Source organism: Vigna angularis, chromosome 2 (genome assembly GCF_016808095.1).
Source record: "Vigna angularis cultivar LongXiaoDou No.4 chromosome 2, ASM1680809v1, whole genome shotgun sequence".
NCBI lineage: Eukaryota > Viridiplantae > Streptophyta > Magnoliopsida > Fabales > Fabaceae > Vigna > Vigna angularis.
In genome coordinates, this window is record NC_068971.1 from 25930740 (window position 1) to 26002828 (window position 72089).

At 33.1% G+C, this 72089-nt stretch overlaps 3 protein-coding genes and 1 pseudogene across 4 annotated transcripts; 1 reads left to right on the plus strand and 3 right to left on the minus strand.

Moving 5' to 3' along the window:
* Nucleotides 1-38289: 38289 nt before the first annotated feature.
* Nucleotides 38290-43267, plus strand: LOC108329619 (auxin response factor 9). 2 transcript variants are annotated; one of them, XM_017563925.2, is made up of 14 exons: nt 38290-38801; nt 38975-39070; nt 39397-39453; nt 39552-39704; nt 39825-39909; nt 40003-40093; nt 40242-40406; nt 40564-40683; nt 40762-40834; nt 40924-41080; nt 41496-41659; nt 41786-42034; nt 42136-42323; nt 42949-43267. In XM_017563925.2, the coding sequence occupies exons 1-14, from the start codon at nt 38673-38675 to the stop codon at nt 43079-43081; spliced, it is 1860 nt and encodes a 619-aa protein (XP_017419414.1). In that variant the 5' UTR covers nt 38290-38672; the 3' UTR covers nt 43082-43267. The 2 variants fall into 2 exon arrangements, with proteins under 2 accessions (XP_017419414.1, XP_017419413.1); XM_017563924.2 differs by having other exon boundaries at nt 41496-42034.
* A 1418-nt stretch (nt 43268-44685) lies between these two features.
* Nucleotides 44686-46133, minus strand: LOC108327436 (protein SRG1-like; annotated as a pseudogene).
* A 3429-nt stretch (nt 46134-49562) lies between these two features.
* LOC108327437 (protein SRG1) lies at nt 49563-52007 on the minus strand. Its single transcript, XM_017561138.2, has 4 exons — nt 51552-52007; nt 50443-50690; nt 50045-50369; nt 49563-49955 (listed from the first exon to the last, which is right to left on the minus strand). Exons 1-4 carry the CDS (start codon nt 51831-51833, stop codon nt 49683-49685), a joined length of 1128 nt encoding a protein of 375 aa, XP_017416627.1. The 5' UTR covers nt 51834-52007; the 3' UTR covers nt 49563-49682.
* A 1051-nt stretch (nt 52008-53058) lies between these two features.
* On the minus strand, nt 53059-54208 carry LOC108328499 (thaumatin-like protein). Its single transcript, XM_017562375.2, has 2 exons — nt 54026-54208; nt 53059-53950 (listed from the first exon to the last, which is right to left on the minus strand). The coding sequence occupies exons 1-2, from the start codon at nt 54084-54086 to the stop codon at nt 53274-53276; spliced, it is 738 nt and encodes a 245-aa protein (XP_017417864.1). The 5' UTR covers nt 54087-54208; the 3' UTR covers nt 53059-53273.
* Nucleotides 54209-72089: the final 17881 nt, after the last annotated feature.

Here is a 72089-nt window from a genome sequence, read left to right on the forward strand (position 1 = left end):
CTTACCCCTAATTTTGTCATAAGAACCTCCTTCAATTCTCACCACCTAGATTACGACACTCTATCTGAGTTTGTATGCCTAGTAGAATATATGATGATTTTTTACTAACGTGTATCACTAGTCAATACATAACACTAAATGAACAAGGATTTGTACTTCATCCTCAAAAGCCAAAACCCTAAAAAAACATACAATTCAAAATTTTTCTCCATTTCATTCCATTGATCCACTTTCACTCTCTTAAAGTATTCACACTTCCTTAAAGCATAATTTACAACAACTTTCATCAATCTTTCCACTTCATACATTACTTAATATCATACATAACCTTTCCATTCGAAATTACAATTATAATAACAAAATTCCATAAAGTTCTATACCTACGTGTATTCTTTATATTCTCAACATTTAAACCTCGTTCTAGTCAAATAAACTTCATACATTATTATCCACCACAATTATATATATATATATATAAATTGTTTTATCACACTAGCATGGACATGTTTTGCATTTCATAAAATACACATATTTATATCCATGAATAAACTCACTAAACACATGTTATTATCAATAAAAAAAAACCCATTATTACTTTTAAAATAAAAACAAAATTAGTGGAAGTCTTGCTTGGGCGAGATCTTGTCGCCTGGGTGACACTTTAATAAAGACTATGAGCCACTAGAGTTCTCTCGCTTGGGCGAGAAAGGGTTGTCACTTGAGCGACAAGTTTATCGCTTGGGTGACAGCTTAATAGAGGCAAAAGGAGTTGTAGTGGCATTCTCGCCTGATCGTGAAGCTTGTCGTTTATGCGACACATTTTGTCACCTGGGCGAGTAGTTGTCGTTTGGGCGAGCAATTGTCGTTTAGGCAACAACTCAATGGAGAGAAAAGTGAAATTTTCGCTATTGTTGCCTGAGCGAGATTTTCTCTTGCTCAAGCGAAAATAGCAAAGTTTCATCCTAATATCAGCACCCAAAACTCAAAATCAAACACCATAACAATTCAAACCATTTCATGGATAAAAACACAACATGCAAGCACAGATTTAGTTAAAACCAAGAAGAACTGCCTTCTCTCACCTTGAATGCTACTTTTAAGTTCCTAACCTCTTTCTTCACAACTTTCACCCTAAAAAATAGATTAAAAACTTAAATCCACAATTTAAATCATCAGACTTCAAGGACAAGATTGACCCTAATGTGAAGTTGGAACAAATGCAACTCATTAAAACCAAAGAAACAAAAATTGAAAACTTTGACCCTAATGAGAAGTATAAGAAAACTCACTCTCGGCACAACTTTGATCGAGTGTATCCGAAGAACTTTATATGGTGACTCCATAATTGACCTTTGCACAAGAATAAGATTAGGTTTTTGAGTAGTGAATTGGAAAGAGGAATCTCAAAAAGGTTAAAAGGCTTTGGGACGTGGTTTTCTACAAAAGAAGAAACTGAGGATGAATTGTGCATTTTGGGTCTTTCTTTTTAAGGTTCTCACACTAGATTTTTTATACATAAATTTGTCTAAACATATCTCTAACATAATTTAATTAATATTTATATTTTATTCTTCTAATCTTGTGAACTACTACAACGTTTATAGTAAAATTGTATATTGACAATTTTGGCATCCGAATATATGGTCCTCTATTATTACTTTACAATTATGGGCATCAAAGTGAGTCAATATGACTTATATGGGTTAGTTTACCACAAGTTTAGTTTAAAACGAGTTAGTTCAATTCAACTTGCCAAAAAGTTTATAACTTGGTTCAACCCACCAACAAATTGGTGGACTAGTAGATTAATCCTAATGATGTTTTTATTTTTTTCAATTTATTTTATATATTTATTATAGTTAAATAAAACTAGATTACTCGATTCATTATTTATAACAGTAAATTAAAGTGTTCTCCTGTTCTACTAAGCATTATCATAAAAATAAAGTGTAAACTTACCTAACTTACAAATAAATAACCTATTGACTCATATTGAAATTTATTTTGATATCTTGGATATCGAATAATATCTAAAAAAATCATCTTTTTAATTGACAATATTTAAAACTATTGTTAGTATTATTTAAAGGTTGTAAAAACATTTTTAAAAAGACAATTTCTTTGTATATTTATCTATCTGATAAAAAAAAGTTATGGTTTATTAATATTTCTTTCAGCATGTTAAATTTTGGAAAAGGAAATTAATACTTTCCCCTCAATAATGCTCATTGTAGCATAAAATTGTTCTAAGTTCATATAATAAACCACGAGAAAGTGACCTTAACAAGACAAGAAATATACATCCACGTCGAAGCTATATAAAGTATGTGAAGTTGATATTCCATTAAGCTTGCACTTTGCAAGCAAGCATTCAACTTAATTCGATTGTTTGAAAACAGATACACATGATTTAATATACACTTAAAATAATGAAACTAAAAATATTATTTCTTTTAACACAAAATAAAATTAATATTTAATCTAATGTGCGATTTTCATTATATTTTTGTTAACCGTATATTTTACTTAATTAAGTTTTAACTATTTTATAAATTTAAGTATTTTAATTAATATTTTGTCAAAAATTGTTCTTTTATTGATTACTTAAAATATTTTTATTTTTGTATAAGTAATTAATTGTTTGATGTTACTTTAATGAGATGAGGTGATCATATTTTTGTTTTTCATTTTCTCATTTATTAACTTTTTTTTTCTCTCTCTCTAATTTCTCCAACTCATTTTTGAAAGGGAAGGAACAAGACAAATTAAAAGAGATTGAAAAGGAAAAAAATAAATTGATTAATGGATTGAAGACAAAGAGACTAAATTAGTTACATCATTTTGTTAACGCTATAATCAAATGATAGAATACGGAATAAAAATAAAAAATAATAATATAAATTCAATTATTAAATAAAAAATCATAAAAGATTTCAATAAAATATCTAAAGTTATGAAATACTCACAACTTAATTAAACCTTATATCTCTCTCTCTTTCTCTCTCTCTCTCTCTCTCTCTCTCTCTCTCTCTCTCTCTCTATATATATATATATATATATATTAATAAAATGTTTAATCAAGAGAATAAAAAAAGAAAAGACTATTGGAGTCTCCATTGAGCAGGCAGGGCCAAAGTCATTCAATTAAAAATTAGGAAAACAAAGTTGAGTTTTGTGAAACATGATGCCTTAAAGCATTGTTGATGAAATAAGATTTATTAGTTATTAGTTGTTACATAGCCAAAAATGAGCCTTTATTTATTTTAATAATTAAATTGTTGTACTTTAATAATTATAAAAACTAAAAAAAATATAAGAATGAGTTGCGTGGTTAGCGTTGTTCACTCAGTTTTGTGGGTTAGATCGACAGAGACACGGTGACCGCAGGTGTGAACAAAGACATCCTAACTCTCTAACTCAATAATATCACTAATAAAATTAACTTAATCATGTCAGCATACTAATAATATCTATAAAAATCACAACATCACATTATATCATTAAAAGTATATGATAATGGAAAATGTTAAGATAACAAATGATAAAACGATATATTTGTAACACTCAAAATAAAAATTATTTGTAAAGGTCTTGAATAGTCCAAGTCATAATTTTATGATGATTTAAAGTTGTGAAAATTTGTTTTCACAGTTCTTTCAGTTTAGAAACTCAATTAAAATAAAATTTAACTTTTAGAGTTAATTGAATATTTTAAAAATAATTTAAGATTCTACTTAGATTTCTTAAGATGACGAGATAATACTTTTAAATTAAATTTAATTAAGTTTAAGTGCTTTTTTAAATGTTAATATTTTAAATCGAGTTTTATAAAAAAAAAATTGCTGCGTTAAGTGTTCGAAAGTTTAAACAAAACTAACAAATTAAAATTATTCTAATAAAAATGTAGTTTATTATACTAAAAATAATTATATCACTACGTTAGTTTATAAATAAATACAAATAGTGCTAAATCCTAACTAATAAAATATGAATCGATATATTTATTTATCAGTAAAAAACTGATTAGTGATCGCCTTAAAAATAAAAATTTTATGATACGTTTTTAAAAACCTGTAGTGATTTTTATTTTCTTAAAAATGTTGTAAAAATATTATTTCACTTCGCAAATGTTTTTGAAGAAAAAACTAATATTCTTTTAGAAAGAAACTTTGAATTTGTTTTAAGTATAATTTTCAAGTAAGCATCTATACTAAATTGCCCATTTATAAACTATATTACGTTATATATTTTCTCTTTATATTTGTTTTTAGTGTATATGAAAGTTGGGTTATTCTGATTATGGTTCTTCAAATCTTAAAATCATATTTTAATTTTTCGAAATAAAAAAACCTGCTAAATACTAAATTTGAGAGAATGAATTGTTTACAATTAAAAATGTAAGGTTTACATAGGATTTAGCATTTAAAATTGTTTTTAGACTATAGAATTTAATATTTAAAAATTAAAGCTATATTTTTTTTTCAATATTGATGGACTAAAGGAAGTGTTTCTTTTTTTAATTTGGAGACCAGACTCACAATTTAGTATTTAAAGACTAAACCTATATATTTAAATATATATTTTATATTAATATCTTTATTATATAATTTATTAACTTGAATACATAATTTGAGTATCTATAGCATTATTTTTGAAATAAATCAAAATTGTGTCATGAATTTGAAACATGGATAAATTAATTTTACATAAAAATGAAAAACAAATAGACAATATATATATATATATATATATATATATATATATATATATATATATATATATATATATATATATATATATATATTTAAAATCACAAATCTATTATCTTAATGTTTTTTCATTGTCATTTCAAGTTCAGTCCTTGTTAATTAGTATTGAATTTTCTTGATATCTCTTCTAGAACAACTCAGAAATTGTAGAATATACAAAATGACGAAGAAGATGAAATTTAGAGGTAATAATACAATATCTCCTCTGCCTCTTCTAATTATGATGGAATCATCAAAAAATAATGTCCCACTACAGACCATGACACTGAATTTTTAGCAAAAATTCAGATCCTGCAAAGCCATGTTCATTGATTGGAAGCTGAACTAATAATGGAGCAAATTGAAAAAAAAAATCATCAAAAAATGCTTTTTGAAAAAATCATAATTTTGACAATGTTTTATGACTTTCATCACACAATTGGATATTTTCTTAGTTGATATATAATACTTCAATTTTCGTTTTTAAAAATAATATAATTTGATAATCTGAAATATAAAGAAAGCAAATATTTGTTTTATTGTGAGGTGATCTAACTTGTTACTGTGACCTACATTAATATAAGGACTAAATTTTGCATTCTAATAAGTCAAATTACATAAGTTAATTTTAAATTATACAAAAAAAATTTATTCGTTCTACATCATAAAAATGCATCATAAAAGTGGTTTAAGTGAAATTAAAATGGATCATTTTGTTTTCAAGAAATTTTCATTTATGGGAAATAAGTCAAAACCTCTCATCCATCAAGAACATTGACAAAATATTCATCAGAAGACTATTTATTATATGTATAATTAATTGAAACTATTTTTGAATATTTTTACTTTTTATAAATAAAAAGTGAATTAAGATTCTAAATGTTAAATCAATTGCGTAAAATAATGAATAACAAAATTGCATCATGGTTTGTTTATAAATTGCGACGTCATAAGGAAGATGCATTTATCAAGTAGGGAGGTGCATTTAGCAATTATCAAATATAATTTTTATGCAAGATAAAAAAGTCCTTCCTTCTATCATATTCTGAAGGACTCTTGGTGTATAGAATTAATATTTTTAAGGGATTTTTTTTTTTCATTTCAACCGTTTCAGTATGCCATTTTTTAATTTTAGAACAACTAATCAAAATGTAAGTTTTTTCATTCCGAATTAACCATTTTACATAGACTTCTATCGGTAAATTCTAAATTAGTGAATGAGGTAATATATTACTTTTCGAATTGTTAGCATCATTTCAATTCACCCATAAATCTCAAGCTCAATTGTGACAATTACTTTATTTTTGAGACTAGATTATCACTTTTAAGTTTTTCAATGCGCTTCTAATCCCCTTTTAAATCTTTACAATAAATATAAATTTGATTTAAAATTTTCATTATTTTTGTTTCTTGGTTATATATGTTTATTTCTTGGTAAAACGTACATCTCTCACCATGTTTTAATGAAAATCTTTTTCCTTTTTTTCTTCTTAATAATTCTTTTAATTCAAACAATTTTACCATGTATCAATATATTTTGATTATCAATAATTAAGTGTTGTTTAATTTGTAATTTTTTTATCTTCATTATTAATTTGTTAATACCAATAAAATTTCTAGATTTTGCATTATCTTATTTTTCCTCATTTACCTACTATATTACAAATATCAATTATTTTCCTCTTACGACAACTTTCATTCTATAGTTACTCAATCTAAAGCTAGAGTTTTAAAATTAAAGGTTTTTCATATCACTAGTTTTTTTACTCTTGATAAACAACATACTTTCAAAGGAATTATATCTCTTGTTCAAAATCAAACTTGGGTTCTTACTACTTGCATGATATTGCTAATAAAGTTGGTTACAAGTGGGATTTTATGAACAAATTAAATGTTGATGGTAATTTCCAACATGACAAAGGTGGCTTAGTTACTGAGAGTTTTTATTACACTGACACTTTCAACATTGTTTTTAAATCTTAAATTGAGTTTGACAATGTTTTAATGGAGATTAAGCTGAGACTATCTACAAGCAACAACCTCATAGCTTTATCTATTGTAATTTCAATTTGTAAGCATAAGAAAGTTATTTCCTATCTCAAACAAAGTCTTAGATCTTGGTTTTAGAAATATAGACTAACACTTATCAATCTCGGTTCCACTCCTACCAAAATTATCCTTCTGTTTGTTAAGTTATGAACTAATTATATGTTCATACTTGTCTATATTATTGATATAATCATTACAAAAACCTCAACTAGTGATATTATTTGTCTCATATTTATGATACGAAAACATTTTTTTCTAAAATATCTAGGTTCTCTAGATTATTTTCTCATTATTGAAGGTTTTTTTAACAACGATGGTAGTCTTCACTTGTTTGAAACAAACTATATTAAAGATTTGATTTGGCTTTGGCCTAATTCAACATTACCGAACATGTGTTCAACCTCTTGGTCGATCATCCCCTCTTTAGCTTGACCTAACATCCAATTTGAACCTAGCCTGACATGGACGCAACTTAGTTTCATGAGCACCTGAATTGACTCATTACGATCAACCCTAACCTAACATGGACACAATTTGACTTGAGTCCAATTCGACTAGCTTGACATGGTTCGAACTCAACCTAACATTAGTTCAACTTGGGTCCAACTCAACTTGACTCAACATGAGTTAAGCCTATTTCAACTTGACTTAAGCAAAACTGAACTTGAATCAACTTATACTTGACTTAAACTAGACTTATTACAATATGTCTAACCAATTCGACACGACTTCAATTAAGTTCAATTCATCTTAACTTGAAATGAATTTGTCTCATCTAACTTGAATATATCTTAATCAATTTGTCATGGTTCTAATTTAATCTAACTTGATCTAAGCACAACTTAACCTTGACTATACTAACCTAAGTTTAGATTTAGATTAAGTAAAAATTTTCATGTGTATAAATTTTGTAAGTATTTTTTTTCATTTTTATTTTTAAATATATAATTTTTTTAAAAATGTTCATAGTTTTTTTTTTAATCCATGAAACTTTTATTAGTATTTTGGCTATTTAAACTTTTTTATATAAACATTTCTCTGTAAATTTCTTTTAATCAAATCAAACTTTATAAAGTGAAGCAAAGTTTAATTTTCTACTTACTCAATTAAGTAGGACACCAATTTTTACACCTTTAATGACACCCATAATATTATGAGTTTGATTATTCTCTGCTCAACTTATTGGGAAAAACCTTGAAAAAAACATAAAAAAACATCAGTATTAATTTTTTTCTAGATTGATTATGGTTATGTGATACCTCCTCTCAACCACTGGTTTTAAATTTTGTTAAATAGGCTATTTTTAATATTAACATGATTTATCTTTTAACGCTTAATAATATTATGTGGTCGTTTTAGTAACATTAATATAATTAATCTGACAAATATTATCGTGATATAGGATAGTCTTATGATAACATTGCCAAGTTTTAAAAAAGACCAAAACCAGATCCTTTTTATTTTAAAGAAGAAAAAAATATTATTTAAACCTTAATTATTTTATGAAAGAGGACGTAATAGAATATTATTGGGATAAAAAGACATTGCTTGGCGCAGTGTTTTCTTCTACATGGTATTACATTTTTCTAATACTCTTTTTCATTCATTTTAGAATGGATATATAGTTTGAAATGTTGTGTTTGAGTTTTCTTCCTGCACCCTTATAAATTCTTTTTTTATTTTATCTTTTTAGATTATACTATTTGAAATTTATTTTTCCATTTTTAGATAGTAAAATAAACTTTTTTCTTTAAAAGAAATTGAATCATATAATCTAAAAATAAAAAATAATTTTTGAATTACGTAATTTGAAGGTCTTTTTTTACTTTTGAATTACAAAATACAAAAGTTCAAAAATAATTTCTGAACTGTATAATTCAAAAGCAAAAAGTAAAAATTATAGAGGTGCAGGAAGAAAGTTAGGAAGGTGCAGGAAGAAACTGCCTCCAAACCTACGTGAAGAAAGAAAGGTCCCATGCAAGTGGCCCAACACTAGAAAGGTTCCATGTAAGTGGACCAAAGACATTTCTTTACCCACCTCCCATATTTTGGAATACACTTTTCAAAATGTAAAAAATATCTACATGAAAGGTGTTCAGCAAAGTGGGAACATGTTTGGGTTTAAATTTCTCACTAGTGCAGAAAGAGCTTTAGACGTCTGTTATTTTGGGCTTTTAACGTCGGATCGGGATCCGACGTCTTTACGGGTGACGTTAATGGGACGTCGGATTCTATAGAGTCCGACGTCTATCAAAGACGTTGAATTACACAAAAACCGACGTCTAAGGGCACTATAGACGTCTGTTAATGCCTTTAACCGACGCCTAAGGGCACTATAGACTTTGGTTAATGCCTTTAACCGACGTCTAAAGGCACTATAGACGTCAAACATGACATTAACCGACGTCTACAACAGCTCGTGTCTTTTGGGTAGCATAGTAGCACATTCTTTCTTTGCTAGTTTCCTCATAAGAAAAACTTGCGTCTTTTGGATCTCTTGTGACATTTCAACCGAAAACCGAATTTGGGTCCTTGCTTAGTTCCATTCCAACCGCTAATAAAAAAGAATACGGTGACATGAGAACTAGACAAGGATCCAGGTTCGATTTTGGGTTGAAATGCTATAAGAGATACAAAAGACGCAAACTTTTCTTACGAAGAAACTAGTAAAGGGAGAAGGTGCTACTACGCCACCCAAAGACACGAGAAAAACTGCACGAAAACTCATTTTAATTGGTTTAAATGGAACATAATCCATCAAAATCTAATTTAATCGGAGTAAAAGTAAATTTAAACGGTTCAAAAGAGATAAAACGCACCTGTAAATGCAATGCCGCGGAGAGAAAAAGCGAGGAGAAAGACGATGAAGTGTGCGTAACCGCGGTTCGTGATTTCTGATTTAACAGGAATCACGACGTCGGTGCCCCCAGTGCCCGACGTCTATTCTTGACTAGACGTCGGGGACCTCACTAATATGACGTCCATTCGATTTAAAAATTAATATTCACAGTGTATATAGATGTCGGATGTGGCGAGATCCGACGTCTAAACGCCGAAAAGTATGACTTTTCACCTACCTGTCAGCCATATAGACGTCTGTTACAGGGGGACCGACGTCTATAATCGTATATAGACGTCGGTTCGGCGGGATCAGATGTTTATATGGCAAAAAAAAATGACTTTTCACCTACCTGTCAGGCATATAGACGTTGGGTAGGGGGTCCCGACGCATAATATTATAGACGTCGGGGCCCCTCCTAACCTACGTCTAGATGCCCAACTTATTTACGAAAATGTCACCGGTTAATAATTTACGTTCGTTATTTTGTAATCCAACCTTTACGGGATGACGTTGAAAGCCAATTCTACACTAGTGTCTTTTCCTTACCATTGATTTTTTAAAAATGGGTTATAGACTAATATACTATAATTAGGGCAAATTGAGTGTTATGATATGTTCTACCAAACAGTATAACAAACATTTAACTTCCTTAAATGAACAAAAATAAGTTAAGTACACTAAGATATCAAATCATAAATCCTAAATTCTAAAAATAGTAACTTATGCACCAAATTATAATGAATCAATAAATCCAGAAAGTGACCTACCCACTTTACCATGATATCACAAGCTAAATCACCCAGTAAATCTTGTTGTCTTCAATCAACGGCAAGCATTTTCTCGTACATTTTCTTAACAAAAGAAAAAAATCCGTACTCCTATAAGAGACAGAATGTCTTTAATGAATTATTTTTAATACACTTTCAGTGCAAAAAATTCATTCTGTCAATTCTAATTAGAAACAAAACTACCTTAAAACCCATAACTTTTTAATTATATATTAGTTATTTTCTTTATTATACAACTAAAAAACCCTTTTCATAAATATCTTAAATATGCATACTGGTCGATCAATCATGATGTCCACCAAATCTCTGGAATTTGGTATTCAGAAAACCAAGTTTTCTTGACAGAAAAAAAAAATCACATACAACATAGGATCATGTGCTACTATATATATTGCTGCTTCTTCACGAATACCTCATGGAGTGTGTTTGTGTTCTTTATTTTCCTCCTCCCTCATCATTTTCTTGATTTTGAAATAAACTACACGACACCACACATATGCATCATTTGTTTCGGTTTCTCGAAATCATTTTCACAGCTTGAGGTGAGAAGAAAACTTGTTGATTTTATTGCTGCCAAAAGAAAGTTATAGTTTTCACTCAGTGCCCATCAATGCTATTTTGACAAAATGATTACTTATCAAGTTTAATTAGCCATTCATATAAAGCATGTGTGGTTCAACATGTAGCACTCTCATATTGGTGGTAGGTACTGAATATTTTACTTCACATGTTGCAGACAATGCCCCACAAAAGAAGGAACAAGAAACCAATTAAATATGGCAAAGTAGGAATTAAATGTCCAAGCTTGAGCATTTTTCTTGTTCTTTTCTATACCATTCATGCTTCACAAGCTATTGTACCTTCTTTCATTCATTTTCTACAAATATAAGTATACACAATAATAGAGTTTATTATATGACACTTTATTTCAACAAAACATATGTTATGTTCGTGTATGAGGCAAATCTTGGTTGTGATCTTTCATCTGCAATCACTGCAAAGTTTGCATATATATAAATTAGAAAGAGTTTGGATGCATTTGTTTATTCACTTATTTCTTTTAACTTAGCCGCCATACCCATTAAGCCACAAAGCACTAATCTTGCTGATAATGTGGATTCCTAATCTAATGACTAATCAAAATTTATTAACATGGATTCCTAGTTGATTACATATTCATGATCACCAATCATATGGCCCCTACATGCCTCACTTTTGTTCATATTATTTACAGAAGTCTGGCTCTTAAGCTCGGGTAAGTTATATATAGGTGTCAACAACACTATGTTAAGTAAGTAAACCTTTTCAAAATGCCAATAGCATCATTGATGATAATGATGTGTAAATTTATGATGGTGGTGATTAGGGTAATGATAGCAACAGTATGAGTTAAGGTTAATAAAAGATATATATTTTATTTGAAATGTTTTAGGATGTATAAGAGATTTTTAACAGATTGAAATGTTGTTTTCCAAATGTTTAAAATTTTGACTGCATATATGTAAGGTTTATGTTTCTTAAATGGATATTTTAATCAAAGCTTCTGTTTAATTCAGTATTGTTGTTTCTTACCATTAAACACTTCTCTGGTTGATTTATATATAAAAAAGTATCCACTATTGTCGAACTTTTTCATTCATTATCTTTTAACCTATATTCTCTTTCAATCATTTTATCATTTGATTTCATAACAAATGGAGAAGGACAATTCGTAAGGTTTAATTATTTATGTGCCAATGATAATGATGGATGGTGGAGAAGAGATTTGAAATTAATTGACATTTGGGAATGTCCAACAAGTGACAAGCTCTTGAAATAACAGCGACAACGTACGATTTCATACAAATTAGTCAATTATGTTCTTCATCACTAGCACTTTCCCTAGCTTTTAGTGATTTGATTATTCAATGTAAATTGTGTGCCATTTCTTTACTTCAATTTAAAATGATTTATCTATACTAAACAAATAATTTATCTACAATAATGGGCACATTTTATGTTACTAATAATAGTATGTTTAGCAATGAGTGTTTCATTTTAGTAATGAATCTTTCTTGCATAAAGAATGTTTATTTTGTACTATATGATTCTCTAATCAATCATATATGGACAGTTAACCTATGTGGTAATTAAATCAACTTTAATAAAAAAACTCATTACCAAATTGAGTTAAGAAATATAATATACTAATTAATTACTGCATTTATTACTATCTATCGAAAATTGAATTAATTTTGATATCAAAATATCTTTTTATAGGTACCATCCGACTAGTTTAGATATAAGAGATTGTTTAAAAGAAACACAAAAGATTGTTCAAGATAATGCTTAGATCTCGTACCACACAATAGAACTTAGATAGTTGATATTGACCCACACCCAAAATATTTTTATTTAATCACTTCTTTGGAAGCTATGTACATGCCTTCATTGGACAATCAATTAATAAAAATGGTAATTATAGATTTAAATCTCTAACCCTTTTCTTTCTTTTTTAAGTGAAGGGTATTTTGTTGAAAGAATATCATGACTGAAAATTCCATTTTTGCTTTTTTGTGCTTATAAATTCTCAAAAACGAAGAGTTGTTGTTGTATAAAGAGGGAGTAAAAGTAATTGAGATGGCCTGGTTTTTGGGTAATTGAGAGGATAGCCATATTTATAGGCATGACAAGAAGTTGGGCCAGTCAATGTTCAACTATACCTAAACAAGAAGGTATAAAAGGCAAGGCTTAAAATAAGGTCAAAAAGTAGGTAAGGTCAACTAGGGTCACCAAACATTCAACTTGTATGCTTTTTATTTTATTTTATTGATTGTGACCAGATGTGTGCAAGCATAAAACAATGAAATTGTTAAGCTTTCCACCACCCACAAACCAAAATAAGCTCTTCCCATTTGCCCATCATTGTCCTCACATGGATCCATATTTTTCCTAACTAAAAATGCTTATGTATTTAGTGGATTTTAAAAGAAGGGCACCCAACTAATAAATATAAATTATGTCAATTGCATTTTCCTCCCTCAACAAATGTAACTTAGACTTCCCTTCACTTCGCAAAATCTAGATTGTCATTAGCATGTTTAACATCAGGAGTAAAAAAATTCATTGAATTTATAAAAAGTCTTATGATATTTAGTTTAGATTTTTAAATAATATAAAATAACTCATGACATTCAACAAGGACTTTTAAAAAAGGAGTAAGAAAATTCGTTCATATTTAATTAAATTCTTTTATCCCTTATAAAATGTCTTTTAATATTAAAACATATTCCAACTTCAGTTATTTCTTAGAATTAACTTCATTTTGTAAATATTACACCCTTAGAACAATTTCACCTTAATTCTTGAGACTCTCTATTGTATACCATTTCATAATTTTTTCAACTAAGCAAGAGAAAAAAAATTATTTTGAGGATTATTTAATAATGAAGACCATAATGTAAATCTATTCTCAAATTAAAAAATGAGAAAAAAATATGTTTATGCATGGATGACTAGTTTAGTTCTAAATATATATATATATATATATATATATATATATATATATATATATATATATATATATATATATATATATATATATATATACTTAGACTAAAGAATGTATTAGTTTTACCTTTTTCAATCCATAATTTTTCATTTTTTGTTAATTTTTCATCATCTTTCATAATTTTGAGTGTTTTCTAAAATTTCACAAAGTTGTTTCAAACTTTAATTTTAAATTTTCAAAATAAAAATTTAAACTACAAAATTTTGATTATAAAGTCCTTTAAACGATCAATTTATACGCATAACCCTCCTCTACTTTGTCTTTCAAAATCTAAAACTTTTTTTTTTTTGGTAAAATATTGTCTCAAAATCCAATCTAACCTAACCCCTAAGTCAAGTTACTAAATAAAATAATAATCTAAAAAATTACTAACTAATGGCATTTGATCAATTCTCTGAGTAGCTTTTAAGAGAAAAAAAAGAAAATAGTTGAACTGGAAATGAAAATGTATTGATTGTGGAAGCCAATGTTAGCTAAGCAAAACCATGGAAGCAAGGGAAGTTGGTGTCCACATGGGGTCTCCTCTGCATAGTATATTACAATGCCCACCAGAAACAGTACTATCTCTCTTTCTCTCTTTCTCTCTCACCTACACACAACTGCAACCAAGTGTAAATTCATTGCACAGTGATTAAAATAACGTTTCAAGTTGATTGTCTTTAGTGTCAAGAGTTTCAAAAAAGTTGAAAAAGCATTCCTGATTTGAGGGTGTGGTGGTGGTGGTGGGCGAATCAGCAGCATGTCCCTTAGAAGCATATAGACTCATACCTCAAATAATTCTATCCATACTCATCATTCTGCCTTCTTCCATATATAATATCATTTCACTAAACTTTTTCTTTTCCTCTCTAATACTATTATAATAAATCAAACTTTTTCATTCTATTCACTTTAAACCTACCATAGCTTCCTAATAAGTGTAGAATTACACTCCAGTTCTATAAACAAACTTGTATTACCTAGAACAAAGGTGGTATATGTTACTACGAGGTGAATTCATATTTTAATTTTTTTTTTCTCAAAATATTATTAGATTCTTAATATATAAGTTAACTAATAATAATAGAAATAAGAAAACAACACAAAAGTATTCAAACAATGTATTTAAAGTGACGTGTAACATCCCAAAAATCACATTAATAATATTACAGCACAGTTGTTCAAAGAAAGGAAGGTACGGTTATGGCCGAACAACCTTACAAAAATAAGCCGAGAATTTAAAATTGTACAAAAGTATAATCTAGACCGAGCGGTTTCCAAAACTACCTATACTGAACGGTCCAACAAAAGAAGAAGCAAACGAATGGTTGAACGGTCTAGGGTTCAGCCTTGACTTCTACCTCTACCAATGTGTCCTCTAGAGTTTCTTCCAACAAGCTCTCACCTCCTTCTGCTCACATCCACGGGATGACCATTGCAACAGGAACAAAGACCACCATAATAAGCAAAACGAACAAGATAGAAAAAAGGGTAAGCTTATGTAATTTAATTAATAGAACAAACATATATTTCACATAAGTATGATACAGATCAATAAATCAATGGTACTCAATCAATCATACATTATTGCATGCAATAAATAACCCTTCGACTCAGATTGTCCGGACTGTATGAATTCTGTGTAGCTACGACATTTGTGCACCCAGGTGGTGTAACAGCTGGGATTCACTCGACAGCTGCCACCCGAGGTAAGCCCGTTATACTACACCCATCTTAACTTATGGACTAGGACCTACTGCCATTCTCACACATGATCTACTCCTCTCTACTTGAGAATGAGTAGTCACTGAATATCAAGATAAACGCCACCTTAGCTGACCACATTCATACTTTACCATTCAAATACAACTTATGAGATATTCCTCCCTGGAATACTCTTTCACATCCACATTATTTCGTTGGTATCACAATTCAAAATTTCATCATAGAAACATGTCCGAACTAAAGAACACTTTTTATACCAAACCAACTGAACCATTAGTGTATTACCGAGTGGTATATAACTTATCCTCAAAGCCTGACTGAAAGAGATATTAATAATATATTTTTGGTGGACAAGACCGAATGGAAAGACACTTTTCAATAGTTAACATGACCGAACGCTATTTATCAAGTGAGCCACTTCAATAAACTGACCCTTAAGAGTTGAATCCTAACACTACAAAGCCTAGGCCGAATACTAAGACTCTAGGCCAAACATCATTTATGGAGACCAAATACTATTTGACACCAAATACTAATAACAAATTGGATACTATGAAGAAACCGAGAGATAGAAAGATAGTGAGTACTAGTAAAACAAACTTTAGTCTTAAGGCAGAACACTAAAGAGACCGAGTAATAGTCTGAAACCAAGCACTGTAGAAACCGAATGCTAGAGGGTTTAACCGAACGCTCTTATTCAAAATTTATAATATTAGATTACCAAGACTAAACTGAGCGCTTGGTTTAAGACCGAGCACTACTTAACTTATAGAATGAAGGATTATATATGAATTAAATACAGATACAAATGATTCAGTTTTAATGGGAGATAAATATACGAGTAAGTAATATTGAATACCAAATACAAGGATACAACTATACTTAATAGAATACTTATTTACAAGTATACTAAGGGAAAACCGATCGGTCCTTAACTGAAATTCTTCCCAGAAGAAGAACCCAGTCCAGACCGACTACTCAATGGAAAATCGAACGGTCAATAATGACTTTCGGTGATAAACCTAGAATCATATAAGAAGTTGCAGACTTAGAATCAAAACCCTACTTCAACCCAGTTCTCATCATTTATACTCATACATGGATACAACACAACATGCAGTAACAACCATACTTCATATTCGTTCAAAAATCAATAGTCATGCAATCCATTCAAAGTCAATAAACTTAATTAAATCATATAAGCTTCCCTTACCTCTAAAGCTTGGCCGAACACTCACTGTGTGCAGAATATAGTTCACCAGTACCGGAAATCTTAGAGTTCTACGATCACACTTTATGAAACTAAACCAAACAGGAAACCAGAAATACTCAGAACAAGATAAGCAACTCATGCAACCAGGATTCTGGGTTTACATGTGAAGAAAAAACGAACGTTCTAAGGAGAAAGAAACTCACCTACTTAGAACCACAACTTGATCGGTGCAACTGAAAGCCCTTAACGCTGGGAGTGTTCAAATGGTGCCTGAGTGATGATAGGAATAAGAAAAGGTGAGAATTTCTTAGAGAGAAGATGAAGGAGATTTAGAGAGAAGGAGGAGAAAATGGAAGCTCAGAAGGTTGAAGATGAAGGGTGCATGCAGAAAGTGGCGTGAAATTTTAAAACTTGAGTTTTACTCTTGCCGTCTAAACCGAACGATCAATCTGCATCGCACACCTGTCTTCCACTATCTGATTTTTTCATATATCCCTTTCTTGACACTTGTAATCCACTCAGCTGGGTTTTTTAATGGGTTTTAATGGTTCTGACGTAACGGAATATAATAATCTCAATTTTCTTATATTGAAGTTTTTCAAATATAATTAGATTATCATGAACTCAGTTCATGCCGAAAATGTTGTATAAAGCTAAAAAAATGTTTTGTGAGATCTTTAGTCAAGAGAAGGCACAGTAATAATATGATCACATCAAAATTCTATGTTTTGGTTCTTTAACTTTATTTATAATATATTTATTAGAAAAAATATACGTTTAACATTATAGGTATATTTAAATAACATAATTCACACCAGCATATCAATCTTTTTTTAAACTCTTATAGGTATATTTAAATAACACAATTAACATTTATATGATTAAGTAATATAAATATAATTAAACTTAATCTTGTTAAAAATATTTAATAAAAATATCAATTTTAATAAAAAATATTTGTTAATATTTATATAAAATTTAAATTTTGTTTGAACTTGAGGAGGAACAAAATTGTTTAATTTTTAAAATTAAGACTAAATTGAGACAAAATAAAAATAAAGGATCAAATTGAGACACAATAAAAATACAGGGACCAAATTGAAACAAATGCAATGACACGTGGTCTGACAATGCCACGTGACACTATCATTGCCATGTCACACTGTCATTGTCACGTGGCACAATATCAGTTTGACACGTGGCATTTTTAAAAAATAATTCAAAAATTCAAAAAAATCACGAACTGACATGTGTCACCTTCTTTAACGATGTTAGTTCGAAACTAACGGCGAGGTGTAAATTGATTCAATTTTCCACAATAAGAGACTTAATTGAGAGCATTTACAATATAAAGACCTATTTGAGACGATCCTGCAAAAATAGGGATGTCCGAAATGATTAAACAAAAATATATAATGCTTAAGACAACTAAAAGAACTTTTTAAAGTTTAGTTACGAGGTACTCAAACCAAGAAATTTGCCAAATCTACATTGGAAAGTAAAATTATAAAATCTTAAATATAATAATTTGAAAAGAAAAATAAACCAAATGTTTTATACTAAAGTATATGGTTAAGAAATAGATTTCAAGTCTAAATCAACTTTATAAGGTCTTATCTATTATAATTTGGTTTTATCACTAGTTAATATGAAATTTTCAACCCACATTCCTCATACCGAGGTATATACTGTTGAAAGGGAGAGCATAATAATAAAGTTTTTTATGATGTCTGAACTCAGCTCATAACTCAATAAGTCGACAACCCGACAAGTCTTCCTCTCATTTCAAAAACATGAAATTTTATATTGTAACATAGGAAAAATTTAGAAAGGGAGGTGGACGGGGGGGGGGGGGGGGGGGGGGGGGGGGGGGGGGGGGGGAGATTTAACAGAGTTTTAAAACTTTTCACAATCAGTGTTTAATTTCCTTTGTAGGGGTTAGATAGTCTACAAGAATTGTTAAACACTTAAGTTTATAAAACAACATAAGGCATACTTGTTTTTATATTGGTTAGTTTCAAACTAAGCCACTTCTAGTTTTCCCTTAAATACCTTTAAGTGGTTTCACTAATCACAAAGGATTACAACGAGTTTAATCTCTCCCGATATACAACTAACCCACTCGTTAGAATGAGTACAACCACTCTTAGTATCGACTAGTCTGACCTACTAGACGGTCCAAGTCCACAAAGTTAACCTTATAATTGTTTTACTTCACTTCTGAACAAAATCAACAAAGTGGTTTTTAAAGATTATAAGAACAAAATATGTGACTCTCTTAGAGAAGATTTGAAATCAATACAATGAAATTTTGTAAGCTTGTAAAGAACTTTTCTTTTCAAAGAATAAGTCTAAGAGACAAAGCTTAAAGAGAGAGGCAACATGAGCATATTTAATAATAATAATTCTTCTTGTTCTCTTCTCTTCATGCAGTATTCTTTATATAGAATTTTGTGAAAAATATCTGTTACTTGGAGCTTTGACTCTTTTTTAGTAGTGAGTTCTCCACTTTCAATCGATCAGTTTTCCATATAGAGTAAGTTAGTTTTTGTTCATTTTCTTTAGTTTTCAGTTTAAGATACATGCAAAGGGGATTTCTCGCATGTGTCATTCAACCTCTCTTGTTAGTTCTTTGTCAATTAGTGGTCCTAACAACATACCTTGATCATGATGATGTGGTTTGTAGAGATTCCCGGAGTTCTTTGAGCTTAGACAAGGATAATGTGCTTAATAAAGCCAATGTCTTTCCAATCAGGTAAGGGAAACTAATATTTGCTTTAATTTCATATTACGAAGTATGTAATCATGTTTGATAAAGTGTGAGATGTATACTTGGTTGAATCTGTAACAATTTGTATGAAGTTTGTATCTTGATGAGTAAATGTTTATCTATTGGTGAATATTGTGGTGTATACTATGAAATGGTGCTTGCTTGAACATGTGATTTTGTTGTTTTGGAGTTCTATGAAGTATAAATATGTTATGGAGTTGAAAGTAGTAAAAAGGGAGAGTTGTTGGGTTGGTTTCAGTCTAAATTGGGGTTTTGGTAAGTGAATTTTTATAAGAGTGATTTTGGAACTAAAATTGATGTTGGTGAGTTGTTTTTAAATCATTTTAAACTTGTCTAGAACTTCAAATAACTAGAAATCTAATGTTAATTGGGGAAGTAGCAAACAAGTAGAGTTATAGACTAGTTTTTATCTAAAAAGGGAGTTTTGTAGGTGAGATTTTGAGATAAGGTTGAATGGGAAAACCTGAAGTTTAAAATCTATTTCTAGGCTTTTTAAAACTTGTTTGAACTATTAGTACACAAAAATAAGGTTGGTAAGGTGTCAAATCTTATATGTTAGCTTTTGAAGTGTTAGTGTGAATTGGTGCAATTAAATCTTGGCTATAGATCAAAATAGTATCCACTTTTGAGTATAAACATGTTTGTGAATCAATTCTATGATCAATGATACTAATTTTAGTCATTTGGACGAATCTTAGGTGCAACCAAATATGAAAAATCATGTTAATGTCAAAACTGATAGAAATAATCGACAATAACGCATGTGTACAACTCGCCATAGCTCAACAATAATGCATGTATCCAAATTTTGAGTCTAGATGTCTTATCTGGTTAGGTGTTGTGTTTAGTTTGAATTGAAAGTATAATATGTTATTTCGTGAATGTGATATGTTAGTCTTTTGATATTAGCTTATCCTTTTGTCTTTGTTTGTTTCTGTATTTTTTCTCTTTTACAATGGTCACCTTAATTGTGTGAGTTAGGAGGACGTCTTTCTAGTTGATCCAGCGCGAGTGAAAGCAAAGTAGTGATATAGTTAGATTTTCATGAATTAGGAATAAAGTTTTTTCAGGTTTTTTTAGTAGTTATACTTTTGTAATATTTTATTTTATAATTTTACATTATTAACTTGAGATGTTACACAAATTTTATCTTTGAACTTACTACTAAAAAAAAATAAAAATCATTAAAAATAATTAAACAATTAACTAACAAAAAAAATGTAACTAATCAATTTAATACAATAAATATTAATATATTTCATTTTTAGTATATTATAGTCTTAATTTTAATACTTAAAGTAATTCAGCACATGTTTGAACGTTGATAATTATTATATATAATTAAAATAATTTGGGTGTATAACCTTTTTATATAATTTTTTAAAAAAAATAATATATATTTATTAAAAAATAATTTATTTATTGAGTAAAAACCATTACACTGAAACATTTTATCTAACTATTAAGAAAGCATAATTCATACTGATTTGTTTTCCTATATAAATTAAAGTTTGTTAATAATTTAATTTAACTACCTAATTTTTTAAAAGTAAATTATAAATATATATATATATATCTATGTGTTTATGTTTTAGTTTTTCTTATGAATTTATGTTAAATTCACCACTCATATTTTATACAATAATTTTTGGTATTTTTTAATTTTTTGTATGATTTTATATTATATTACATTAATGCTAATATATTTTATGGATTAAATCTTTGAAGATATTCATATGAGAAAGACCCTTTGTACTAAATCTATGATTAAATCTATGAAAATAATTATAGGACATGTACGGACACAGTACAACTGAGTTATAATAAACCTCTCTCTCATGTGAAGTCTCAACCACACCATTTAAGAAAAGGAAATGAGTAGTGGATAAAGCAAAGGACACTGTTAAGCACACAATTCATCATTACTTTACGACATCATTGATTTCATTGTTATTGTCAGAAAGACATGTGTCAAGAAATAAGGTTATGCATAAGATGTTCTACTTAGGTCTTAAATATGAACCAGACAGACAAGTTAAATGCGATTTGTCAAAATAAAAGAAAGTGTAATTGGTTTTTTCATCTTTCTCTTTACCCGAGCCAACCTTAAAATAAGGAATGTGATCATGAAACATGAGTTTTCATCCACAGTTAAAGAAACAAATTATTTGCATCCCAATTTGAAGATAGTTGCACTTTATTTTACATTCTAATTTGTGTAATAAATTATGAACTTGTACTTGTTATTTCTTTTAGCAACTTAATTACTCACTATAAAAAGTTATAAGAATCACATTTAATATAATTAATCCTAAAATAACATAATCACTTAAAGAAGTTTAATTTAATTATATAATTTACGTCAAACCTGACATGTAAGACATTTTATGATTATAATTCGTTGCATTTTAATATTTATTACCAGCTTTCTTCTTTTTAAGTTTTATATTGATATAATTTAAATTTGTTTATATGAATATTATCGTTACTTGTGTACGTAATTTTTTAAATATCTATAAATATTTTAAATTTTGAAAGTAGTAAATAAAAGTATAAAATTAAAAAAAAAAGTGTATATAGTTAAAAATATAGCTATAGATAAAATAAGTTTTAGTTATAAATAATATTATGTAAATATTTTTTTATTATGAGTAATTATTTAATTTGGAAAATTAGTTTTTAAAATGATAAAAAATATTATAATGAGAAACGTAGAATCCCTGGAATATGTCCTACCTAAGCTCACACCATTTAGGTGATCATTGCAAAAGAGAAAACATACACAAAGACAAACAACACAAATGCAAGGGTAAGCTAGTGGATAAACAGTTCATCTTAATCAAAGAAAGTTCCATCATACATTATATTATACGTACAAGATAAACATTCATCCTAAACATGCCACAAACTTAGACTTGACTATCTAGATACAATACGAATGTTGAGCTACGATGTTTCATACACTTGTGGTGGCCTTCGACAATACCTATTCAAATCCAAATACAAACACCAACCTATGTCATCCACAAGGTTAGTCCGTCAACACCTATGTCCTTAACTGGTGACCATAGACTAGGACCTCCTACTACTCTCCACCACATAACAATTCATCTCTAGTTGAGATTAAGGTTATTGAGAGCCTCAGGATAAACCCTGAATTAACTCCATACATTCATACAACAACAACAATACATCGCACCACCATGTAACCTCTCCATGAGGATCATGGAATTACCTCCATCAACACCATCCAACTCATTCATAAACTAGTCATCACAATATTCATATGCATCATTTTCATTCACATATTATACCAATACATGAGACTACAAATAATACATTAAAGAACTATAAATACACTTACAAGTCATCAAAAATCACAAAACAATACAATTTTTTTCATAGCATCTTGATACCCACATTAGGCAAGAAAAATGGCTTCGAAACTCTCACCAATAGCTCCAAAAGGGTCTAAAACCCCAAAAATGACCTAAAGAACGTCCAAAACTAATATCCAGAATCCTGAATTTGAGATTTTCAAAACTTGAAAAACCTAAAATTGGTGCAGTGGCGCTGAGCGCCCCAAAAAAGGGCAACCGGGTGCCAGGCCCCTGGAACAAGGGTGCTCAGAGGACATCCAAGCCCCATGACAACACTCAAAACACTTCAAAAATGGAATTTTATGCTCCCGAAACTTGTTCTATTGATCAAGTTAGTTCCTTAAACATTAGAATTGATAGGAAAGGACATTTATAAGTGAAAATAAGTATGTATTCATTTGATCATTAGACTCAAGATTAGCTGCATCAAACCGTTTTTGACACTCTAAAGCACATAAATTCATATTTACACCTTATACACCAAATTTCTACAACCTAACCACTTGAACAAGTCCTAATAAACCCAATAACAAATTACAAATCATTACCTATAGCCCAAAACTTCTAATTTAAAATCTCACAAGTTAAAACCCCCAAAATTGAACCTAAAACCATACAAAATTCAACATTTCAACTACTAATTCATTTTATCTCAGATTTCTCTTAACTAAGAGTCTAGACAAGTTTCAAATGACTCCATGACAGTACTAAACCATCTATTTTCTCATTCAAATACCTATCTCTCAAACTTACCTCTCAAAGCCTCTCTTTTTGACCTTAAAACTCAAGAATTGGTTAATCTTCACTCCAACCACTTTGAATTCAATATTAAGCCTCAATACACTTCATTACACAAAATCTTAACAGTAGAATCATTACAACCACACCATACCAAACATTCAACCATCACATAGTTGTTAATCATCATTTAAAGGAACTAATACTAACCAAAATATCTAGATTGTGATCAAATCAAATTATCATACATGCAAGCACTAGATTTTCACAATAATTATAATAGAAATACAAACACTAGCTTTCCTTACCTTGCAATAAACTGCCTGACTCAAAGAACGTCTCACTGATTGCTTAAAACGCAAGGAAACTCTTGACGAACTATGAAACATCGAAAGATGATCGGAGAGAGTCCTTAGGACCTCAATTTAACTAAGAATAAAAGGGAAAACAAAAAGACTACATGCAAAGGAGGATTCTTGGACAGAATCAGATTGAAATCGAATAGAAACAGGAGTAGAAACTTACTTGCTTTATGACAGAAATTGATCAGCTATAAATGTAGACCTCGTTGTCGTGATCGATTAGACTCTTGTTAGTCAAAGAGATGACTCAAGAGTCAGAACTCTTAGAAAGAAGGTAGAGAACTCTAGAAAAATGGTTTCTAAAAAGATTGTACGTTTTAAAATAATAAAACTCGTTTATAATAAAATTATTTATAATAAAAACATTTAATATTAAAATAACCGAGTATCACTATTTTTAGACTACTACCACTTCTAAAATACAATTTTTCTAGGGTTTTACAAATACACCAAAAAAATTATATCATTTTTATATATAGGCAAACTAATAAACCTTATTTTTTTTGTTACAATAATATTATTTCTTTCTCTTTATATGAAACTCTTTTATTTTTGCTTCCAACAACTATTATTTCATTTCAAACCACGTATTTCAGTTCCAACAAATATCGCTTAAAGTTTTTATTCGTTAACTTAATCATATTTTTTAATTAATCTTCTATTAAAAAAATTGATATATTAGATTTTTAAATAATTTTTTTTTAAATAAGACTGTAAGATTTTTTTTGTTTCTATTTGTAATAAATTAATGTGCTTTGTCACTTTGTGTCATATTCTCCTATAACCATTATAATTATGAAAACATTAATGGAAGGTGAAAACTTTACAATTGAATAACAAAATATATATATATATATATATATATATATATATATATATATATATATATAATTCTTAATTAAAAAGAGGGAAGAAGAAAGGATTAAACAAAAGAAGTCCATAAATTTATAAAATTGAATGTTAGAAAAAAAACACTCAGAGAAATAATTTTTGCGCGAAAATATATTAGGTAAATTAATAAATATTTATATTAAGGTTTAATAGGTTCGAAGGTCCTATATTTGTGTGTTCATTTCAATTGAGTCCTCCAATTTTGGAAGTGATCAATTGGATCCCTAATTTGGTAAAACTGAATCAATAATGCCCTTGCCGTTAATTTTAGTGGATTAAATTTAATGTATCGTGGCATGCTGACGAATCAATTAATTATGACGTGACGCATGGGGGTAGAATTTATTTTATTTTAAGTTTAAAATAAAATCCTTTCTAAGGTAAACACCTGGCTCTCACACTCTTCCTCTTCCTCTTCCAGATCCTCTTTTGACTTCAAACCTTCCTCACCTTCTTCTTCTTTTCCATTCTAATCATATTATTTTCATTTTTCTCAAACCACTGTCAGACATTCTAACAAAACAACACCAACTCTTCCATTAATCGGTAACCTCCTGCAGATAGATTCTCTTTAGTTTTTCATTTTTTGTTTTATATATATATATATATATATATATATATATATATAAGCAAACCACACCATCTGAACATAGATTGAGATTGCGACAATGGACGGCCTGTAATCGATAGTGGAAGAGGAAACCAGGACGAAAGCGTGAGCGGCTCTTGTGTGATGTTGAAGGTCTGTGTGCCTTTGTCTACTATGCGAAATGAGATGGGAGAGGAAAACAACAAAGGAAAATGAGATGCGACGAGAGAGAGAGAAATATAACTCTGTTGTGCACTGAGCAATGCAAAATCTTTTGTGTTGACGATTTCTCCCTTTTTTTTGTCTGTTTGTTTCCTGTTTTGTAGAATCTGAAAAACTTTTCTTTCAATTGATTTCTTGGAAGATCTGGTTGATCCAATCCTCATGCGGAGCGATTAAGGTTGTCAAAAAAAAAATTGAATCGAAAAGTATGACACTTTCTCTCCAAGTTTTCAACTTTAGTGAGAGACAATGGAATTGAACTCCCTAGGAACGAGAAATTCCACTGTAAAAAGGGAAAGTGCAGAACTTTGAATTGGGAGAACCCAGAAACGAAATTTGAACAAGAATGGGACCTAATTGGGAACGAGGGAGTGGATTGAGAATTAACGAAAATTTGGGAGAGGAATGAGACAAATGATCGAAGGAAGAAGAAAGGAAATTGGATGAGGGTTCTGAACTGGAGATGAAAAGGTTATATATTAAGGGTATGGTGATTGATGAGTGAAATTTGATGAAGATGATGGGGCTACTGGATTTCATTACATGAGAGAGAGGTAACAGAGATTAAGAAAAGGCTCAAACGGTGCCACCTGGATGTCTCAACTTGCCACCTATTAAAAAAGGTTAATGCCGTTAACTGCATTTAACGAAAAGGCTATTATTGAATCAAATTGACCAAATTAGGAACCCAATTGATCACTTCTAAAATTGGAGGACTCAATTGAAACGAACACACAAATATAGAGACTTCTGAACCTATTAAACCTTATATTAAAAATAATAATAATGTAACTTTAAGTTATGTTTGTGAAATTTTATATATATATATATATATATATATATATATATATATATATATATATATATATATATATATATATATATATATATATATATATATATATATATATGTAAATTATAATAATTAAATTAGCTAATCGTACAGGTAGAGGAAAATAGAGAATGGCTAATTGTAATACACCACATAAATATATACAAGTGATCTTATTACGGTTATAAAAATAAAGTCACTCCAAAAAGCATTGTAAATTAAAATGAGAATCACGTCGAAATGCATAAAATGTTGACTAAGGTAAGGAATTCAATGACGACAGACTCGAAAATAAAATAGACCTTAAAATTTATTGATGGGAATATAGAGGACTTAAGATAAGAACTTAAATCTCAACTCTCTATTCCCAATAGTTTTAGTCCTAATAATCTACTTTTAATAAAATTCGATCATTTCAAAGATTTCGATTACAATAAATAATATTAAATTTAGATAAAGTTATATTCAAAACAAAAGATAATTTATTAAAATATATTTTATCAAACTCTTCACAAATATATAATTTGAATACACATGATAGTATATCAAACTATAAGAAATACAAAATCAAACACTTAACTACATGTAGACTCTTCAAAGAATATTCATATAATAATCATTATAGGAAAATAATGTATTATTAATTATAATCTTTTGATAAATGCTAATTACCAACAAACTTACCAATGGATACAAATTTTGTATTTATCGACGAAATGTTTTGTCGATAAAGTATTTTTGTTTTAACTTAGAGTTAAATATATTTTTAGTCCTTAAACTATCAAGCGATTTTAGTTTTCGTTCTTCTTCGAAATTTTGATCCATTTTCATCTTTCTTCTTTTAGAAAGGCCTGTATTTAGTCTTCCATGACTAACAACATTAGTATTTCTTTTAGGTGGCTAACGGTGTGTCATGTTACCTTTTACTTTTTGAAACGAATCAACATTTCCTGCTCTCTTCACGCATGAGGCTTCTCTCCCTATCTCATTCACAGGTGAGCCACCCACTCAACTAGTCACCCTTTACTATGTCACCGACCCAACTCCTATGGAGGTTCTATCATTGGCTTTTCTACTAGCGGCAACACCCCTTGTTTAGAGTGAAGAAGAAGATGAGCGAAAAACCCCTGTACCTAAGTGAGGAAAAAGAGAAGGATTTCATGATGAAGGAGAATGACATTTGTGGTAGACAAAAACTCCTTCAAGCACTACGGTGGTGCTGATGAAGTCTTCGACTTAAGTTCCGACAATGGTAGGGCACAACAATGTCCCCCCTAGAAGATGATGCATCATAAATTTCAGAATTTTCCAACTCACTTTGGGGTTATATATATATAAAAGTCCACAAATTTTAATTACTATATATTTTATTTTATTTTTAACATATAATAAATTAAAATCTTTGGAGGTAGTTGAAATTAATGAATATTCTAGATTTGAGGTGGGTTTGAATAACAATTATTGATTTTTAAATGTAAGTTTGAATATTTTTTATTCTCAAATTATTTCTAAAATTGCATTTTGTTTTCAAAATAAATATATATTTGTATGGTAGGACGCCTAAGTCAACCGACTGGCAACCCAGACAACCACTAAGGATAAATAAAGCACACAATAGCGAGCTGTCTTATGACCATTCCTGAACGATCGTCCACCCATTAGGTAGAGCAATCGTTCAGGAATATCATGCAGCGATCGTCTTCTAGCGATCGTTTGTTGATTTAACTAAACATTTAGCGTTAGCTCGCGAAGTCACGTCAATCCAGTCAAAGGTCAAAGGGAAGATGTTCTGTCAATTTTAGGCAAAATGGACATATTAATCCTCATAAACTAAAGAACAAGCGGTTAGAAATATTTGGCCATAATGTCCCAAATCACGGAATCAACTGACCCAGTATCAAGCATGACCTAACGGTTGTGTTTTCCAAATGGTCAGGTTCTCCAACCAACCGGATTTTTAGGTAAACGGTTTATTTTTGTTAAGTTAAATATGAAAAACCGAAAGGAAAAAAGGTACGTTTTTTCCTAAGAGGAGAGAGGAGGAGAAGATTGATTTTCTTCTACTTTTGAACTAAAAAAGGTTCTATCATTCCCTTTTTCTGACTTGAGCGTCGGAGTGCCTTTGCAGGTACCCAGCCCATTTTTCCCTAAAGAGTTCTGCATAGGAGGAAGACGTGAAGATAATTACACTACTGAAAGGAGAAGAAGTGTCCCATCAGGTTTATATCTCGGCCTCAACTTTTATATCGAAACATTTTGGCGCCCACCGTGGGGCCGAGGTTTAATATCCCAAAGAAGACCACAGGAGCCATGGAAGACAGTAACACCCGAGATTTGATCAAGCAACTGCAAACACAAATCGAGGCGCAGGCGCAAACCATACGAGAACAACAAGAAATTCAGCGCAAACAAACTGAAGAGCTTGCAGCGCTGAGGGCGCAGCGTCCTCCGCCAGAAATATCGGCCTCCAACCGACAGGACGACAATGAAGGGAGCCATCATGGAGGACCATCCGAGCCTGTCGGAGGAGGAAGGAAGGGCCCCACCTCTATGCGTCTCACCAACCTGCTTCCATTTACGGAAGCCATCATGCAAGCTCATATGCCGGAAAAGCCTCCCCAAAACGTTAGAAAGATATGACGGCTCGACAGACCCCGACAATCATCTCCGCAACTTTATAGACGCCATGGCGTTCTACACAGACAATGACCTCGTCATTTGCAGAGCTTTTTCATTGTCTCTGAAGGATGAGACACTCGAGTGGTATCACACTCTCCCTCAAAATTCAGTCGATTGCTTCGCCATAGTAGAAGCCCTCTTTAAAAAACAGTATGCTACCAATAGAAGACTGGAGATGACTCCTGTTGAACTCGTGAACACTAAGTAGGAGAAAGATGAAACCCTAAAGGCTTTCATGCAAAGACACAACGAGACGGCCCGACGCGTGAAGGACGTGAACCACACATTCATAATTAGCAATCTACCCTCGTGTTTGAGACCGGGGTATTTCGCGGAACAGTTGTATGTAGATCCTCCAAAGTCTATGGAAGAACTCCAGGCAACAATCGCAAAATTCATCCGCATTGAAGACCTTAGAAACTCCAGAAAGAAACAACAGCAAGAAAGACCTAACAATAATACCAAGACATTAAACGGTCGTCCAACGACTATAAAACAGATCGACCACCTGGAAAAGAGTTGGGGTGACACCTAAATACGATCGCTATACATCCCTCAACGCACCCAGGACAAAAGTGCTCGAAGAGGCTTTGCACGCTGAACTCCTGACCGTTCGGTGAAAGGTCACTCCAAAGAACGCTGACGGTAGTAAAGCATGTCGACTTCACATGAACCATGGTCATGATACATAAGAGTGTAACATGGTGAAAGATGAGTTGGAAAGACTCATCCGCGCGGGCTACCTCCAAAACTACGTAAAGGAGAGGACATCCACCAGAGCAGCAACTCCCCACCGGAAGGAATCCTCCCGGCGAAGCCCCGAACGATCACCTCCTAGGGACGACCGGCGAAGACGGCGATCCCGGAGCCAACCCCGACGTTCAGAAAGAGAGAGGCGGTCCGAGGGCAAATCGACACCATATCCGGTGGCTTCGCATGGGGAGGAGCGTCAACCTCTGCCCGGAAACGACATTTGAGACACTTAAAGTCGGTGCACATGGTAGATCGACAGCCTCGATCCATACCCGACATCACATTTACTGATGCAGATTTCCACGCTCCCGACCCTGATCGCGATGATCTCATGGTCGTCACGGCCGAAATAGCCCGTTACGATGTTAGCAAAGTGCTCGTCGATCAAGGCAGTTCGGTCAACATCTTGTACTAGACAACCTTCAAGAAAATGGACTTGTCCAAAGACCTGATAGCCCCTTTCAACGAGCAGATTGTAGGCTTCGCAGGGGAAAGAGTCGACACTCGGGGATACCTCCACTTACGGACTCGGCTCGGAACAGGCAAGGAGGCACCAAAGCTCAGAGTCAGGTTCTTACTGGTAGAGGCAAATACCTCGTATAATGCTTTGCTGGGATGACCTTGCTTGAATGCTTTCGGAGCCATCGTGTCCACCCCTCATCTGGCCATGAAATTCCCCACGGGACGAGGGACCATCTGTACCGTCAGGGCTGATCAGCGAACGGCTCGACAGTGCTATGTCGCCGGTTTAAAGGTCACCCCTTTCATGCCACATAGGAGGGCAAGAGGAGTCGAAACAGCGGCGATCGACTTGGATCCCAAAACCAATATAGATGAACGCCTCCATCCACAAGGAGACGTCAAAACATTCCAACTGGGAGCGAATACGTCCAAAACCATGACCATCGGTGGAAGCTTGGCGATACATGATGAGCATAATCTGGCGTAGATACTAAGAACCAACGCTGACTTATTTGCATGGGTGGCCGCAGATATGCCGGGAATCCATCCAGGAGTCATGGCCCATAAATTGTCGATCTTCAGGGAGGCGCGCCCGGTTGCGCAGAAGAAACGACGATTTGGGGAAGAGAAACGAGAGGCCATCCAAGCAGAGGTCAGCATACTGATAAACGCCCAGTTTATCAGAGAAGTAACTTACACCATGTGGTTGTCAAACGTGGTCATGGTCAAGAAGTCTAACGGCCAATGGAGAATGTGTGTAGACTTCACCGACCTCAACAAAGCATGCCCTAAGGATTCATATCCCCTACCGAGCATTGATCGATTGGTAGATGGAGCTTCAGGACATACTGTGCTCAGCTTTCTCGATGCGTACTCGGGGTATAACCAAATCCCCATGTACGAGCCCGATCAGAATAAAACAGCCTTCATTACCGAACGCGCCAATTACTGTTATGAAGTGATGCCGTTCGGCCTGAAGAATGCAGGCGCCACCTACCAACGCCTCATGGACAAAGTTTTCCACCACCAAATCGGCAGATGCATGGATGTCTATGTAGACGACATGGTCATCCGAAGCCAATCGGTGGAGCAACATCTCAAGGATTTGGCAAAAGTGTTCCTCCAAATCCGGCGGTACAACATGCGACTTAACCCCTCTAAATGTACCTTCGGAGTCTCGGCTGGTAAGTTCTTGGGGTTCATGCTAACATGCAGGGGCATCGAGGCCAACCCAGACAAATGTAAAGTCGTGCTCAAAATGCAGAGCCCAAAAACCCTGAAAGAGATACAACGTCTGGTCGGCCGACTCACAATATTATCCCGTTTCATTCCGAAACTAGCCAAACACATCAGGCCCATCCTGAAGAACATGAAGAAGGGCACCACCCAACACTGGGACGATGATTGTGAAACCGCCTTCGATGCTGTCAAACATATTCTCACCAGCCCTCCGATCATGGCGAGACCGGTAGCCGGGTCTGACTTACAATTGTACATCGCAGCGTCCCATCACGCTGTAAGTGCTGCTTTGGTACAGGAGACCCCCGTCCTTAAGCTGATATATTTTGTTAGCCGCACGCTGCAGAGAGCGGAAGAACGGTACTCTCAAATCGAGAAGGTAGCATTGGCCTTGCTCACGGCATCACGCCGACTTCGACCGTATTTCCAGAGTCATCAGGTGGTTGTTCGCACTAATCACCCGATCACCAAGATCCTACGAAAACCCGACCTGGCAGGGAGGATGGTCTCATGGTCAGTGGAACTTTCTGAGTTTGGACTCCGTTATGAACCTCGGGGGTCCATTAAGGATCAGCACCTGGCAGACTTTGTAGCCGAGCTGACACCCACACTTGACAGCTCAGAACCGAGGTGGCTCCTTAACGTGGACGGATCCTCAGACAAAAGGGGGGGGGAGCTGGCATTGTTCTGGAAGGACCAAATGGTCTAATCGTGGAGCAAGCCATCACATTCCGGTTCCCAGCCAGCAACAACCAAGCGGAGTATGAAGCTTTGATTGCTGGTCTAGCCCTAGCTAAAGAACTAACGGTCGCTCGATTAGAGTGCAGGATGGATTCACAATTGGTGGTCGGCCATATGAACGGAACATATCAGGTTAAAGATAATCAATTGCTATGCTACTTCCACAAAGCTAGCACCCTTCTCCAAGATTTTGTCGAGGTCAGCATTATCCATGTGCCCAGGGAGCAAAATGCAAGGGCAGATCTCCTGTCTAAATTAACTCACTCCAAGGAGAGGGCACAATTGTCTTCAATCATCAAGATGACACTCGACCACCCAGTCGTGGAAGCTTTCGTCACCGATGTTCCGACACAGGAGACGGATTGGAGACAGAACATACAGGATTTGATGATGAAGCAGGAGCGAGGGGAAAAGGTCACCGCAAGTGACTCCAAACGCATCGCACATTTTCTATACATAGGCGACGACCTATATAGACGCGGCCACAACACACCCTTGTTGAAGTGCATATCGGCGGATGAGGCTGACTACGTCCTACGCGAGCTCCACACCGGGATCTGCGGTTTCCATTCGGGCAAATGCACGCTCAGAGCGCGCGTACTTCGCGTAGGATATTACTGGCCAACAATCGATCGAGATTACGAGATATTTGTCAAGAAATGTCTCTCATGCCAAGCACACGGTCATGATTTCCACGTCCTTCTTGAAGAATTGCATGGCATCATCTCCCCGTGGCTGTTCGCCCAATGGGGAATTGACATTGTCGGACCATTACCGGTCGTAAAAGCTCAGAACAAATTCCTCCTAGTGGCGGTCGACTACTTCACCAAATGGATAGAGGCTGAACCACTGTCCATAATCAGCGCCCAGCGAGTACAGAAGTTCATCTGGCACTTGATATGCCGATTCGGTCTCCCACAAAAGATCATCACCGACAACGGCAGACAGTTCATTGAGAAAAAATTGGAGGAATTCATCATCATCCTGGGGATCAAACATGTGACCAGCTCAGTAGAACATCCACAAACTAACGGACAAGCCGAAGCCGCGAACAAAGCCCTGCTCACAGAATTGAAAAAGCGACTTGGCGAGACTAAAGGTTTATGGGTGGAAGAACTACCCGAAGTCCTATGGGCGTACAGATGCACCCCGCACGGATCCACCAGGGACACTCCATTCAATTTGACATACGGCACCGATGCCATGCTCCCAGTCGAGGTCGGAGAGCCATCACTAAGACGCAACATCACCAATATGACCCTTAATGATGAACAATTGTAGATGAATCTCGACACCTTGCCAGAGCGTCGAGAAGTCGCCACCGTTCGAAGCTCAAAAAAGAATGCTCTCCCGCCGTTATAACACTAAGGTCAAGCCCTGAGCGTTCAAAAATGGCGATCTTATGTGGCAGAAACGGGGAGAAGCCAGAAAGAATCGAGCACACGGAAAGTTAGTGGCCAACTAGGAGGGACCGTTTCGCATCGTTGAGGACCTGATGAATGGGGCATACCGCCTCCAGCTCCTCAATGGACAAATCATCCCCAATACGTGGAATGCTACTCACCTCAAATATTACTTCAGTTGAAGTTTATTATTTTTTCTGTTCATGACACATTATCTTTCTCAATTACAATAAAACATATCTTTTATATTCTTCATTTATTGTGTATATGAATTTTATGAAAATCATGCATATCATTTTTTTAAATATATGAAAGTTATATTATAATTTAATATAAAATTTTAGTTATAAAATATAAACACTTAACATATTCGAGGACGGAACACAATGTTTTTAAAATAATTTGAGACGAAAGACCTGTTTAATCCTTAGAAATACAAAGACTACACTCATAAGTGAAAAATTAAAGCAAAATTAAGCTGCATTTTATGTTTTACATTTACAGCACTTTAAAAAAGTTAATGAAAAATAACTCATAAAATCAATAGTAAATTATTTAAATGTTCTTACTAGTACAGTAATCTTTAAATGAATTTTAGTTTTAGAATTATTATTTTAGGGTTTTGATAGAAGTGTAGGAGGACCACTGAAGTATATTTTTGCTAAAACTTTTTTTTTCTGGCTGGAAAATGTTGTTAAATCTGGAACAATAGAAAAAGGAGGAAGAGAGAGAAAAAGAGTCGGACCCGTTCAAAGGCTGATTATAACGTGCTTAGTTGGGCCACAAATATATATAGTTGCAAGTTCTTAATTTTCATATTTAAGTAAATTTTTTGCTAAATAAAAGAAATAACGAATTTATAAAAAATTTTTCTAAAAGCAATTTGATTAGTTTAAATTTAAAAATATAGGTAGAAATTGATTAAAAAAGTATTGGGAGGAAGTTTCTGAAAATAAAAGAGAATTACTAGGAAAGAAAATAATGAAAATGGCATTGCCGGGTAACTTGAGCCAATCCTGTTGCCTGCTTCGAAGCAGACATGGAAAAGGACGGGTGCTAACGATGACTGACTTCTCGTAACGTCTCCGTTAACTTGACGTTCCGTTACGGCAACCTCACACTTTTCAATGCGCCCTACCCAACTTGTTATTATTACTGCTAGCACCACTGTAGCCCGGACTCCCCATTTATTCTGCCTACCATTTCATCTGTCAAAGGTTTTAATATACATAAATTCTCACTAATTTATTGCAACTAAATAAAAAATAATAATATGCAACATATAATATAATTCTTATTTTTATTTCTAAATGCAGAAGTTCCAACAAATATACATAATTTATAATTTATAATATGTAGTTGTATAATTAACTTTTTTCTTATAATACAATTTTCATTTTCATTTTTTATTTGTTAGGTTCTTATATTTAAAAATATATTAATTTAGTTTTTCTTTAACGATGTCTTTTGGTATGACAATTGTGATAACCTTTTCAAATGTTAATATAAAAAAAATTCATTTAACGTGGTTTATCATTTATTACGTCAATTAATGAAAATAATTACATTGAAAACCAAAATTACATTAAGGATAAAACATAATTAACCATTAAAATTATAAATTAAAGTATTAAGCACAAAACATTATACATAATAGTAACACATTAAAAAAATATAGTTGTAAGAGAATTTACACATTTTTAATCTATGCAAAATATGAGTTGTGCGACATGAGCCAAGTTCGGATTTTTGTTGTTGAATTTTTATGTAAAATATATTTAAATTGATATATTCATTTTTAGTATATTTTAAAATATTAATTTAGTATATATTAAAAACTAAACTGACGAACAATATTAAAACTTAATAAAGAATCTAAATTCAGATGAGTCACTTAATTTAAATTTTCAATCTATTCTTACAATTTTTATTATAGGCAAGTTTATTTTTTAAAAAATTAACCTCGTTAATAAAAAAGTTAAGATATCTATATAAATTAATTATATTCCCTATTCATGAAGTTACCTCTTAAGATTATACTGATTACTGAATTAGTCAAAACATACTTTAAGGTTGAATGGTATGTATTAATAAAATAATACAAGAAATAACGTTAGATAAATATAATATCATAATTTAACAACACTAAAACCTAAACATATTCTATTTTATAACATTTTAACATTAAAGGAATACATAAAAATTCTCTCTCTCTTTCTCTCAACATGTATACATACCATAAAATTATATTTATGTTTTAACCAAATAGGATAGCATTATTTAGCAAGAACACATTTTGATTTAGAATTGAAAAAAAAAATACTTTACATTTTATTTTTTTAAGGAAAAAATAACATTGGATTAAGAATTTTTTATTTAAAAATATAATTTTCTAAACAGAAAAAAAAAACTTATTTCTGTTGACTTGTGTGAGTCAATTTTCTTTACGTATTTACTAATTTTTAGATTTATTCTTTTTATTCAAACATACCAAACACTATATTAAGACATCAATTTTTCAAGCCGACTGCTTTGGTTTTTAAAACAGAAATAAATCCTTTTTAAAACATTAAATTGTTTTTTGTTCTTTTCGAGCTTGCCTTCCTTAATTGTTTTAAAATTATTAAGCCAACATTATTTTTATATTTTCACCAGTCCATGTGGTAGAAGGAATAATGTTAGATTTATGAGGATATAAAGTTCAAAAAGTAAGCTTCTCCTGTTTCATTTACGATTAGAAAAATATATAATATTCACACAAAATAACGTTATCCAACAATAATGTTTTCTAATAATATTTCCCATGGAAACATGTTATATTCTAACTTTCCCGAGTTAAAATAAAAATCCTATTAAAAAATCTTACTTATTTCATTAATAAATTAAATATATTATAAAAATAACATTATTTCAAGAAAATATTTGCAAATATTTCTTAGGGTATTTCTTTTTTATCAATCAAATGAAATTTAATAATTTCCAGTAATCACAATTAGTTTATGATTTCCAGAATCAAGATTTTAATACATTAAAAAAAATATTTTTTCCAAACTAAGTACTTTAGAACTATTATAGCCTATATCCTATAATGAACTGTTGAAAAAGTATTTGTGTAATTTTACATGATTTTAAAAGCAATTAATGTAATTTATTCTCCAGTCTAATATAGCATGAGTGCGTATAGATTCTTACGCCCTGTTTGGCAAGTATAAAATTTTAGGTAAATTAATGGTGAGTTTTAAGGTAAGAGACCCCACTTTTGCTCTTATTACTGTGCAGTTCCATTAAGACTCTGTTTGGATCGGCATATATGGTGAGTTTTAGGAGAAGATTAACTTAACAAATCTTCAATCATGTACCAAAAAATGGGTATTTTGAAATGTTATTTATATAATTGATAAAAAAAAGTTTTAAATTCGATTATGAATGTTTTATTTTTTATTATATTAATAACAATAATAAATACAAGTTAATATTAAAATAATAAATAAATTGTTTGATTGATACTCTTTTTCAATATATCTGAAATTTCACTTTGTTTTTTCACACCTTCACTTTCACACTATATATCTAAACCAAGTATTAATTACTAATTACTAACTTGTCAATGCTGGAAATCTATTGTATGTACAAATTTATTCCAGACTTTTACTTTAATTTGCTGTTCAAATCCAATTACAATTAATTATAAATTGACTTTAGTAGGTTGGGTAGTTATAGAATCTAATTGTTTTATCTTTTATTAAATTAATTCTACTTTAAAAACCATTTCTTAATTTTTATTCTGCCAAACATGTTAACATTCACTTAACTGTTATTTCTTTATTTATTTATTCTCAATTTGTTTGTTTATTTATTCACTTTTATCATGTTTATTTTTTATTCTCAATTCATATTTTTTTTCTGACAAAATATTTTATTCCCTTTTATTCTCAAATATATGAGAATATGATGATGTAATATAAAAAGTCTTAAAATTAAAATTCTAAAACTTGAAGAAACTCGTGAATGTTATGAGTATTTTTTAATTTCAATATATTATTTAAACTACAGAAATTAAAGTTGAAATAAAAATTATAATAATATGAATATTATTAAACTTTTGCATTGTGATGTAATGTCACATTATAATGTAAGATTCCTTTAAAATAAATAAGTAATTTTTAATAAAAATGTTTTTATAAGATTTTTTCACTGGATGTTGGTAATAGTTAGAAACAGTGTCCACAGGTGCTACGCCACAACACAAGGCTAAGGATTATGACAGGGTCTTATTATAAAATGGTCACACCTTCCAACGGAGTAGTTATGTGGTAGCATTCCGAGGAACGCCGTTTCCTTACAGAAAGAGATACGGAGTGTATATACACATATAGATATATAGAGAGAGAAAGAGAAAGAAAGACAGAGCTGTCTGTAACGGTAGCAGGAGGTAGCATAGCAGACACGATTCCAAAAGCTGCTTCCTCTCATAAATTCCCTGTCAACGCATAATCATTCGCTTCAGTTATCATCTGTGACACCATCACACGGTGATCATCATCACTACTGCTACTACTTTGCTTTCCACACCCTTATGACAATCATGAATGATGTCACGGATTTAGATTAGTTCATCCAAGTAACATCTCTCAACTGAAAATCAAAACCACCACCAAACAGCAATATCAGCAGTTTTTGGTTTCAGCTTTAAACGATGTCGTTGCACCGTGGTGAAGGAGATGAGCTCTACGAGCAGCTGTGGAAGGCGTGTGCAGGACCCCATGTGGAAATTCCTCGTGCAGGCCAAAGGGTCTTCTACTTCCCTCAGGGACACATGGAACAGGTTGGTTTTTAGTTACTTAAGGAAAAATCTATGTTTTTTTATCTGGGGTCGTAGGTTGTCTCAGAATGTTGGTGGTGGTGTTGTTGGATGCATGTTTGTTTGGTTGAGGCTTTTCTTTTTCTTTCTAATTTTGTTTAACTGCTTTTTAACTTTATATGCTTTTGCGGCTGTAGTTAGAAGTATCAACAAATCAGGAACTAAATCAAAGGATTCCACTGTTCAAACTTCCCTCCGAGATCCTTTGTCGTGTCGTCAACGTCCATTTATTGGTAATTTTCTTTCTGATCTAAATTTCTTTCGTTTTTCTTCACCCGTATTTTTCGAGGGAAAAGGAAAATAAAATGAAAAATCTTGTTTGGTTCTTAAAAAAAGGTCAAGTGTTCATCTTGGTTTTGTAGTTATCATGCAAAATTTGGTCTTGAGTTCTTTATTAATTAAGTGTTCTCCTTCTGATTCTATTTCCTATTTTAAATTTCCTTATTTCTATTTCATAGATATCTTGTTTGGTTTCTGATAAAATGATTAGATTGGCTTGAATTATGTCATAAAAGGTTGGATGGAAAACTAAAAGTTGGCTTGATTTTGACATGTATAGGCCGAACCAGAAACAGATGAGGTTTATGCACAGATTACTCTGGTACCGGAAAATAATGTAAGGATGTAGCTACCCCTTATGATTCTCAAAAATTCATGGTCAACCTTAGATTCTTTTCTCTATTATTTAGATTTCTAATGGAACAAATGTCTTAGCAAACTGAGCCTACAAGCCCTGATCCATGCCCTTCTGAAGTTCCAAGGCCAAGAGTTCACTCCTTCTGCAAGGTCTTAACCGCCTCTGATACAAGCACTCATGGTGGCTTTTCTGTCCTTCGGAAGCATGCCACTGAATGTCTTCCAGCATTGGTAATAGCACTATCTCTTTGGTTTAACTTTTTGTTGATTTTATTTAGTTCCATCACCAATTCTAGGTTGCCTTGTGATGTTTACAAAGACTATGTTCTAACCTTTTTCTTTTCATCTCAGGACATGTCGAAATCAACCCCAACTCAAGAATTGGTTGCTAAGGATCTTCATGGATATGAATGGCGCTTTAAGCATATATTTAGAGGTAAAAGATATGGAAAATTTTCATTTGGGTCTTGCTTTGTGGTTAGTAGTGGCCTAATGTTGCTGCCTTTAATCTATTTTCCTTTCCATCCAGGTCAACCGCGTAGACACTTGCTCACAACCGGATGGAGTACTTTTGTGACTTCCAAGAGATTAGTTGCTGGAGACACCTTTGTGTTTCTGAGGTACATACACACATACACACATTTGATTTGATGTTTTCCATTTTTCTTGATTTCCTTCGCATGGTTCAGAAGATAATCTTTAACTATAAAACCATACTTTTGTCACTTTGAATGTACAAGCTTTAGTTAAATAAGATTTTGTGTGTAGAGGGAGCAATGGAGAACTGCGAGTTGGAGTGAGGCGTCTTACTCCTGTTCAAAGCAGCATGCCATCATCTGTAATTTCTAGTCAGAGCATGCACCTAGGAGTTCTCGCAACTGCATCTCATGCTGTAGCAACTCAGACTCTTTTTGTTGTATATTATAAGCCAAGGTAAAAATTCTAATTGTTGCAATATAAGTAGAAAGTAGAAAATCTAATGTATACTGTCGTTTGTTTGTTGCAAACATAACTAGAAAGACATACTATAATGTTACTATTATTGAGTCATCAAAGGAAGATTGTTGATGTGGAGATTTTGCTTGCGTAGGACAAGCCAGTTTATTGTAAGTGTGAACAAGTATTTAGAGGCTATCAACCAAAAATGTAATGTTGGCATGAGATTGAAGATGAGGCTTGAAGGGGATGATTCTACTGAAACAGACAAAAGGTACCAAAATTTACTGCTCCAGCTTGTGTGTTTGTGGTGTGACATTTTCATATAGATGTTCTAAACACGGTTTATCAGAATTTCGGGCACAATAATTGGAGTTGAGGATATTTCCCCTCATTGGGTAAATTCAAAATGGCGATCACTCAAGGTATTGTGATCTTTTGTATTTGCAATTACTCACCATAGTTATTTCCTGTGGCTCTGTGGTATGAATCTATTCTTATCTTCTATTTCTAGGTTCAATGGGATGAAACTCCATCTTTTCCAAGACCTGATAGAGTTTCACCATGGGAGATAGAACCCATTCTGGCTTCTGTACCTACAACAATGTCATCTCAACCTGTTGTTCTAAAGAATAAAAGGCCTCGACAAGCAACTGAAGTTCCAGATCTTGGTGAGGAATTACCTCTTTCAATCCTTTCAAGTTCTAAATAAAGCATCAATTTCGTCCTTGAATTTGATATGACCAATCAACTTGGTTCGTAATTATGAATTAGAAAGTTTAATTCGTAACTTTGATAACCCTGGTCGATTTAGTCTCTATGATTGGAATTATCAGTCAATTTAGTTCCCAACAAAGAGAATCTAGTCCTGAACTACAGCTTAACTCAGGAACTAAATTTGCCATTTCATAATATCAAGGACTAAACTGACTAGTGGTTTGAATTTAAAAGACTAAGTTGCTGTTTTTCATAATATATCAAGGACCAAAGTTCCAGGTGGTGCTAATTTCAGGGTCGAAATTGATGTTTCACTCCCAAGTCTTGTATTGATCAATCTTTCTTGACACTGGTATTTCACTTTCGAAGGAGACACACCATTAATTGCTCCTACTTTCTGGGATCCTGGTCTGACACAGTCAGATATTACACAACTTGGTGTTATTACCGAAAGCAAAAGGAGTGAAAGTACTGCTCACATGTGGCATCATAACAATAACAGCAGCAGCAATATATCAATGAATCAGAGAAAAGCAAGTTGGCTGTCTTCTCCTTCTCATTTATATCTTGACACAAGTGATGATAGCAAGAGTATATCAGCTTCTCCTATTTCAAAAATTCACTCGGAAAGATTGAACAATGACCATTGCCTTGACCAGGTTGATAAGGAGATCAGCAATGTAGAGCCTGCAACAGGCTGCAGATTGTTTGGGATTGACCTTATTGATCATACAAGGAGCAACTCTCTTTCTGTAGATAATGCATCTGCAGTCACATCTGAGGGCAGAACTGATGCAAACCATGAGTCTGATATCTCAAAGGCTTCTAAAGAATGGAAACAAGAACAGCTACAAGTATCGCCAAAAGAGACTCAAAACAAGCAAATTTGTAGCAGAAGTTGCACTAAGGTGGTTGACAAGTCGCATGTGTTGTTTATTTAGTGTTTTATAGTGTTGTATGAAAAATTACTGACGTAAGCCTTTTTGTTGGGTTCCAATGCCAAAAAAAGGTTCAAATGCAGGGGGTTGCAGTGGGTCGTGCTGTGGACTTGACCACATTGGATGGATATGAACAACTTGTAGATGAATTGGAGAAGATGTTCGACATAAAGGGACAGCTTCAACACAGGAACAAGTGGGAAATTGTCTTCACTGATGATGAAGGGGATATGATGCTTGTTGGTGATGATCCGTGGCCGTGAGTATCTCTTTATACACAGTAATAAATAGTGCTGAGAATAGGTAATGCAGAAAATGAACAAAATAAGAAAATCATATATAAAAAAGTTGAGGGTGTAGAAGTTATTAAGAAATATGCACTTAACCGTTAAGTTTTAGAACTTAATAGGAACATGCATACATCCTTGTGAGTAAAAGAGAAGAATATACGAGAGAGAAGTATCAGAGATACTGGAGACGAATGGCTATTAATGAGGAAAAATGATCTGTGTTAACAACACACACTATAAAATATTCCTTCTGACACTAATATAAATTCAGAAAGAGGCTCTTTAAATAAAGTGACCTACAAAATTGCAGTTTCCAACACATTTCCATTTATACCAAAGAACATGTTGAAAAAGGTGTTAGAGAAATATGGATGAGTTTTAGTTAGAATAGTGAAGAGATAAAGTGTAATAACAAATCTTTTTAAGATAAACTTTTAATTGACTTTGATACTTAGTAAACTTGATTCAATCTCACATGTTGTATCTTTAGTCAATGTCCAAGAATAGTAACCAATTATTCATGCAACAACTTCTTTCTTACCGTTAATATAAATATCAAGTATGATGATTGATATCATTGTTATGTTCTTGTAGTGAATTCTGTAACATGGTGAGAAGAATCTTCATTTGCTCAAGCCAGGATGTGCACAAACTGAGCTCAGGGAGCAAACTACCTATCTCTTCAATGGAAGACTCTGTAATAAGCTCAGACACAGCTGAGACCTGAAACTTACATTCTTGCATGCCCTTTCTATGTTTTTGTTGGTCTTTTTTGCTTTTGCTGTAAGGTGTTAGTTTATCTTTGGCAAGGCAAATTTCATGTTACATGAGAAAAAGTGCTAATTGTAGTTTGATTTAGAGACTCTCTGCACACTAATTGGGTTCCAAAGACCAAATTCCATATTTTAATAAATTATCTGTGAGAAGGAAAATGGGACTTGGCAAATGTGGACATTCATTTAATGTTTTGTATTTGGAAGCCAAGTGTGCCCAAAATTGTCATGAATTTCCATTGCCATTTGTGTGTATTGGAATTTGAATAATGTGGTGAAATTGCTGGAATTTATGTTTTAAGGCATTGTGGTCCTCTGCTACCACCTGTTATTCTGACCAACAGGTTTGAGACTGACAAACAGGGGGACCACTAAGATGCCATATGTATCAAACTCTCCTATTTCCAAATCTTTTTTCAACTAGTTCGTATTTTTTATAAGGAAGTTAGCTAAGATAATTTTTTCAGTAATTCGTATTACTTTTTTCAAATTATTCATATTTTCTTTTCAAAGTTAATTAATCTTATTGAAAGAGAAATACCAAAACATGTCAATTAATTTATACCAAAACAGGAGTGAGTGAGACTTTGGTATTCGTTCTGATCATATTGAAAGAGAAATACTTTATTTCACTAATTTGTAATATTTATTACTTTTTCTAATCATGTCAATTAATTTAGAATATTTTAAGAAAAAGATACTTGATACATCCTACAATATAATGAGATCTCTGATGAAAAGGTGCAAATATTGGATGCAAAAATTTCTCTTCCTTTTACAGCACATAAAAAAAGTGTAGATGGAACCCGACACAGTCCACCCCTTACAAACTGTGTTAGACTGATTGATTGTGATGGCCAATATTATATTACTGGTGTATGTCTTGAAGTTTATTTTCAATTATGAAATGTGTAGAGAACACAGCTCTGCTATACATTCTAGAGGGACATAGAGAAGTGGTCCTAAAATCTTGTGAGGGAACTTGGAAGGATAAATTGTATGGTTTGGAATTGGAACATGTTAATTGTTCTGATCAATCTTCATATGATGTATATCCAAAAAAAAATTAATTATTTCCTGTAACTTGAAAAAATCTATTATGTGAAGTGCATATTTGTGTCCAAACCATGAACATGTGATAGTGTCAGTTCATACAGTAATTTCTCGCTGGCAAGATTCCAATGGAACTGACAGCATTACAACTCAACAGATATATATATATATATATATATATATATATATATATATATATATATATATATATATATATATATATGAGTGTCAAGATAAATATGCAATCAGTGATTAAGTCGGTTTAGAGATGGATAAAGGAAAGTGCCATGCTACTGAGGGAAAACTGAAATGAAGTTTGCAAAATTTGTGGAGTAACAGCTGAGATTACAAAATTGGTTTAGAATGAAATCTAATTTCAGTGATATGGACTTGCATTAATAAGAGAGTGGAGACTCTAACATGAGGGAGTACTTCTAAAATTTATTTTCTTCTCCCATTTTCTCTTACGGCTACTTTCCTTTCTTAATCATCTTGATTTCTCATATCAGAATCCTCCATCTCTTACTGCTATTTTTAGGTGTGTTTTTCCCTTCAATTTGCTCTTAAGAGCATGTGTCAAATAATCTCCATACCTTATTTTCTGGTACAACTTAGTGTTTTGAGGAGGGATAATAAAAAAATTCGCAGATACAGGTATCGCTGAGTAAAATTCGTGACGGATAATCACTATCTGTAAATATTTACTATCCGTGGATAGCGAATAATGAATATTTTAGTACTCGTTTCTAAATAAGTCGGGTACCCGTGGTACCCATTAACCGAAAAAGATAATAATAATAATTAATTTATATATTTTTTTAATTAAATTTAATTAAGAAAAATTAAATTATATCTTATTAGGTTAAATTTAATTAAAATTAAATTTATATTTATATTTAATTTAATTTATATTATATTATATATGTTTTTTATAATTTTATTTAAATTTTATTTTAAAAATGTATAAAATTTTTTATTTTATTTTTTGCAACTATTCGCAAATATTTGCGGGTTTTAAAAGATTCGAGGATATTTTCTAAACGGATATCCGTGCAGGTAGTGTGTCGAGTATCGTGCTTGACCCGATCCGTTGTCATTCCTAGTTTTGAGCGTCTATCATATGATCAAGGGGCTCAACTTCCACATAACTATGTGGGCACACAAACAATGCATAAGAAATCATTTTCTTGTTCTTGTTTGTCATTGTTCTGTGCTATACACTCTTGTATTTCCCATTAGTCAAGATCTGCAATGATTGAAAAAGGAAGACACTCACAACAAGAGTAAATGATTAAAGAACTAACCTTTTGTGATGACATAAAGAGATCGTTTAGTACCTGAATAACATCTCCAACATTGACAACTAGAGCATTTGATATTGGAGTCACTGGCACCCATCCTTGTTGGTGTCGAATTTCTAATCCATTTATATCATCATCTTGCATAAGTAAGGCGATGGTGCTTGTGTCAGAGTGTGGACTCAAACCAAGCACTTGCTCAGGTGTGTTACAAGGAGGGTAATAGTTCACTCGAAAACCTTCCAATGATTCTTCATGCAATCCGAGAAAAACATGCTTCTGCATCCCCATGATCTCTGACAATGAACTAAGTATTTCCTTACTAATTCATCTAACTTCACTTGTATATGCCTCTATTACCTCCCTGCATTAGTAGATGAATTTCGTCAAGTGATGAAAAGTAGTGTTTAAAGTTTTCAATCGAGAGGAGCACCTACTTGAATCCCTCTAGAGCTTTTGGCCAAAATTGAAGCTTCTTATACTGGGTGGGGTATGTGTGTAACATCAGTGTATCTGACCAGTCTAGTGTCTTCTCCCCAAAAATTGTGTAAGTCTTACCATAACCATGTATCTCATCTGATGACATTGCATACTTGTTTTTCTCTTCTATTAGAAGATTGAGAAACTCAGATATTGCATCCTTCATTTCCTCCATATGTAATCGATATGTAATCGAATAGACATAATGACTATATCGACATGCTCGATGGTGTTTTCAAACATATATAGTACATGTTACTTTCTATAAATTTTGAAACAAAAACAACTTACAAGTTGTTTCACAAGAGGAAATAGCTTAAACATTTCATAGATACTATTATGCATGCCTCTAATAACACAATTTTTGTATAATTTTGTGCATCACTTTCATTGGAAAATCCAATACTCTTTGTTTCACATGTAATTTATAATAAAGCAACTTGTTTCTAATAACCAACAATCCAACTACAGAAAAAGAACAAAAATATAGTCCACATTCAAGAACAAATTTTTATATCACAAGGTGAGCTCAACTACTCAAATCACAATGCAATTTGACCCAGTTAAAGGATCACAGGATAGTCATTTTATTAATAAATCATGTTAAGGACTACACAAATTCTTCAAATTAGTTTCAACATTAAAAAACCAATCTAGTGGATGATTCAAAGTCTATGACATCATGTGTTGAAGATTAAGAAAATAACTCTGCACGTTTTTGAAAATCTCAGCACCTACTGAAGACGAAAACCCAAATTTGAACGAAAGGCGAAAACGAATTTTATTTGGAAACAACTATAGATGAAGATGCGAGAGAAATTATAATAAAATAGTAAAGTGTAGTACCAACATATTTCAGACCACACCTACCAAACAAATATCAATTCTATAAGTTTCGAAAAGGTGAGACGACATGCTAAAACTAGTATGATAAGTGTGATCTTAGCCACAATCTTTCACATGAATTTGGTAGACCATGTTGGAGTGAGACATCAGAAAACAACTTCGATTATAATGTAAGTTGGGGGAATGAGAGAGGTTTTTCAGATGATGATTGAAAATCTGAAGAATTAGTTAATGGACCAGAAAGTGATGAAGAACATAAAGATATATAGGGTTATGGAAAGTTTGGAACATTTTGTATGGCAAAAAGTATGCTTGATTTTAAATGGGAAGTTGGGACATATTTTCCTAAAAGGCAAGACCTTTTAGAAGCCATCAAAAGTTATACGTTGCAAAATGACAGAAATATTAAATTCGTAAATAATAATTTTGTGTCATGCAGGCCAATAATTGGATTTGATGGAGATTTCTTGAAAGGGAAGTATGGTTGAGAGTTGTTAACAGATGTTGGACGAGATGTCAATAACCAAATGTTGCTTATTGCATATGTTATGATTGAAGTAGAGAACAAGAATTCATGGAGCTATTGATTGATGACCTTGGTAGGGCTCCAGTATGTTCATCATTTACTTTTATATCAGACAAAAAAAGGTAATAGCCATCTATAATTTGTAATTTTTGTATATTATTAATGGTGTTCATTAATACTATGAAAGATGACCTTGAGAACATAGAGCTCGACCTTCATTATATAGAGTTCAACCTTCATTATGTAGACCTTGCACTTTATTCAATTAAAACCAAAGGGCCTACTTCCAGCTATACAAGAACTGCTATATGGAGTTGACTAAAGATTTTGTGTAAGGTACTTGTATACCAACTTTAGAAAGAAATATCCTGGAAAAAATCTTAAGCGTCTAATGTGGAGGGCAACTACATCGACACATCCACAAACTTGGGAGATGGAGATGAGAAAGATAAATGAGTTGAACCATGAGGCTTTTAAGCATTTGATAGTTATTCCTCCAAGTTTTGTATGTATAACTTAACAATAATTTATGTTTTCATTAATGTTAATATTTCTTTACATGATCTCCTCTATATATTGGTCAAGATCAAGGTTCACTCACATGTTAATTTATGTGAGGCCTTCAACAGTGTACTAGTTCACACCTGGAGTAAACCTATTATACCATGTTGCAGGACATCTGGGTTTACATCATGTAAAGATGGGCAACAAATAGATTAAAGATACAATCATTTTAAGGATCCATTTGTCCCAAAATCCAAACTAGATTTCAAAAGGAGTCACAGTTAATCAAATATTAGATTCTTAGGTAAACTTCATTTATTACTTGTGAATTATGTTAAATTTGTTTTTTGGTTCATTATTATTGTTTTTTCTCTTCACAACTGGTCAGTGAACAAAATATTTGAAGTTCGACACGTGTCATACAGTGGAGATAAGTTTGTCGTCAATATAAACGATTTTTATGCACATGTAGGAAATTGAGTATCAGTGAAATTTCATGTTGTCATTCCTTGGCTGCAATGAAGTTTCTCAATATAAATGGAGAATTATACACTCAATATAGAAATCCAACAGAAACATCTAGCTTATAAAATAAGTTCATCATCTCTACATTTCAACACTTCTGCTGTGTGTTTTTCATAGTGTCATTGATAGTTGAATCACTCTCTTGTGTCAACTCATTCTTATTTGAGTCAAGTTTTTTCTTGCAAACTTGATTCAACATGGCAAGGAGGATTCATCCTTTCTCGGAAAAGAATTATCCTAAAAAACTTACATATGGATATATCCATATGTAACTTACTTACGACCATTTTACATACGAATTTTTGTTTGTATGTAATTTGTATGTAACGCTACATTACATATGGATTTTTGGTCTTATATACGGACTTTGACTGTATGTAATTGCGTTTTTTCTTGTAGTTTGTTACTTGTTTTATAGCTGCATTTTGGAGTTTGATATTTAGATACGATCTCGATATATTAGGTACATGTAACAAATTTTATGCAACTTTGTTTTGTTGATAACTCACCCACATTGTTACGTATATATATATATCTCTATGTAAAAGTGTATTTTTTTCTCTTTTGTAAAAACCCTCTCATCTATTGTATGAAATATACATGTTTTTCTTTTTTTTCACCCATTCGATCTCTTCATTTGTGATCAATGGCTAAATTCTCTCTCTCGTTGCTCAAACTTGTACATTCACATATCCTCGAAATCATATAAGATTTTAAATCTAATTTAATTTCATAATTAATTTATAAAATAAGATTTTTTTTATACGTGTAAATTCGTATTATTTCTAATTAATATAAAATCTATAACAACTGCTGCTCCTTCACACATTTTCCATAACTTTTACAACTGAACCTTTTAACTCGTTCTTCTTCTTTTTTTCTGTAAAAAGAAAAATAATCTGAGTACGATTATGTATAGTCTGAGACCATGAAAAGAAAAACCTCATGTTTGGTGAGGCTGGAAGTGACAGCATTAAGACTCAATTTGTTTGAAAGGAAAGTACTATCCTTCTAAGGAAAAGCTAAGATGAGAATTTAAGCTTTGTGGAATTTGATAGAATAAGAGTGACAAGACTTGCATTAAGAGAGCACAGACTCAACTCTCATTCATGTATTTATAAATTATTATTTTCTTATAATATTTTATTTATATTTATTATTATTAGTATTATAATATCATATTTTATTATATATGCAAAGCAGTTCTCAGACAATGTTCATGGAAATGTTTGATGTCAAGGAATATTTCTTCCCACTTATTACAATACAAACACAATTCGTAAATCGAGAAATTGGACTTGGTGTAAGTTTTGTTTTGTTTTGTCAGTTGTTTCCATTCCTGGTATCAGAATGCTCTAACATTGCCACATCAATGTGTGTTTTTCCCTCCATTTTCCTCTTCATAGATTGTCTCAAATAATCTCCATACCTCACTTTCTGGTACAACTTGGGGTTTTGAGCATCTATCATATGATCAAGGGGCTCAACTTCCGCATCATCCTCTGGGCACACAAACAATGCATAAGAAATCCTTTTCTTGTTCTTGTTTGTCACTGCTCTGTGCTCTACACTCTTGTATCTCCCATTAGTCAAGATCTGCAATGATTGCAGAAGGAAAACACTCACAAGAGTAAATGATTAAAGAACTAACCTTTTGTTTATAATATAAAGAGATAATTTAGTACCTGAATAACATCTCCAACATTGACAACTAGAGCATCTGATATTGGAGTCACTGGCACCCATCCTCCTTTGTGTCGAATTTCTAACCCATTTATATCATCATCTTGCATAAGCAAGGTGATGGTGCTTGTGTCAGAGTGTGGACTCAAACCAAGCACTTGCTCAGGTGTGTTACAAGGAGGGTAATAGTTCACTCGAAAACCTTCCAATGATTCTTTATGCAGTCCGAGAAAAACATGCTTCTGCGTCTCCATGATCTCTGACAATGAACTTTGTATTTCCTTACTAACTCGTCTAACTTCACTTGTATATGCTTCTATTACATCCCTGCATTAGTAGATGAATTTCGTCAAGTGATCAAAAGTAGTGTACATAGTTTCCAAATGAGAGGAGCACCTACATGAATCCCTCTGGAGTTTTTGGCCAAAGTCGAAGTTTCCTGTATCGGGTGGGACATGTGACTAACATCAATGCATCTGACCAGTCTAGTATCTGCTCCTCGGACACCACATAAGCCTGCCCATAACCTTGAATATCGTTTGATTCCATTGCATACTTTTTCTTCTCTTCTATTGGAAGTTCAAAAAACTCAGCTGCTGCATCCTTCATTTTCTGCACCAGCTCTTTCTTAACACCATGATTTACTATCTGCAGCCAAAAGTAATTGCAATCTCAAGCAGCATTTCATGAAAACCAAACAAACTTCTTCTCATCAATATTCCAGACATTTTAGCTATTACGAAAAGACACATCCAGATTCCTTAGGAAGTTCACACATTCACAGAGTTAGTTGGATGAAGATCAGATGGTTTATATTTATCTAGGTAAATTCGACTTTAAATACACATTTAAATTAATAAGTGCACACAATGGTCTGTATTTATAAATATGTATATGTTCATACCACACATGATAGTCTCATTATTTAAGAATTGAGGTTTAAGATAGTTTAAATACTCTTTCTTTTTTATATCTTTTAAAAGCCAAAACCGAAGGCTCTAAAGTGACAAACTTGATTTAAGTTTCATTCTTATTTGAAAGATTGATAGTAAATGTCATTCTTATTTGAAGGATGATAAACTTGATTTAAATTTTTGTCCCAAAAAGATTTTTCATAAATCTATATGATTAATCCTATTAAGTAGTTTAAAGGTATTGGAATTATAAGGTCAAATGATCATCATGGCAATGGTAACATACTAAGTTTGTAAAATTTTCATATTTTCTTCTCATCTTGTTCATTTCTCCTTAGTATAGAATTCAAACTCAAACTAGAGATTTTAAAAATATTATCTCATGAATTGGTTATACTGAAGTTTAAGTTGTCTAAATGAAGATGCATGAATGGTTTTACTATGTCTCTAAAAGTTACAGTGATTGTAGTATACTCTGAACAAGTGGCACTATTGTTAAAAAAAAAAATATATGTAGAAGTGCTCTTTGTCTTTGTGTAAGTTCCCATTTGTGCATATTTGTAAGTAATTGACAGTAGTGTTGATAAGAAATTACCTGAAAGAAACCCCACTCTTTGCATGCTACATCCAATTTCAATAACTCATCCTTGTTCCCACATGAGAGCAGTGCTAAGTCAATGACAGGTACCTCAGATGAAAGGTGAGGCATGTGATTGACTTTTTCCAGTTCTTCATTACTCCTCACATATCTTTGAGGAACCTGCAGGGGATTATTCCTTACAATTTCTTGAACATTGGGGACTGGTATAGATGGAGCAAAAGTGGGTACTTCCTCCATTTCAGTCACCAACTCTTCAACATCTACATTCAGACTCATCTTTCTTCTGCTAAGATTGTTTCCTCTGAGATTTGACTTTGTTTGTAAGGGACATTTACTATTGTAAGCAAAGTCTTGGAGATTAGTTTATTGTCACCTTGTCTTTGTTTTTCATGTATTGCAGGTTCTGTTCGGAGGATCCAAAGCAAAAAAGAATTGCTTAGTTTATCATACAAGGGAACGATCCCATTGTCTCTAAGTTTTTTTCCAATATTATTATTTAACGATCTCAATGAACCTGTCCAATATATACATATATATTGGATCTCTAAAATGAGTCTAATTTTAAAAACATTGGCTACCAACTATTCCCAATCCCAATTTATTGAAATATATTAAACTATGAATATGGCAAAGCGTCATTATCACTAAAGCAAAAATGTGAAATGTTATTCTATGTTCTCTGCTTTTCAATCCATCCTACTTTAGAGAATGTTCTCATGATGAAGAACAATTCTTGTTTTCCAACATGGAACAACCTAGGACATATCTAATACCAAATATAGCCTAAAAGAAGATGGTAGTATATGATGAAGATCTTCTTTTCCTCTTTCCTAATTTTAAATCATCTAAAAATCTCAGTAAATCAATGAGGGAATCCTCATTTTGACGTATCTCTTATTGGAGAAGAATGTAAAGTGATAATAACAAGATGAAAGCCCTGCATAGATGAGGCTAATGGAATAACCAAATGCAAAGTAATGATTCCACATGACTCATACCAAAAGTTTTGCATCCTATAAAGAGGAGAAAATGTTGAATAAATTTTTTCTCTCTCTTGCTTGAGACGTGTCTTAAAAGATAAAGTCGTGAGGACTAAATTTTGCACTCGTATCGAAGAGATATACTATTTTTTGGTGTATCAAATTGTACATGACCCAGCATGGTAAGATTCTTGGTGTACAAAACCTGCTAGAATTCTAATAAGCAAAAGCTTCTATTCATTGAATTTCCATCTTTCTTAATGAAACTTTCATGGAAGCAAATGGTGGTAACAGTAAGATAAAAAAATGGAACATTTTGGTATATTATTGTCCGTAATTTTTATTGCAGATGATGCTGCTCAGATTTTCTTTCCCCTTTTTTCTGGTTCCAAGAGGTTGGTCACATGATTCCAATATTTGGTCCCTTGTAATAATGTGAGTATAGAATGTGCAGTTTACAGGTTATTATTCCCAAGTTAACTTCATACAAGGCAAAGCACTATCAACAGTAAGAGCAAAAATGTGAAATATTGTTTTTATCAATCTACCCTTTGTTTCAACTACCTTGATGGCAAAGAACAATGACTATTAAGACTCTAAAAAAGAGATAACTATGACAATTGAAGATTAAAAAACAGAACTAAAATATTCAGAAAACAGTTCTTCACAGATAACTGATGATCTTTGCAATTCTCCAACAGCAGCTTCAACTTCAGTTTTGTCATCATGAATCCCTTTACAGTGGAGGAGGGCAGAAGGTGATAACATATCTTGGAGCCCTGCATCTGTTAAGGCTGCTAGAGTCATCATATGCATAACTATAAGCCTTAGGACATATAGCCTTAAAGAGATGAGCAAAAAGAGTAGGCTTGCAAGTTTTTGGGTCAGAATAATTCCCTGTGCAGCAATATTTAGCTGATTGCATAGCCAAGCATGCACTTTTACACCCCACAACTCTGCCATTTCTCTTCACCTCAAGTGCTGATGGACAGCAAATATTCAAATCCACTTCACAAGATGCCACTCCACACCCAACTCCACCCCCAATGGGCTTCATGGAAACTGGCAAATTGAAGCCATCCACCAAACTCACATCATAGAAGTGCAAAGGGGAGGAGGAGGATCCAAGGGTCATTTCCACCACTGTTGCAGGTGGCAATCCTCCTTGCCCTCTACAATGCAGCTTCCCATTGCAGTCACCAGTGACACAGTGCCCATTTCCATCACTGTCAAAGCTACAACCTTGCCTACCCCAAATTCTCCCTGACCACTTTTCTGGTACGTCAAGCACAATTTCTTCACCACTCCCAAGATGCATCCCACCATCTTTTGGACTTTGCTGCCCTGCACCGCCAAGTATCCCTGGCCACACACTTTCCCCACAGTTGTTCACTACAATAAGTTGAGCACCATCTGCTACAAACAACATAAGACAAATAATGCATACAAAGGTTTCAGTTACAAATCGAAAAGAAACAGTGTTATTACCTGTGAGTATGATGTACCAAAATGCAACCAGAGAGACGAAAATGAAGGAGATTTTCGCCATTGTTTGAGCTCAATGAATAGCAACACAACAACAGAAAAGTTTATGCAACCTATATACGCGTGAGTGACAGTGCGTTTGAGGCTTCCAGGTTCCAAATATTTCGCTCTCAAGTATAGATCGTGCCAAGTGCTATCTTTTTATACAAAAACAAAACGGTTTTGCAACTTCCCACTGTCACCCTCGTTAAGCTTTTGCCTTTATTTTCTCTAATTACTTTCTACTTTCTCTTTCATAACAAAGTAGCATATATGCATTGCTTCCAGCTGGAGATTTCTTTTTTACGTAACTGTGATATTAAAATGGTTAAAATATTGCTATTTAAATACTGTTTAGCGATTTTTGGGTGGATGAGGTTGCTGCTAATTTGGCAACTTGCAGCATCTTTGGGTGAGAAAAATAAAGCAAGAAAGGAAAAACACTACAACATGTGAGATGAAGTTATGAACTTTAGTTGCATTAGAGAATGTTTACATCTTAAACTTCAATGACATGACATTCTTTTCCATAAGGGGCATTATAGAAGTACAGGAATGTCTGTAGGATTTTTGCTTTATAACATCAGCATTATCTGCTTCTATGTTAAACTGGAAAAAGATCAATATTTTTTTCAAAGTTGGTTCGCAGAGTAATTATGCCTTCTACTTTGTTCAGTCTTGTTGCTTAAGATTTATTTTATTCTTAAACACATATTAAGTATAATTTAACACAATTTGGGTTGCTTCATGACCAACTTGAGATTTAAGATTGCCAAGTGTGTGAGGATTTTGATACAATTAATTTTTGTAAAAAATAAATGCAAAAATATATTCAATTCCAAAAATTACATAAAATTGCTTCAATTCATAACAGTTTTGGATTCAAAGTTAAACTTTCTTATGTTGATATATATATATATATATAACAATTATGTTCTGTCGTTAAATTTTTTAAGATTATCTTGTTATTAAATTATAATATTTAAAAACTACTTTGATATTAAATTATATTTTTTAATTTTGATTTGATGTTAAACTGCAAAATTCAGAAACCAATTTACCACTATAAAATATACATCAAGATTAGAATGGTTACACTTTTCATAAATTAGATGCCAACTAAGTTTTTTCATATATATATATATATATATATATATATATATATATATAAATGATTTTTTTATCAATTTTACTTTTTAAGTATTTATTTCTTTAAATTTAACAATTTTTTAAATGTAATTATTTTTTTAATTGTAAAACAATTTAAAAAATAAATAAAAAGTATCTATAATAAAATTACATAAATTATTTTAATTCAATAATCTATAATTATACAAAGAGAATTCCTCCTTTTATGTCACAATTATTATTTCTATTTTATCCTTTAAAATATTTTTTTTTAAGATTAACAGTTATTTTGACATGTTTTTTTATAAAGCTCTTTCAGCATTTTTTTTCTTCAATAGCTACTTTTTTTTTCTCCATTCATTCTAAGAATTTTTGTTCTTCATCATGTTATAGTGTTTTACCCTACATTAAAAACCTACTTATATTTCGTTAAATTTCATATTATCATAAAATTACTAAAACTATTAATTGATAATATAATATATTATATTTAAAAAATTGTGTATACACAAATGTTATCACTTTTATTTTTATGTTAGGTATAATAATAACAATAACAATCTTAGTTATATATAAAGAGGATTATATATTTTATGGCAGAATTATTATTTCTATTTTACACTTTACAATATGATTATTTATTTATCTTTGAATGATTAACAGTTATTTTAATATATATTTTATAAAACGTTTTCCGCAGTTACTTTTTTTTCATCTATGTTATCTTTTTATTTTTTTCTTCATTCATTTTAAGAATTTTTGTTCTTCGTCATATTTGTAGTGTTCGTTCCTCACATTAAAAAACTTACTTATATTTCTTTTAATTTCATATTATCATAAAATTACTAAAATTATTAATTTATAATATAATATATTATAGATATTTAAAAAATTATATACACATATGTTATGTATGCTAGTTATAATAATAACAATAATTAACAATGTTATTGTTTGTTATTATCATAAAAAAAAACATATGTTTTCGCTAGTATTTTATATCTGAAATTATTATCAATTTATTATGAGAATGAAGAACTTTAGATTAAACTCTCTATTTTAAAAAGTATTTGTGATGTTAGGAGAATTAGATAAAGAATTTGTAAAAGAATTCATTTCTTGTACTTCTTATCTTCATGCGACTACAATTCTTTTCCCTGAATAGGCATAAAAGATTTTGGCCAATGATTTTAATTGACGCCGTGAAAAAAAAAATGTTTAATATGTAAATTTAAACTATCCCTTTTACTAATTTTTCTTGATTTAGAGGTTAATAACTCTTACACTTTTACTATTTTTTCTTGATTTAGTGGTTAATAACTCTTACATTCTTAAATGTAAATATTATTTTAAAGAACCTTTTGTTTCGTTTAGTAAAGCCATGTGATTTTTGTTATATATCTCGTATTTTTCAAAACTTTATTTTCTATGCATAAGACATATTTGGGTGTTGCTCCCTCCACCTCCCTATGTGTTTTCTCCACCTTTCCAATTTTCTGAATTTTTTTTTTAATTACAAAATTAACCTTTTCTTTTATTTTTTTTAACCTTTTTACGTTTTTATTTTTTTACTTTTAATGTTATTTACCAAATCCTACGTACTTTACTTTTACTCTTTGCTCACAGTCCCACCCCCCAAAGTTTTCTCTTAGTTTTAAGATCCGTCTTTTCTTCTTCACCTCCGTCACACTCTTTTCTCTCGGTGAAACTTCTCATCCAAACTCTACCTTTGCTCTCAGTCGTGGTGCGGTGCGGTGGTGTGGTGTAGTGGTGTGGCTGTTCTTGCTGTTCGTGGTGCGGTGGTGTTTCGCTGGTACGGTGGTGGTTCTCTTGTATTGGTGGTGCGTGGTGCAAATCTTCGTTCGTCTACTAGGTGCTGTTCGTTTTTTAGTTTTTAGTATGCATGCATAGATCTTTGATTTACTACTTTGAATGTGTGCATGTTTGGGTTGCTGGTGTTTCGCTGTGCTACCTTTTATGTGTGCAGGAAGACGATAACCGCTCAGGCCAGAACGGATGTCGCATATCCGTTTGGCCTTGAAACAGATGTCACATATTCGTCGACGGATGTCGCACATCCGTTTCAAGGCCAAACGGATATGGGACATCCATTTTGGCTTTGGCTGTTTTTTTTTTTGTTTTTTAGTTTATTAATTTTTTTATTTGAAATGTATATATAGATTTATTTAAATTTAGTTTTTATTTTAATTTGTTAGTGGAATTTTTTTTAATTTAGTTATTCAATTATTATTTATTTAATTATTTCAATAGAAAATTAAAACTGATAATATGTGATTAAACGGATGTGTCACATTCGTTCACGGATATGCCATATCCGTGGAGGTTGTTAAGTTTTTTTTTAGTTTTTAGATTATTAATTTAAGAGTATCTTCTTGCTGATTTTATTTATTGGTTGATGCATACTGGGACATCTGCAAACCAGGCACAAGGCTTTTTCCATTTTAAAAATTGCATGTATATATAGGTATTATATGTACACCACTAATTATAGTGTGTTTAATGTTTTTTTTTTGGACAAGATACTTAGATACGCAACTGAACAATTGAAAAATTGGTGGTGAGATGCATCTTGAAGTCAATCAAACATTTGTTATCATCTACGAATATGACTTGATAATTTTGAAATCTTAATACAAAGAGTTTGCCAAAAATAAAAGGGTTAGCATAGGGGACACCTAAGGGATTAGCCTTTTTGACTTAAATAAAATGAAGATTTTTCTACATTTGTTCTATTCTGCTTTGATGCAATTCTTTTTTTCATCCAAATTATTAGTTTAAATTCTATTTTATCACTAGATACTGCTTGGTACACTTATTCAGTTGTCACCCTATTAGCAATGCGTTGATGGCTTCACAAAATATCCCATAACTGTTTGGAGTGGGAATTAGAGACGTGAGTTCCAAAACAATACTTATTTGCAGTGCGTGATGGCTTCAAAGAGTTCCTTCTTCTTCTTCTTCTTATTATTATTATTTAAGCCTTGCTTCTTCTGCCACTGCCACATTTAGGAAGTTTATGATATTTTTTAGAATGGAACTATATTTAGTCTATTATGGATTTTGAGTAATTATGGATGAAGTTGTAAATACATTTTAGTTGAACTTACTTTTTGTTAATATGGTGACATTAAGAATAAAACATTTTAATGATATATATTTAAACACTTTAGTAAAATAAATTTGTCATATTTTTTGTCTCCATTACAATATTTGAATCTTGTTACATTATTGACAAAAATATAAGCACCTAAAATGGTGACAAACTAAACAATACAAACGAGGCAGGTTAAAACCTCTACATTATAATTGTCAAATTAAATAAGGTATTAATCCCAAAAAAAGTGAAAAACGGAGGTAATATTTACATTAAAATAGTTGAGAATAAATGAGGTTTAAAACCTTCACAAAATAATAATCAATAATAGCAGAGGTTAAAACCCTCCCCAATGTAAATATGATGTTAGGGGTTATGAAAAACTTTCATAAATCGATTGTGGTGATTCTAAATGTGGAGGTTTAAAAAATCCTTTGTAAAATGATTTGCAGAGGGTAAAGGAACCTATATTTAGGTATTTATTTATTTACTTAATTCAGTTTTACACATAATGTTTAACGGTAAAGGAATCTCAATACTTGATTATAAATTTTGAATGATATTGGAAAATACTTACATTGCCTCAATTAAACTAAATTATTCAAAGAGAAACACTCTTGGAAACAAAGTTGTATTTCTAATTATCATGGTCCTGAATCTTAATGCAAGATTGAGTCATTTTATTGTAAGGAATTATCACTTTATTGTAAGGAATTGAGTAAAGTTGTTTATATTCTTAGATAATCATGATTAAGGGATTAATTTGGTTTGGCCAAATAAAACAAGGGAACATGTGATATCATAGTAGGTTAAGAGAGAATAATAACTAGGACATAGTTATATCTCTAGGTGTTAGTGTTGATCTTAAAGAAGGGACATAGTGACTTTATTACAACGAATTGAGTAAAGTTGCTTGGATACTTAATCAACTAAATAGAGAAATTGTATTGGTGAGTAGGTTCTTATTAGTTTACTACTACGTACCATTTAGTTCCAACACATATCATAAGTTATAATCAACCATAATTGTGGATCTCTTTCTTACTCAATAACCTTTCTTTGTATTTATTGTTCTCAAGTTTGTGTAAAAATAATCTACAATTATTAATATAATTATTAGCTACGTGTATATGATAACTTTTTTTTTTGTTGTACTACTAATAAAAAATAATATTTTATGTTGTAAAATTGAATAATAAATTTTATTAGTTTAAGTTTTATTAGTTTAAGTGTATGAATGCATATAAATTATTTATATTTATACCTTTTTAATAAAATATACTTTTTCACAAAATAATATAATTAATTTGAATAAAGAAACTGAACTCAAACTAATTTTAATAATTATTATAAATGTAATTATATTATATTTATAAATAATATTTCATAATTAATAATTTTTCCTTAATAGTTTGTTATAAACTACTTTTTAACATATATAATAAAAATTATAGAATATTTTTAGAATTTTATTTTGTTATTAAATATTTAACTCACTATTTTAGAAAAAAATACAATAATAAAAGTAGAAAATAAATATCAATATTACAGTAAATCAATTGGTCATACATATTGATAAAGACTCATTTTTATTTTACAGATTATATGGGGTTTAAATTATTAAGCAAGTTTAAGGATCTCCATTAGACATTAAGATAATCAAGGTTATTTATATGTGAAGGTTCAATCCTAAAGCTTTTTAAAAAAAAAATTCAATTAAAGGAAACTAAAAACAAAACACCAAAAGTAACATAGTAGGCACATAGAACATAGAACGTAACTAACCGAAATGAAGAAAAGATGAAGTAAAAGATGGAAGACATGAAAGAGGATGGAAAACAAATGAAGCACACCACTTAAAAGTATTAAGGTTCACCAACCTAATATAAGTGAAGATGTTACCACCTGAACTCTAGTCTCAAGATAAGACTAGAGAAGATGACACTCAAAAGGAGAGCATGTTGAGACTTTGGCAAGTGTACCAAATCGTTCAAGTAATAAAACCGGTAAGACCGGATATCGTTTCCCAAGAGACTCGTGTCCTAGACAATCGTATAATATCTAACTAATTTAGACTAAAGAATGATTCCATGTTTTTGTGGTTTTCATGCAATTGAATTAAAGATAAAACATAAAGTGTAAAAGTGATCTTTGATAACGCAAACACTTAGGAATGGAAAGATTAGAAATGCTATGGAATGATGTTGTTGGGGGATGATTTCACCTACTTCACTCTTATGTATAGAAAATCACTTCCTCTTCATTAATTAGCCAATGTCAATCTTCTAATTTACTCAAACCCAATCCCTTGGTAGAGAGAGCCTAGACTTACTTCTTAAACTCCAATCCCTTGGAAAACCTAACAAGTTCATCCGCTTTAAGAATTGAGATTCAAGACAACCAAAGGTCCTAGTTCTATCCCTAGATACAATTTCCTTTAGGTGTTTAATCCAGTTCTAGATTCACCCAATATTTCCCAATATCAAGCAAACCCTAAAATCATGATATGGTTGAATTACTCATACAAGCTTTAAGTAGAGGAATTAAACACTAACAATCAATGAAAGAGACATATAATCATTCAAAACAACTGTAATTACATAAGAGATCCGTGGTTACATCAATCCCCAACAAGAATGAAACTAGCTCTCCATGAATGGAGAGCTTGATCTTACAACAAAGGTGGAAATGGAAGAAGGAGGAGGACCCAAGGATGAAGAAGGGCTGTTCCCACAGCTCCTAGCTCGCCTCTGGACGCTCCAATTGAGAGAAATCGTGTCTGGGATGCCAAAGATATCAAAGCCCTTCTAATTTGGGGTTAAATAAACCCAATCTGCCAAATCAGCAGCAGGCGCGCTTGAGACCGCGCTCCAGCGCGCGAAAACAGGAAAAAGGGCTCTCCAGCGCCCTTTTGTAGGGGGCGCTCCAACTAGCTCCAGTCCTGGTGCAGAGCCCGCTCCAGCGCCCATGGAAAAAGGGCGCTCCAGCTAACTCTGACAGAATTCTGGTTCTTCATATTTTTGCTGTTTTTGCTGTTTTCTTGTTTTCTCTGGTTGCAACACTCTTCATTTGATGCAGAGACTTCTTCCAACTAATTCACTTGTATAAATGAAGGGGTTAAAGATCAATTTATCTAATTAAAGCTTAGGATGCAACCACTTCTTAAACTAAATGAAAACTAGGATTTACAAGGCAAAAAGGATGAGAAAGAGTTGATATTTTCTCTAATTCAATACTGAATTCATAGCAAAATATGCCACTATCAACTCCCCCAAACTTAGAACCTTTCTTGTCCTCAAGCAAAAGGTATCTGACTGTCAAACAAAACATTCAAAGATTACAGTTGGATTCATAATACATTGCTTAACTTGAAACAACTAGAAATGTGTATCATGTTAGTTTTCCACTATGATGCTCACAACACAATCAATCAATCAAATGCCATAGTTTATAAGAGATCAACAGTCATGGCAGGATGCTTTACTAAATTATGTAGAACCAATCCTCACTTAAGATAGTGTTTTACTCTAATGCACTGGTGTATAAGGATGTGTGTCTATCACTCTACTATCAAATTGTCACACAAATCAACTTTGCCATTTGTTTCAACCAAATTAAACACATGCACAAGTAAGTCAACATCACAAGGACTTTCATTGGTTTGTATTGTGGCTGGGCTAAGAAGGAACATGGTTTTTCTGGATAACAAAGCACCTTGAGCTAAGAGATTCAACAATTGCAATCATGAATAAAAGTTCTCTTTTGCTTCACTTAGATTACCACCAATGTCGAACTTAAATCCCAACTTTCTTTCATTCAGTTCTTTTTCTTTATCTTCTTCTTTCTTCCTTTTTGTTACTTTTGTATCTTTCAAATTTTTCTCAATTCATCCTTTCATAACAACTCCCCAAAACTTAAATCATTCTCCTGCAGTACAGATGATTTCTCTATTTAGCTCAAGGTAAGGAAAATAGGGAAATTTCATTTGGGCTTTAAGGTTCAAAAAGAGTCATTTATCAATCAAGGTCGAAAGGTTTTGAATTGGTTTCTTTTGGCAATATGTGGAAGAAGTAGGAGAGCAAGATGGCCTTGATCATGTGCAACAAACAAGCAAATGGTTCATATCAGAGAAACTCAGGCAAAGTCAATTGTGATCAAATATGATAGCATTCACAAGAAAATTCTAAGGCACAACATCTCACAAGGTCAACTCGAGGTTCCACAATAACATCAAGCAACTGCCATGAATAATGATCTCAGTTAAGCATACAGCATTCTTAGACTTTTTCATGAAGGAAGCAATACAATTTGAACTAAATTGACCCATCTCAAGCATCATTTCAAATCAAACCATAAGCATTATGAATCAGCATAAGTCTATCAAGTCAGACAAGTCAGCATACTTCAAACACACTAAAACGAGAATTCAAAGTCATTTCCAAAGCTTAAACTAAAGTTCAAACAAATAAAGAAAACAAAAAATAAGAAAGCAAAATAAAACTTCAAACTGTGATGCCTAATCACTCATATCTGTGTCTTCATCATCAGCATCATCGTCATCATCTTCATCATCAGTATCTGTAGTGGCAGCTCCACCTCTCCCAGTAGTTTGGGACTGGTCCCCAGGCCATGCTACTCGTGTAACATATTCTTCATTTGTCATAAAACTAGAGGTGGAAGAGGCATGATACAGTTGTCTCATCATCTCTGCTTGAGCCAACCCAATTCTGTTAACGGCCTCTAGTTTTGCATCAAGTAAAGCAAACTGCATGTCAGTCATCTGATATGGGTCAGATGAAGGTGTAGAAGTCTGTGACCGATGATGGATCCTGGGAGATTGTGGTGGTTGAATGGGAACATCTTCCTCATCAAGGCAGAATTGAGTGTAGTACGCCATGTCAATGGGTTTTCGAGGCATCTCAAATGGTGGAGTAGATATATCCACTCCTGCCTGCTCACAAAGGTGAGTGATCAATGAAGGGTGGCCTAAAGGAGCTTTAGCCTGAGGTGCATGGGCACAAGTAGTGATTTCATTGGCAATGAGTTTGCCCAAATTGATTGACTTCCTTGTGAGGATGCAATAGAGTATAATGGCGCGGTTGGTGGTGATATCAGACACATGTGATGAAGGAGAGATGTTGGCCAGCATGAGTGCCATCCAGAATTTACTGAGAGGAGTAAGAAGTGACCTCCTGATGTGTAGGGGTTGTTCCTGCCTGTTTCTCTGAAAAGTACCCCCAGGGATGCACAAAGTCCTCTCAATGGCTTCATAGTCTATCTCATCTCCCAGTAATGTCTCATAATCAGTTGGCTCATCTGTCGCTTGCCAATTCGTATTGAGGAAGTCATTAATTGTTTCTGCATTAAAGGGAACATACCGACCTCGAACATAGCTGGCAAAAGGATCAGCATTCCTGGAGAAGATCTTGGCATTAGTATAGAATTCCTTGACCACTTCAACATTGGCAGGGGCTGGATAAGTAGTCAAGGCGCTCCAATTTCTCCTTCTTATGGTATTGGTGAACCTAGGTATGTCATTGGGCATAACCACAACCTTCCTCTCCATCAACAATTTACGTTTCTGCACTGAGGAGTAGTGTTTCTGATGGTCTTTAGTTAGAAAAAGGTCTGAGTAAACCTTTTCCTTTCTCCTTTGACCCCTTTCAGTGTTAGCAGCAGTGGTTTTGATCCTTTTTGAACCTGAAGATGAAGCCATTTCTGCATAAAAAGATTGAAGCGAAAGTTTGCAAGTGAGATTAACCAATGTTGAAAACACACATTTACCAAATACATTTAGGGAAAGGCTCAAATAACAGATTCCAGGGCATAAAACACAATGGATAAAAATTTTAAAAACATTAAAAAGCATGTTGGAACACTCAAAATTGGAATTGGACAGCAGCTACAGAGTGCAGCCAAAGCTGCAGTGGGGGCGTCGCGCGCTGGAGCGCCCCTCGTCAATGGGCGCTGGAGCGCGCTTCGGCAGAGAAGTCTGCAGGTGCTGTGGCTTCCACTTCTCGGTCAGATGAGTTCTAGCTTATTTCAACAATGTACTTGGTTCATAACAACCCAATGAGTCCTATTATCTCTACATCACAGCAGCAAATCACAAGCACAAGTGTAATCAACAAAATCTAAGTGAAAAGCATGTGGACAATGGTGAAACCGAGATTGATGCAAGGAGATTCAACCAATTGGGGAAAAACAGAAAAACATGCTTCAAAATTGAACAATTATCACAATCAAAGATTAATTCAGAAAACAAAGTGCAAAAATCAAAAGGGAGAAGTTCAAAACCCTACTTGAGTTGGAGAAGATGAGTTGGAAGGAGTATTGAGGTTGAGTGGAAGAGAAGGTTGAGTGAGTGGATTTGCTAAGAGGGAGTGAGATTGAGGATGAGCAATGGTGGAATGAGTGGATTGGGGTCTTAGGAGTGGTTTGGAAGCGGCTTGGGCACGAGACAGAGCGGGGAAGGGAGAGAGCTGAAGTGCGATTAGGGTTAAGAAAAATGAGTTGGACCAAACACTGTGCATTCAGGCCCAAAAATTTTCTGCAGAAACGGCGCTGGAGCGCCCTTCGGCTATGGGCGCTGGAGCGCGCGATGGGCATTTGGCCCGGAAGTGCAGTGAGAGAAGACGGCGCTGGAGCGCCCCTGAGATATGGGCGCTGGAGCGCCATATCAGCAGACAGTTCTGCAGAATTTGACCACTGGACCTATGATTTTTGAAATTTGATACTTCTTGGTACTCAATTCAGTCCAGATTAATGTGGTTTCACTATACAAACTTGATCAAATCCCTAAGGGGTGAAATTGAGGGCAAGAATGCCAAATTAGGTGCACACATCCAAAGCTTTTTAAGTCTACAACTCAAGGTTTCAATTTTTGCACTTTGAACAAACCTAAACTCAACAAATAAACTTAAAACAAACTCAATCAAAATTAAAAACACATTAAAACAGATTGACTAATTCTCAATCCTCTCAAATCACAATAAAACTCAACTGACACTAGTGGACCATTAACACACATAAACTATAATTCAAACTAACATGCTCCAAAATAACCAAATCAAATCAAAACATTCTAAAGCAAATTCAAACAATAAAAACACACTCAAATAACAAAATCACACATAGAGAAAGGGTTAGAAAGCTGGGTTGCCTCCCAGTAAGCGCTTGTTTAACGTCATTAGCTTGACACCATTAAGCTCAAGTTTGATTTTTGATGTTGGAATGCTTCTTCTTGTCATGACACCAACATCCTCTCAGCAATTTCCTAGTCACCAACTTCACTCTTCTAGAATATGGAGCCTCTATCTCAAGCACTCCATTTATCTTTATGTTCTTGATGACCCATAACCTATTCTTGAATCTCACTGGTTTGCCAGGTTTGGGTTCATCGCTTGCCATCACAGGATTTTGGTGAACTAGTTCCTCTTCCTTTTCTTCTTCTTCTCCCTTTACTCTTGGAGATAAACAACTAAGGCTCCTTTTTACCAACTTGGCAGCTTGCTCTGTTAGACTAGTAATTGATAGAAGTTCATCTGTAGCTTCAAGACTAGTCTCTTTTTCATGATTTTGCTGCTCAACCCCAAAGACGTTGAAAGTCACCTCCTCATCTTGGTCTTTCAATTTCACTGTTCCTTCTTCTACATGAATGACAACCTTAGTTGTCTTCATGAAAGGTCTTCCAAGTATGAGTGGTATCTCGACATCTTCTTCTATATCCATAACTACAAAATCCACCGGGAATTGGAGTTTATCTATTTTGACCACCACATCTTCCACGACACCATACGGATACTTGATGGATCTATCCGCCAGCTGCAGCATCATTCTCGTAGGCTTGACTTCAAGACCACCAATCTTCTTAAGCATAGATAGGGGTATCAGATTGATACTAGCCCCCAAGTCAACGAGAGCTCTACCTATCTCGTGGTTTCCAATAGTGCATGGAATGGTGAAACTCCCTGGATCTTTAAATTTTGGAGGAAGAGTCTTCTGCATGATGGCACTGCAATTTCCCTGTACTTCAATTGTTTCCTCATCTAAGTATTTCTTCTTGCTGAGGATGTGCTTCATGTACTTCGCATAAGCAGGAATTTGTTGCAGTGCTTCGGTCAATGGCATGGTGATCTCAAGTTGATCGAATATTTGCTTGAACCGAGCCAACTGTTTCTCCTTCTCTTTAGTACATGGGATTTTTGGGTAAGGGAGGTGTTTCACTATTTCTTTCTCTTTTTGGTTTTTCTCTTTTTCAAATTTTTTATTCTCTTCTCCACCTTCAACAATCTCTTCTTCAATTATTTCTTGATCTTCCTCTTCATTCTTTTCTTGTTCTTTTTCTTCTGGCTTTTCTTTTTCTTCTTCTTTTCTTCCAACCTCTTTCCCACTTCTTGTGAATATTACATTACATTCTTCCTTGGGGTTGACTTGCGTATTTGCAGTAAATTGTCCACCCTGTTGGTTTGCTAATTGCTTGGCCAATTGACCAACTTGCACTTCCAGATTCTTTATAGATGCATCAGTGTTTTTCTGGTTTTGGATGGACTGCTGTATGAACATTTGCAAGGTATCTTCTAGCTTTGAAGTCCGATCATTTTGAGGTTGATAATGCTGGGCAGGTTGATACGGATTTTTACTGCTAGAAGCTTCTTGATTTTGTCTCCACCCTTGATTGGAAGAATTAGGGAAATGATTGTTGAAGAAGTGTTGCCGTCCTTGATTTCCCATATAATTGACTTCTTCAGGTTGGGACGTACTAGGACTTTGACAATGGCCGTTGGGGTGGTTATCTCCACAGAAATCACATCTCATTACTTGATGATGTGGTTGAGGTTGAGCTTGCATTGCTTGTAACTGCTGAGGTAGTTTGGCCATATGTTGAGTTAAGAGTTCCATTTGTTGAGCCAGAAGCTTATTCTGTGCAAGTAAAGCATCCTGGGCACTCAGTTCATACACTCCTCTCCTCTGTGCTGGATTTCTCCCATGTTGGCTCCGCATGTCAGTGGAAGCCATATTTTCTATCACAGCAATGGCTTCATCAGCAGTTTTAAAGAGTACTGAACCACCAAAAGATGCGTCTAGTATCATCTTAGTATGAGGTTGCAAACCATTACAGAAAGTTTGCACTTGCATCTCTAGACTAAATCCATGACTGGGACACTTTCTCAATAAAGACTTGAATCTTTCCCAGGCTTCACATAGTGGTTCCTCTACTCCTTGTACGAAAGTAGCAATGGCAGCCTTCACCTCTGTGCTCTTTGATGGTGGAAAGAAGCATGCTAGAAATTTGTATTCCACATCCTCCCAGCTCGTAAGACTTTGATTAGGCTGTGACTGGAGCCAAGCCTTTGCTTTGCCATTCAGAGAAAATGGGAAGAGTCTCATGTACAATGCTTCTTCATCCTCCCCTTGTACACCCATAGTGCCACACAACTCATAAAAGGTGACCAAATGCGCATGAGGGTCTTCATTGTCCAGGCCAGAAAATTGGTTTGAACTGATGAGCTGGAGTAGAGCAGGCTTCATTTCTGCCAGCTTGTCACTCATAGTGGGCCTCACAATGCTTGAGAAATTCCTCGGGCTTGTGTAGGTTATTGAGTCCCCTATGGTTCTCCTAGGAGGTGGTCCTGCGCCAGCCATCCCGTTCACAGAAGAAGAATCAAAAGACTCTATGTCTTGATTGTTGAAAGAAGATGAAGATTCAAGAGCAGCTTGTGTTGCTAGAGCTTTTCGTTTCCTAGTGTCACTATTGTTCCTTCTAGCTGCTTTCTCAATCTTAGGATCCGCAAGGAGTGGTTCAGATGACACAGTCCTCCTTGTACGGATGTTTCCCTGCATACACTAGAATCACCCAAGCTCGAAGCACAATTTAGCTCAAAAAAATATATAAATGATAAATACAATAAACAGAAAGTTATACACAAAAGATAAAGTCTAAATCGGTTAAAGATCACACAAAAGTCTAGTTTAACACGGGTCCCCGGCAACGGCGCCAAAAACTTGTTGAGACTTTGGCAAGTGTACCAAATCGTTCAAGTAATAAAACCGGTAAGACCGGATATCGTTTCCCAAGAGACTCGTGTCCTAGACAATCGTATAATATCTAACTAATTTAGACTAAAGAATGATTCCATGTTTTTGTGGTTTTCATGCAATTGAATTAAAGATAAAACATAAAGTGTAAAAGTGATCTTTGATAACGCAAACACTTAGGAATAGAAAGATTAGAAATGCTATGGAATGATGTTGTTGGGGGATGATTTCACCTACTTCACTCTTATGTATAGAAAATCACTTCCTCTTCATTAATTAGCCAATGTCAATCTTCTAATTTACTCAAACCCAATCCCTTGGTAGAGAGAGCCTAGACTTACTTCTTAAACTCCAATCCCTTGGAAAACCTAACAAGTTCATCCGCTTTAAGAATTGAGATTCAAGACAACCAAAGGTCCTAGTTCTATCCCTAGATACAATTTCCTTTAGGTGTTTAATCCAGTTCTAGATTCACCCAATATTTCCCAATATCAAGCAAACCCTAAAATCATGATATGGTTGAATTACTCATACAAGCTTTAAGTAGAGGAATTAAACACTAACAATCAATGAAAGAGACATATAATCATTCAAAACAACTGTAATTACATAAGAGATCCGTGGTTACATCAATCCCCAACAAGAATGAAACTAGCTCTCCATGAATGGAGAGCTTGATCTTACAACAAAGGTGGAAATGGAAGAAGGAGGAGGACCCAAGGATGAAGAAGGGCTGTTCCCACAGCTCCTAGATCGCCTCTGGACGCTCCAATTGAGAGAAATCGTGTCTGGGATGCCAAAGATATCAAAGCCCTTCTAATTTGGGGTTAAATAAACCCAATCTGCCAAATCAGCAGCAGGCGCGCTTGAGACCGCGCTCCAGCGCGCGAAAACAGGAAAAAGGGCGCTCCAGCGCCCTTTTGTAGGGGGCGCTCCAGCTAGCTCCAGTCCTGGTGCAGAGCCCGCTCCAGCGCCCATGGAAAAAGGGCGCTCTAGTTAACTCTGACAGAATTCTGGTTCTTCATATTTTTGCTGTTTTCTTGTTTTCTCTGATTGCAGCACTCTTCATTTGATGCAGAGACTTCTTCCAACTAATTCACTTGTATAAATGAAGGGGTTAAAGATCAATTTATCTAATTAAAGCTTAGGATGCAACCACTTCTTAAACTAAATGAAAACTAGGATTTACAAGGCAAAAAGGATGAGAAAGAGTTGATATTTTCTCTAATTCAATACTGAATTCATAGCAAAATATGCCACTAACAGAGCACTCTCACAACAATGGTCAAATATAGTGTTTATACTCCAAAATATTCAACCCTTTTACAAGTTTAGAAGAACCATTTTTATAAGTGATGGAAATGGGTCTCATAGTAAAAACACAAAGCTAAGGACTAAAAACCAATTACATAGAAAATTCTTTTAGAAACTAGATAATAAAAAAGGAGACTCTTTGCATGAGGCTTGACCTAGGTTGGTCTCCAAGCCTCTCCTTTAGGCACCATTGACCTTTTAGAAGGAAAGGTGAACCTTGCTCTCCAAGCCTCCTCCAAAAATGCACCACCTATGTCTAGGTTGAAGAATGAGTCTCTCATTCACTCCATGTAGTGTTATCCTTCTCCAAGATAGTCCTAACTTATTCTACAAAACAAATAAACAAACACACACACACACATAACATCTGAGCCAACTATATAAGGGATCGATACCACTCTTTACCCAAAACCTTAAGGCAATAGGTTAATGGGTCTTTCATCTTTATATATTGCTCTACCTTCTTATTTCTATCCAATGTGGGACTTAGACTCACACTTGGATTCCCAACAATCTCCCCCTTAAGGGCGAGTCCCTTCCATATAGGTACATTCCCCCTCCAGCAGAAGCATTCCCAACCAACCACAACCACGAGTAACCCTTTCCAACCGCCGTTCATCTTAACAGAACTCGCTTACTTGAATACACTTTGCTAGGAAGACTTTCGGTATAGGGATCATTATACTCGTCTGAGCCGGTCACCAAGACAAACCATCGATTTTGATACCACTTTTGGGTCTATCAAGGAGGAGTTTCCCTGTGGGTTACACAAACACCAATAACATCTGAGCCAACTATATAAGGGATCGACACCACTCTTTACCCAAAACCTTAAGGCAATGGGTTAATGGGTCTTTCATCTTTATATATTGCTCTACCTTCTCATTTCTATCTAATATGGGACTTAGACTCACACTTGGATTCCCAACAATATATATATCATAAAAAAAAAATATCATATTCATTGATTACATTCAAGAATTGAACTTACAACCTCTACACCCTCCCTTCCATCCCTACAAATCAATCTTATAGTTTCTAAATGTTAGTGAAAAAGTTGAACCTACAACATCTCTTATTTTCCCTTCCAAACCCTTTAAATCAACCTTAGTTTCTAAATGTTAGTAGAAAAGTTGAACCTATATCTTTTCTCATCCTCCTTTCCAACTTTTACCACTAAGTCAATCTTATAACTCCATGTTTTCATCATTACATTTTCTAGTTGATATTTTTACAAATTCTAAAGTTTTCTTAAAACATTTTTTTACTTATTAAGTCTAAAAATATTTATCAAATATAAATTCCTTGAATTTTTTACTAATATCCTCGACATTAAACATTCATTATATAAGAAAATAATATATTAAAATGTATTCCTATAATGTCTTAACATATTGATTGAATTTAATCAAGTTTAATTTTAAGGTTTAATCATTCGGGAGGTCCCTATTTGGTGTTGGAATATCAAATTGGTCTCTTTCTTTTTTTTCGGCCTCAAATGGGTCCTTATTTTGTGAAAATTGCTACAATTAGACTCTTACCATTAAATTGCGTTATAGTTGGGTTGACATGACATGGTAATGTTGGTTTTTAAATAACGTGGCTCATTGTTTTTAAATGATGTTGGAAAAAGCTAATTAAACAAACTTGTTTATTAGAATTAAGGATTTAGTTTTAAGGTTCATTCACAGAAATTTGGGAATCAATAAAAGAAATTGGAAATTTGGTTTTAGGGTTCATTTACAGAAATTTGGGAGTCAATTAGAAAAATTGGGGATTTGGGTTTAGGGTTTTCGATCCACGAGGGTTTCGATGGTTAAATCGTGATAGCGTAGAGATTCTAGGGTTTCTACTGGTTTATGATTTGGTTTTCTACAGATTGAATCTTGAATATGAGGCGAGAATAAACAATGGCTTTGCGAATTAGTCTCATGATTTGAGGGGGTTTTTTGTGATTAAAGTTCCGAATGAATTGTGGATTTTTGTTTCTTTGGGGTTTTAGGGATTTGATGTGGAGGCTTGGTTTGACGAAGGAGCGCAATTCGTGGTTCTTCATGCGACGCGATTCTGTTATGTTCTTGTGGTTTGTAGGTGAAGGTGCGATGATGAAGGATTGAAGATGGTGGCCAACATAGTTGTTGTTTTTACAGATTCGGGTGGTGCTCCAATGAGATGTGGTGTGAATGGGTTAATGGTTTTGGTGGTTGCACGATTTTTGTAGTGGTGGGCTTCCATGGAGGACGAAGGAGTTCGTTGATGGTGCGATTTGGGTGGCTCGCGAGAGGTTTGGGGGAGAAAGATCTACGTCGATAAACAAGTTACGAAAATGAGGTTTTGTGAAGTGGGGAATGACAGTTTTGTCCCTATCACTATTTCCATCAAAACAACGATGATCAGGAGATGAACTCCAACTATAAACATCAATTTCTTTCT

What these genes read in the sequence shown, in the direction of transcription:
- LOC108327437 (XM_017561138.2), bottom strand. Translation starts at nt 51,833, where the DNA reads ATGAGTCTGAATGTAGATGTTGAAGAGTTGGTGACTGAAATGGAGGAA. An exon ending in AAGAGTGGGGTTTCTTTCAG is followed by an intron (nt 50,691 to 51,551) that starts GTAATTTCTTAT and finishes TTTTGGCTGCAG; the next exon opens with ATAGTAAATCATGGTGTTAA. An exon ending in AAAACTCCAGAGGGATTCAT is followed by an intron (nt 50,370 to 50,442) that starts GTAGGTGCTCCT and finishes CTACTAATGCAG; the next exon opens with GGATGTAATAGAAGCATATA.
- LOC108328499 (XM_017562375.2), bottom strand. Translation starts at nt 54,086, where the DNA reads ATGGCGAAAATCTCCTTCATTTTCGTCTCTCTGGTTGCATTTTGGTAC. An exon ending in TTGGTACATCATACTCACAG is followed by an intron (nt 53,951 to 54,025) that starts GTAATAACACTG and finishes TGTTTGTAGCAG; the next exon opens with ATGGTGCTCAACTTATTGTA.
- LOC108329619 (XM_017563924.2), top strand. Translation starts at nt 38,673, where the DNA reads ATGTCGTTGCACCGTGGTGAAGGAGATGAGCTCTACGAGCAGCTGTGG. An exon ending in CTGAATGTCTTCCAGCATTG is followed by an intron (nt 39,705 to 39,824) that starts GTAATAGCACTA and finishes TTTTCATCTCAG; the next exon opens with GACATGTCGAAATCAACCCC. An exon ending in GTAGCAGAAGTTGCACTAAG is followed by an intron (nt 42,035 to 42,135) that starts GTGGTTGACAAG and finishes TGCCAAAAAAAG; the next exon opens with GTTCAAATGCAGGGGGTTGC.